Source organism: Triticum urartu, chromosome 4A, assembly GCF_056163025.1.
Source record: "Triticum urartu cultivar PI428250 chromosome 4A, HENAU_Tu73, whole genome shotgun sequence".
NCBI lineage: Eukaryota > Viridiplantae > Streptophyta > Magnoliopsida > Poales > Poaceae > Triticum > Triticum urartu.
Window position 1 is genome coordinate 268,169,540 of NC_141876.1, and position 72,089 is coordinate 268,241,628.

The following is a 72,089-nucleotide window of genomic DNA, read 5'->3' on the forward strand; positions in this document are numbered from 1 at the left end:
GCCGATTAGGGTTCTACCCTACATCAACTCCTCAACTTGAACGTCCATAGGGTCCATCTCCAATGTCGGTCCTCTGATAGAGGCGAAGGTGTCCCGATGTTTCGATGAGATGGTGGCTATCATTTTCGGTGGGAGTCAACCTTGACGATCCGACTATGAACGTGTGAGACGTCGCACCTTAGCAATCGCTAAACCAACTTCCGAGGGTTATTGACCACGCCGGGTCACGATCAACCTGACCACGAGGGTCTGTTTCCTGCGAACAAACGAAGAACAAGCAAGAAACTAAGATTGCAACCTGGATATTGCGAATATAAGAGGAAAACTTTGTTGATCAAGGTGGGGTTATATGACGTTTTGGTCTGGTCGTTGAACACAAACGAAGTACGCAAAGTTGCAGCTATGGCGAACTTTTAATCTAAACAAAACCCAAACTGTAAACGATGCCCTAAGGGCTTTATATATGGAGGAGAGAGGGGGGGGGGATTTCGTGGCCCTTGGAGGAGGGGTCCGAAACCAACCCTAACTCTTGTTTCCCCACACATACTGACTCTAAAAATAGCCTATACTTAAGTATTTTGAAAATACATGGGCCTGGCCCAATAATAAGGTGAAACAGAACCAAGAATAACCTCTGGACGAAATTTATTAAGTGGCATCTTGTATATTTCGTCCAAGGCTTCATGCACTCCTTATGGTGGCTTCAAAGTCCTGAAATCATCACTTGTAACAACGTTCTTGATCCCCTTGCGCATGCCATCATCTCCATGCTTGGTCTTGCTCCAGTGTTCATCCCTCTTAGCCATGCCAGGCCCATCATTTGTAAGCAAAACAAATGTGTCCAATTTAGACAACATCATATTCTCATGAACATTAGAATCATTACCAAGAAACGAAAGTACCTGATAATTTAATTGGCGTGCGCGAGCTCTAGTAATTGGTCCAGTATGTATAGCAGCAAGGGTTGTGGGTGTAACAATGGTATTGATGTCCTCATCATCCTCCCCTTCTTGAGATGAAGTCATCCACGACGGAAGCTCATCTTCCTCACCCAAATAAGGCTTCAAATCTGCAATGTTAAAAGTGGGACTAACCCCAAAATCTGCAGGAAGCTCAAGTTTATATGCATTATCATTTATTTTCTCCAACACCTTAAAAGGACCATCAGCACGTGGCATTAGCTTTGATTTGCGCAAATTAGGAAATCTATCCTTAAACAAATGTAACCAAACAAAATCTCCAGGTACAAACACAACATGTTTTCTCAATCCCAATTAAGCATCATCATTAAACATAACACAACAAAAATTAATTTAGAGTAGCATGTTGAGATTCACATGAAAATCCAAGTACTAGATACTCAAGATGTCCATAACCGGGGACACGGCTAACCATGATTAGTTTATTACACTCTGCAGAGGTTTGCGCACTTTTCCCCACAAGACTCGATCGCCTCCGTTTGGTTTCTCGCACTACATGGTGTTTGAGAAGACGGATGACCGAGACATAGTCTTTCAGAAGCGCTAGCACCTTACGATGGGTAGACCGTACCACCTACATCCCCTACATCTGCTAGTCTACCACTGTAAGAGTTCGCACGACTTAGTCAACTACGCTAGAGCCCATAATAGCTTGTGGCTGCACACGGAAGTTTCTAGTATGAATAGTCTCATGATCCCTTTGAGCCTGGGTGGCGGTCCAAAAGAAAACAGGCAAGTCCTGGAATACCCAGGTGCCTCAATCCACCCAGATGTGTGTTTAAGTTGCCACCTTAGACAAACCATTAATTAACAATCTCACATCTGTCATGGATTTCACTCACCCAATCCACGTCTACTAGCATAGCATGGCATAATAAGCAAACGTAGAAGTAACTCCCAAAGGTTTGATAATAAACAGGTAATAGGTACTACCTCATCTACTTCCCATCCCACAATTTAAAAAGATCCTAATCGTGCAATGTGTGAGGATTGATCTAATGCAATAAAACTGGGTAGTAGAAAAGGTATGATCAAAGTGTTACTTGCCTTGTTGATGATCCGCGAAACCTAACGATTCAAAGTAACAGGCGGCGCACTCCGGGTATTCTATCGCAGACAAACAAACAAGCATACAATAAGTACCCATCTAATGCATAGGTAAAACTCAAATAAGAGATCTAACCAGAAGGTTCAACTTAAGAACTCCGGTTGGCAAAAAGAATCAAATCGAACGAAGCAACGAAAGACAAACGGCGAAAGAAAACAACTTCGTTCTACTAATCTGGATCTAGGGAAAATTTTCCAGTAAAAAAACTTGTTTAAGTTGGTTAAACGGATAGAGGGTTTCGAGACGAAACTCTAGGCGCTTGAATTGCCTGATTCCGATAAACGAGCGAAAAGTTAAACTAAAACGGAAATCGGATCAGGAATCGCGATCAGAAAAATCATGGATTTAATCCGAGAAAAAGAAACACGACAAACGCCGAATATTTTTTTTCTCTTTTTTTCGGCATGGAAAATGTGGCGCGACGAACCTCGGGCGGTGGGATGTCGGTGGCGGCGGCTCCGGCAGCGCGCGCGGATCGAGGCAGAACTGATGGGCTGGGGCGGCTCGGGGCGGCGCTATTTGAAGGCTGCCCCCGGGCGGTGTCCCGCTCGGGTACGGCCCGAAGTCGGTTCGTTCTTTTAATTATTCCGCTCAGAAGAAAAATAAAAAGAAATACTAAACGGACTCCAAAAATTCCGAAATAAATTTTCACGGGCTTCTAAAATCAAGCCGCACAAGGTGAACATTTATTTGGGGCCTAAATGCAATTTTGAAAAACGCACATTTTTCCTAAATTCAAATAAAACACCGAGAAACTCCGAAATAAAATCTTATTTGATTTTTTTATTAAATCCTCAATATTTCCTTATTTTGGGAAAGTCATTTTATTCCCTCTCTCATATTTTTGTAATAGAAATAATTGATGATAAAATAAATAAAATCAAATGATCCTATTCTCAAAATTTGAGAAAACTCAAATATGAAAATAACGAAATCCCCAACTCTCTCCATGGGTCATTGAGTTGCGTAGAATTTCTAGGATCAACCAAAATGCAAAATAAAATATGATATGCATGATGATCTAATGTATAACATTCCAAATTGAAAATTTGGGATGTTACAAACCTACCCCCCTTAAGATGAATCTCGCCCTCGAGATTCGGGTGCCAAACTCGAGGAACTTTGCAAAACTTCCTCTCGCTCCCAGGTGGCTTCATCCTCCGTGTGGTGGCTCCACTGAACTTTGCAAAACTTAATAACCTTGCTGTGAGTAACTCGGCTGGCAAACTCGAGGATCTTAATTGGCTTCTCCTCGTAGGTCAAATCGTTATCCAACTGAATAGTTTCTAAGGGTACTGTGTCTTTCAACGGTATGTCAGTCATCTCCGCGTGACATTTCTTTAACTGAGAAACGTGGAACACATCATGTACTCCTAAAAATCCTTTGGGCAATTCCAACTTGTAGGCTACTTCTCCCATACGCTCCAAAACTCGATAGGGTCCTACAAATCATGGTGCTAACTTCCCTTTAACTCCAAAACGCTTTGTTCCACGAAGTGGAGATACTCGAAGATATGCTCTATCTCCGACTTCGTAAACTTTCTCCTTGCGTTTAGAATCTGCATAACTTTTCTGTCTGGACTGGGCTACCTTGAGCCTATCACGAATCAGCTTCACCTTCTGTCCAGACTCTTTAATCAAGTCAGGACCAAACAACTGGCGGTCTCCAACTTCGTCCCATGACAACGGTGTCCTGCACCTCCTTCCGTACAAAGCTTCGAAAGGGGCCATCTTTAAACTAGTTTGATAACTGTTGTTATAAGAGAACTCTGCATATGGCAAATTGTCGTCCCAACTAGATCCATATTCTAGCGCACAAGCTCTCAGCATATCCTCCAAAATCTGATTGAATCTCTCGGTCTGTCCATCTGTCTGTGGATGAAAAGTTCTACTGAATTCTAGCCTGGTTCCCAAAGTTTCGTGCAACTGCTTCCAGAACTTTGAGGTAAACTGGGTTCCTCTATCTGATACGATACTCCTTGGAACTCCATGCAAACATACAATCCTGGTCATGTATATCTTTGCCAACTTAGCACTGGTGTAAGTGGTCTTTACCGGGATGAAATGAGCTACTTTCGTCAATCGATCAACTACAACCCAAATCGAGTCATAGCCTGAACAAGTCCTAGGCAATCCCGTGATAAAATCCATGCCTAGCTTATCCCACTTACATTCGGGTATCGGCAATGGTTGTAACAATCCTGCTGGCTTCTGATGCTCTGCCTTTACTTTCTGACATACATCACAAACTGCTACATACTCCGCTATATCCTACTTCATTCCGGTCCACCAGAAAATATCCTTAAAATCCAGATACATCTTGGTATTTCCTGGGTGAATTGAATACGGTGAGTCGTGTGCCTCTTGTAAAATCAACTTCCTGATCTCCGGGTCATTGGGCACATAAACGCGGTCTTCAAACCATAGGGTGTCGTGCTCATTCTCACGGAATCCTTTAGCTTTTCCTCTGCTCAGTTTCTCCTTTATAGCGGCAATCTCTTTGTCAGTTTTTTGAGCTTCCCTGATTTTATCCATCAAGGTTGACTGAATCTCCATTGCTGCTACATAACCTCTCGGAACTATTTCCAAACATAGTTCACGAAGATTTTCGACTAACTCCCTTGGTATTCCTCCCGTCATTAATGTATTGACATGGCTCTTGCGGCTTAATGCGCCAGCTACTACATTAGCCTTTCCGGGGTGATAGTGCAATTTCATATCATAATCCTTGATAAGTTCCAACCATCTCCTTTGTCTGAGATTTAACTCCTTCTGTGTGAAAATGTACTTCAAACTCTTACGATCCGTGTACACCTCACAATGGTTTCCAATGAGAAAATGTCTCCATGTTTTCAATGCATGCACTACGGCTGCTAACTCCAAATCATGCGCAGCATAATTTCAACTCATGAGGCTTCAGTTGTCTTGAGGCATATGAAACAACTCTCCCTTCCTGCATAAGCACTGCTCCAAGTCCTCGACGTGAAGCGTCGCAATACACCTCATAATCCTTGGTCTGGTCTGGAAAAATCAACACTGGTGAGGTAACCAAACGTTTCTTCAACTCCTGGAAACTAGCCTCACATTCCTCTGTCCATATGAACTTGGTATCTTTCTTCAACAACTCAGTCATAGGCTTCGCAATCTTTGAGAAATTCTCAATAAATCTCCGGTAGTATCCTGCGAGTCCAAGAAAACTCCGTATCTCTCCAACTATTGTTGGGGCTTCCCACTTGGTCACGGTTTCAACTTTAGCGGGATCTACTGCTATACCTTCTCCTGATATAACGTGTCCGAGGAATCCTACTTCCTTCAACCAAAACTCACATTTGCTGAACTTGGCATATAATTGATGTTCTCTGAGCTTTCCAAGTACCAAACGCAAATGCTCCTTATGCTCCTCTTCATTCTTTGAATAAACCAGGATATCATCAATGAACACTACGACGAACTTATCCAATAACTCCATAAACACTTTGTTCATCATGTTCATAAAATAGGCAGGTGCGTTAGTCAGACCAAATGACATAACAGTATACTCATACAACCCATACCTGGTGGTAAAAGCTGTCTTCGGAATATCCTGTTCTCGAATCTTCAACTAGTGGTATCCTGATCGCATATCGATCTTGGAAAATACCTTAGCTCCTTGCAATCAATCAAACAGATCGTTGATCATTGGTAGCGGGTACTTGTTCTTGATCGTTACTTCATTCAATCCTCGATAATCAACAACCATCCTTAACGATCCATCCTTCTTCTCCACTAGTAGTACTGGCGATCCCCAAGGCGAAGAACTTGGGCGAATATATCCCTTATCCAGTAACTCTTTAATCTGCTTCTTAATTTTCACCAAACCCCTTGCTGGCATCCTATATGGTCTCTTTGATATTGGCCCTGTGCCTGGCAATAGCTCAATCAAAAACTCAATATCTCTATCTGGTGGCATGCCTGGCAACTCTTCTGGAAATACATCAGGGAAATCCCTTACCACTGGTACTTCCTCCTGCACAACTCCTGTTAGGCAATTTACTTGAGTCCTCTTTGGCACATGCCGGAATACATACTTGATCCTTCTCCCTTCTGGGGTGGTAAGCAAAATTGTCTTACTAGCACACTCAATATTCCCTTCATACTATGATAACCAATCCATGCCTAATATCACATCCAATCCTTGAGATTCCAATACTATTAGGTCTGAGGGAAAAACATAGTTACCAATCCTTAATGGTAACCGATCACACCATAGACTAGCCACATACTCTGCTCCGGGCGAGGTTACTAACATGGGTGACCTAAGGGCTTGGGTTGGTAGGTTATACTTATCCACAAATCCCCTTGAGATGTATGAATGCGATCCGCCAGTATCAAAAAGAACTTGTGCAGTAAATGACTTAACCAAAAACTTACCTATTACTGCATCGGGCTGAGCTTCAACCTCCTCCACGCTAACATGGTTCACCTGTCCCCTGTTAAAAGGGTTCGGCTTCTTCCCTGAACTTCCATTGCCATTTTGGCCTTCAGGACATTCATTGGCATAATGTCCAGTCTTCGAACACTTAGAGCAAGTGACTTGGCTCAGGTCCTTCTTGGCTGGGGTTAATGGGTTGGTGCGGTTCTGGCCGTTGCTTCCTCCATTGCCATTTCCATTCTTGGTGCCATTGTGATTGTGCGAGCTACCTACTCCATGGGTATGCTGAAAATGGCCTCCCGGTCTAGGGGTAAAACGTGCTAACTTACTAAATTCCTCCACATACTGGCCAACTGTCCTTCCTCCTTGGCGCAAGTTGCGAAACTCACGCTTCTTCATGGACATAGCTCCTGCTGAAACATGTGCAGTACGAAAAGCCTGCTGAAACTGGTCCCATGTGACAGTGTCGACTAGGAAAGTGGCTGTGAAATTCTCCCACCATGATGCTGCGGGTCCTTCTAACTAATGTGCGGCAAACTTCACCTTCTCCGCATTTGTGCATCCTGCTGTGGTCAACTCCCTAGCTGTCTTGCGGAGCCAATCATCTGCTACTATCGGCTCGGTGCTACTGGAAAACACCGACGGATTCAGCCTAAGAAAACGGGCTAAGTGGTCAACAGGTGGTGGTGGTGGTGGGTTGTTGTTGCTGTTCCCCTGATTCTGATTCTGGACTTGCAACTGCATCAATGTGTTCTGCTACTGGATCAAATGGGTGAGCTCCGGTGGAAAAGCAAACCCGGGGTCACGTCTCGGAGGCATCTGAGGGTTTAGAAAAGATGATATATAAGAATAGAGGGGGTCTAAAGAGAAAACACTACCCATATGCACATGAGGCAAAAGCAAACAATTCACTTCAATCAATCAAACAAGGGCATACAATCGATCTATCTATCGCAAAATTGCTCGGACTACTATATTTACATGGTGGACTACTACTACTGATGAGGTGGTCTACTAGAAATATTCTACGGTCGTTGACTCCATGATATCTGCTCCAGCTTCATCAACATAGTCATCATCGCTACTATCTGCTTCCGAGTCGGTGCCGTCGATGATGATGTAGTCTTCCGGGATAATTTCCTGAGGTTCTTCATCTTCATCTACTGGCGTAGGGTCTCCCATAAATATTCCAATCTTCTTGATCAGGTCGTCATTCTTCTCCACCAATACTTCAATTTCCTCTTCATAATCTTCACGTGTAGCCTTGAGTTCTTCCTCCAGTTCCTTGATTCTAGTCTTTGCCTTCTTCAGGTCTATCATGTCGGCGCACATCTGGTTCTCCTGCCGTCGAATGTGCTGATTTAACTCCTGGATAAAAGCTGCGATCGATCTATCCTTCCTGGTGCTGATCATCTCCCAGTGTTCATTTCGGCGCCCACAAATCTAGTAGATAGTATCCTTGAGATCCTTGCGGTAGACTTCTCCAATGCGTCCCATGGCGATGTGAGCTGCCATGCTCTTTCCTAGATTCCAAGTTGGTGCATCAAAAGAAAATTCTATGGGCTCAGTGACTGGCATGAATGTCCTTCCTGGAACTTGAACTTGAATCATCCAGCGCTCTTCTTCAGGTAAAGTGGCGTTGTAGGTTCCCGTGAAGCTTGGTACTCCTATGTACAGGTATCTAGTGACTTCCTTCAAGTGGTGTCCAAAGGGTGTATCTTCATCCGGTTGTGTGAACTTGTTCCTTGTATCCGCCATCCTAAAGAGTAGAAAAGATGAGAGGTCAGAAGAGAAGAGAGTGAATAGTGATCTAGGTCTTGTGCTTAGTGGTCGTGTCCTGCAGTCAGCGTGTGCTCTGATACCATCTCTGTAGCGACCAGACCTCAAACAGTCTGATCTCTGTGCTCCGGTGTCATCCCTGGATCAGTAATGCTGACACCACACAATACTCGGAGGATTTATAGCAAAGTAGCAATCACACACTTATTACATCGAGTGTCTCAAAAGAGAACTTATTACAATAAGTATGGCTTAAGGCCATCTAATAACGATAACAACGGAAGGCCTGGAAGATAAGTGAGTCCACCAACTCCAACGGCATCACTGAGTATAGGACCATGACCTAAAACTCCTTAATCATCGTCTGAAAAGTCTGCAACATTAACGTTGCAGCCCGAAACGGGTCAGCACATGGAATATGCTGGCAAGGTAACACATAGATAGTAATGGAATGAAACAGCTATACTATATGCATATTTGGCTGGTGGAAAGCTCTATGGTTACAGTTTTTGCGTAAAGCCAATTTTTCCTTACATCAAAGGAATAAATTTATTTAACTATCATGGTGGTTGTTAAACATTGAGAATGGTTGACGGCATTCTCAATCCCAATTAAGCATCATCATTAAACATAACCCAAAAAAATTAATTTAGAGTAGCATGTTGAGATTCACATGAAAATCCAAGTACTAGATACTCAAGATGTCCATAACCGGGGACACGGCTAACCTTGATTAGTTTATTACACTCTACAGAGGTTTGCGCACATTTCCCCACAAGACTCGATCGCCTCTGTTTGGTTTCTCGCACTACATGGTGTTTGAGAAGACGGATGACCGAGACATAGTATTTCAGAAGCGCTAGCACCTTACGATGGGTAGACCGTACCACCTCCATCCCCTACATCTGCTAGTCTACCACTGTAAGAGTTCGCACGACTTAGTCAACTACGCTAGAGCCCATAATAGCTTGTGGCTGCACACGGAAGTTTCTAGTATGAATAGTCTCATGATCCCTTTGAGCCTGGGTGGCGGTCCAAAAGAAAACAGGCAAGTCCTGGAATACCCAGGTGCCTCAGTCCACCCAGATGTGTGTTTAAGTTGCCACCTTAGATAAACAATTAATTAACAATCTCACATCTGTCATGGATTTTACTCACCCAATCCACGTCTACTAGCATAGGATGGCATAATAAGCAAACGTAGAAGTAACTCCCAAAGGTTTGATAATAAACAGGTAATAGGTACTACCTCATCTACTTCCTATCCCACAATTTAATTAGATCCTAATCATGCAATGTGTGAGGATTGATCTAATGCAATAAAACTGGGTAGTAGAAAAGGTATGATCAAAGTGTTACTTGCCTTGCTGATGATCCGCGAAACCTAACGATTCGAAGTAACAGGCGGCGCACTCCGGGTATTCTATCGCAGACAAACAAAGAAGCATACAATAAGTACTCATCTAATGCACAGGTAAAACTCAAATAAGAGATCTAACCAGAAGGTTCAACTTAAGAACTCCGATTGGCAAAAAGAATCAAACCGAACGAAGCAACGAAAGACAAACGGCGAAAGAAAACAACTTCATTCTACTAATCTGGATCTAGGGAAAATTTTATAGTAACAAAAACTTGTTTAAGTTGGTTAAACGGATAGAGGGTTTCGAGACGAAACTCTAGGCGCTTGAATCGCCTGATTCCGATAAACGAGCGAAAAGTAAAACTAAAACGAAAATCAGATCAGGAATCGCGATCAGAAAAATCGCGGATTTAATCCGAGAAAAAGAAAAACGACGAACGCCGAATTTTGTTTCTCTTTTTTCGGCACGGAAAACGAGGCACGACGAACGTCGGGCGGCGGCTCCGGCAGCGTGCGCGGATCGAGGGGGGACTGATGGGCTGGGGCGGCTCGGGGCGGCGCTATTTAAAGGCTGCCCCCGGGCGGTGTCCCGCTCGGGTACGGCCCGAAGTCGGTTCGTTTTTTTAATTATTCCGCTCGGAAGAAAAATAAAAAGAAATACTAAACTGACTCCAAAAATTCCAAAATAAATTTTCACGGGCTTCTAAAATCAAGCCGCACAAGGTGACCATTTATTTGGGCCCTAAATGCAATTTTGAAAAACGCACATTTTTCCTAAATTCAAATAAAACACCAAAAAACTCTGAAATAAAATCTTGTTTGATTTTTTTATTAAATCCTCATTGGGGATAAAGTAGCCGGAAGACATGGGAATAAAGGGATCATTTCGAAAAAATTTCCAAGGCAAGATATGCCCTATTTGCAAGATGGAGCTTTTGTAACTAATCGTGTAGGGGATTTTGGTCTATTATTAGGAATTTTAGGTTTTTTTTGGATAACAGGTAGTTTAGAGTTTAGGGATTTGTTCAAAATAGCTAATAACTGGATTCCTAATAATGGAATTAACTCTTTACTTACTACTTTGTGTGCTTTTTTATTATTCCTTGGTGCAGTTGCGAAATCCGCCGAAGGTCCATTTTTTTTCAGAATCCTCTATTATTTTAGTTCTTCCACCCATGCAATAGAGAGGGAATGGGAAAAGAAGGGTTACTTTTATTTGCATTTTTCCCTTAAAAGATAGACTTTGAAATAGGAGTCTTGGAATAATGCTGAATTCAAAGGTTTATTTGTTTGTTATGGTAAAACTTCGTTTAAAACGATGTGGTAGAAAGCAACGTGCGACTTGAAGGACATGATCGATTGTGGATTTTGCTATTTTGGGAAAGTCATTTTATTCCCTCTCTCATATTTTTGTAATAGAAAAAATTGATGATAAAATAAATAAAATCAAATGATCCTATTCTCAAAATTTGAGAAAACTCAAATATGAAAATAACGAAATCCCCACCTCTCTCCGTGGGTCATTGAGTTGCGTAGAATTTCTAGGATCAACCAAAGTGCAAAATAAAATATGATATGCATGATGATCTAATGTATAACATTCCAAATTGAAAAATTGGGATGTTACAAAGGAACACTAGGTATAGGCAAAGGCATATATAAACCATGAGGATTGAGTCGTGACTTAGCTTTTTGACATGTAGTGCAGCGAGCAACAAAACGCTCAACATCTCGTCTCAGCTTTGGCCAAAAGAAATGTGTAGCAAGTATATCCTCCGTCTTCTTGACGCCAAAGTGTCCCATTAATCCTCCTCCATGCGCCTCCTGCAACAACAAAAGGCGAACGGCGCTAGCTGGAATTACATCGTTAAGAACGAACTTGTTCCATGTTCTCCCTTCCTTACAATTCTGTAATACATCTTTAAATTCAGCATCATGCACATATTGATCTTTGATGGTCTCCAAACCAAATATTTTAAAGTCAAGTTGTGAAAGCATAGTATAATGACGAGACAATGCATCAGCAATAACATTTTCCTTACCCTTCTCTTGTTTAATGACATAAGGGAAAGCCTCAATGAATTCAACCCATTTAGCATGTCTACGGTTCCGTTTTGCTTGACTTTTAATATGTTTCAAAGACTCATGATCAGAATGTATAACAAATTCCTTGGGACATAAATAATGTTGCCATGTTTCTAAGGTCCAAACAAGAGCATATAATTCTTTATCATAAGTAGAATAGTCAGACTAGGCCCACTCATTTTTCAGAAAAGTATGCAACAGGTTTGCCATCTTTTAATAACACACCTCCTAATCCAATTCCACTAGCATCACATTCAAGCTCAAAAGTCTTATTAAAATCCGGAAGTTGGAGTAAAGGAGCATGTGTCAACTTATCTTTCAATACCGTGAAGGCTTCATCCTGTGCGGTACCCCAAACAAAAGGCACATCCTTCTTTGTAAGCTCGTTGAGAGGTGCAGCAATGGTGCTGAAATCTCTCACAAAACGCCTATAGAAACCAGCGAGGCCAAGGAAACTCCTCACTTATGTGACCGTTTTGGGCTGCGGCCAACTCTCAATAGCTTCAATCTTGGCTTTATCAACTTCAATTCCCTGTGGAGTAACAACATAGCCAAGAAAAGATACTCGGTCGGTGCAAAAGGTGCACTTCCCAAGGTTACCAAACAAACGTGCATCACGTAGAGCAATAACAATAGCACGTAAATGTTCCAAATGTTCCTCCAAAGATTTGCTATAAATAAGTATATCATCAAAATAGACTACCACAAATCGTCCAATGAAAGCACGTAAACTTCGTGCATTAGTCTCATGAAAGTACTAGGTGCATTAGTTAACCCAAAAGGCCTGACTAACCACTCATATAAACCAAACTTAGTTTTAAATGCTGTTTTCCATTCATCTCCCAATTTCATACGAATTTGATGGTATCCACTACGCAAATCGACTTTGCAGAAAATTGTAGAGCCACTCAATTCATCAAGCATATCATCTAGCCTAGGAATAGGATGACGATAACGAATAGTAATATTATTAATGCCTCTACAATCAACACACATACGTGACGTACCATCCTTTTTAGGCACAAGTATAATAGGAACATCACAAGGACTAAGAGATCCGCGTATGTAACCTTTGTCAAGCACCTCCTGTACTTGACACATAATCTCCTTCGTGGGTCCTCTGGATTGGTACGGTATGGTGCACGGTTGGGTAGCGATGCACCAGAAATTAAGTCAATTTGATGCTTAATCCCTCGAATAGGTGGTAATCCCGGTGGCACGTCTTGTGGGAAGACGCCAGCGAACTCCTGCAAAATGTTAGTGACAGCAGGGGGCAAAGAGGAAGGCACGTCCTCGAATGAATATAATGCATCTTTGCACACAAAAGCATAGCAAACGGATTTGTTGAAATCTAGCTCATCAATATTAGAGTTTGTGGCAAGTAAACATGCAATTTTCAATTTAATTTCAGAAGCAACACTAGATGGTTTCTTATTAGGTTTCATTTGTTGCTCAAATTCTTTTGCCACAATCGATTTTCACTCTTATTTTTCTCCTGTTTTGCTTTATTAGCTCAATATGATCTTTCAAATTGGATTCATGAGTCATAGGAAGCAAAGTAATATGGCTATCCTTATGAACAAGAGTATACTGATTATTTCTACCACGGTGTACATAATTTTTATCAAATTGCCATGGTCTACCAAGTAATAAGGAACATGCTTGCATGGGTACCACATCACAATCAACATAATCAGCATATGTAGAGATACTAAAATGCACACGAACAGTACGTGTTACCTTAACCTTGCCACTGTTGTTGAACCATTGGATGTAGTAAGGATGTGGATGTGGTCTTGTGGTGAGAGATAGCTTCTCCACCATCTCCATGCTAGCCAAGTTGTTGCAGCTCCCTCCATCTATAATGACGCGAACAGAACGTTCCTTCACAACTCCCTTTGTATGGAACAAATTATACCTCTGATTTTGCTCAGCTTGTGTGACCTGCATACTCAAAACACATTGAGCAACTAGACATTCATACATGTCAGCATCTTCAGGAGCCATGTATTGCGTCTCATGATCAGAATCATCTCCACCGTGTTCTTCACGTGTAATAAGAGCCAAAGTCTCCTCATCATAGTCACTAGCGGACTCATACCCACCATCCTCAGTAGCAATCATCACACGCTGAGATTTGCATTCTCTTGCAAAATGTCCTCTTCCCTTACAACGATGACAAATAATATCACTTGTGTGCCCCGTTGATGCCATGGAAGAAGAAGAGCTCTGTGCAGGCCCGGTAGGTTTGCTCTTGGCAGATAGTGGTGGTTGTGCCTGCTTTCTTATATCACGGCTGGAGGTGGCACCTGATGGAGATGCTGGTGCAGTGGAAGTAGAGGATGCACGTGGTGTCCATGATGAAGATCGACCTGCAGAAAAGTTAGTTCGCGCCAATGCCTGTCGATCCTGCACTTCACGTTTAGCTTTACAAGCAAGATGGCATAAACGAGTGATATTAGTATACTCCTTATACTCTAGAATGGTCTGAATCTCTCTATTTAATCCACCAATAAAATGTGCAAGCATAGCTTCATTCTCCTCAACAATACCACATCTAATCATGCCAGTTTGTAATTCCTGATAATATTCTTCTACAATATTTTTTCCTTGTCTTAAACGCTGTAATTTTTGAAGTAATTCACGTTGATAATATGATTGATCCCAACGAGTACGCATAGCAGTTTTCAAAGCAGCCCAAGTAGTTGGAATAGGATATAATCTACAATGTTCAGACCACCAAACATATGCAAAACTAGTGAAAGCACAAACAGCTGCAGGAACACATCTCTCCTCGGGATATTGTAAACATGTAAAATGTTGTTCAGTTTCTAACTCTCAAGTAAGATATATATCAGGAACATATCTACCCTCAAATGGTGGAATATTCAACTTCAGTTTAGGAAAAGGTCATGATCTCGTACCTCAGGTGGTGGTGCAGCCCTACCGTCGCGATGATATACCTGAGGACGACCTGGTGGTGGTGGTGCTGGTGGTTGCACGTAGTTCTAATTTTGATCAACCTCATCCTCGTAATGGTCCTCCACCTCTGCAGTAGCAGCAGGAGCTACAGAAGCATCAACAGCGGCACCAGAATCTTTCCCAGGGTCAATGGGAACGCATTGTGCTCATCCCACTTGATTTGGAAGGCGACGTTGTTGTTGTTGTAGAGGTGCGTTAGGTGCAGCCGGTGGTGGTGGTGGAAGACGCGCAAGCAATTCATTAATATTTTTATCGAGCTTTGTTTCGAACGTCTTCTCCATGCCATCTATCTTCTCCATGGTCTCTTCAAATCTGTTTAGCACATCTTGCACCTGTCCACTCATCATTTGCTGAAATTTATCATGCAACTCCTTATTTGTCATGTTCTCCCAGTCAGTCTCATCGACTTGTGATCCTACCATGGTTAGCAGCAATAGAAACACACGAAAATATCATCCTACAGACTACTAGAAAATGGTGGTGGTGGGTGTCACAAATCTGTCAAGCAAATCTCAAATTCTTACCGGTTCTTACCCAGCAGCAGGCGGTGATCGGCAACCGATGTAGTCAAAACTCTCAAAGCTTGGATAGAGCGATTACCAGGGAGGGTCGAACGCACGACGTCGATGTATGTGGAGCTGGGAAGGCTTATGATATGGTAGCAAAAATATCACGGCACGGCACCTAAACAAGGGAGGAGCACTCTATGATTTTTTTTTCCTTTTTTTCACTTTTTTGCCTCTTTTTTTGGCTCTGCAACAAATTTTTTTCGAAAAAGTCTACAAATGGTCAAAAAACTGCCTAGCAAGAACTTTTTTTGGCTCCGCAACAATTCTTTTTTGAAACTAGAACTAATTTTTCTACTGGGGGTAGCACGGAATCTCGGGAGTCCTACAATGTCACGGCTCGAAGTATTGCGTGATCTGGAACTCGAAAGCAAGGCAACAAATACTGGACTCAGACTGGTGGCGGAGATGAATCTGTGGAACTCTGACTGGTGGTTGTATATGGCAACGGTATATCTGGACTCAGATTGGTGGTGGTATATGGCAATGGTATATGTGGACTCAGATTGGTGGTTGTATATGGCGATGGTATATCAGGACTCGGATTGGTGGTGGTATATGGCGATGGTATATGTGGACTCGGATTGGTGGTTGTACATGGTGATGGTATATGTGGACTCAGATTGGTGGTTGTATATGGCAGCAGCGATGGTGGGGTGGTGGCATATGGCAATGATGATGCCGATGGTGCGGCGGCGGTGTGACAACCTATGAACAGAACCCGAAACTCTAAGGGACTAGATGCTAAGACCAGCAACTCGACACGACAATACAACCGCAAATTCAACAAAGCAAAATACTGAAAAGACTATGCAAAGGCTCAGATTGGTTCAGATATGATGAACTAACCCTAATTTTTTTTGGCTTTTTCGTGGACTGTAGGTATGAAGAACATACCCGATCTAAACTAAGAAAAACTGTAAAATCTCACCGAGCAACCTAAAAAATCTGGTACCACTTGATAGAGGCGAAGGTGTCCCGATGTTTCGATGAGATGGTGGCTATCGTTTTCGGTGGGAGTCGACCTTGATGATCCGACTAAGAACGTGCGAGACGTCATGCCTTAGCAATCGCAAACCAACTTCCGAGGGTTCTTGACCACGCTGGAGCGCGATCAACCTGACCACGAGGGTCTATTTCCTGCGAGCAACCGAAAAACAAGCAAGAAACTAAGATTGCAATCTGGATATTGCGAATATAAGAGGAAAACTTTGTTGATCAAGGTGGGGTTCTATGACGTCTTGGTCTGGTTGTTGAACACAAATGAAGTACGCAAAGTTGCAGCTATGGCAAACTTTTAATCTAAACGAAACCCAAACTCTAAACGATGCCCTAAATGCTTTATATATGGAGGAGAGAGGGGGGGGGGGGGATTTCGTGGCCGTTGGAGGAGGGGCCCGAAACCAACCCTAACTCTTGTTTCCCCACACATACAGACTCTAAAAACATCCTATACTTAAGTATTTCGAAAATACATGGGCCTGGCCCAATAATAAGGTGACGCAACACCTAGAATAACCTCTGGACAAAATTTATGAAGTGGCATCTTGTATATTTCGTCCAAGGCTTCATGCACTCCTTATGGCAGCTTCAAAGTCCTGAAATCATCACTTGTAACTCCGTTCTTGACCCCCTTGCGCATGCCATCATCTCCAGAAATCATCACTTGTAACAACGTTCTTGATCTCCTTGCGCATGCCATCATCTCCATGCTTGGTCTTGCTCAACTGTTCATCCATGAACATTAGACATCCATGCCAGGCCCTTCATTTGTAAGCAAAACAAATGTATCCAATTTAGACATCATCATATTCTCATGAACATTAGAATCATTACCAAGAAACGAAAGTATGTGATAATTTAATTGGCGTGTGCGAGCTCTAGTAATTGGTCCAGTATGTATAGCAGTAGGGGCTATGGGTGTAACAATGGTATTGATGTCCTCATCATCCTCCCTCCAATGTGTGTATCATGTACCCAAGAAGAAGGAAACAACAATGAAAGAATGACCCATCCAATATGCGTATGTGAAGATGGCACAAAGGGAAGGAGTTCACCTTTGTGAGGATGTCAAAAATGTTGGCGTTGCGCAGCATGTACGCCTTCACATGACCAAGTTGTTGCGTGATGGAAATGCCTTGAGAATCCTTCAAAATGAAAGAAAATGATAAACACTCGGAAAAACAAATGAGGTTAGCGAAAGTGCAAAACCTATCATTCGTGTGGTAAGATACCCAACAAGTGTATGCATCGTCTACATCATAGGAAAGGACAATGGAGCATTTCATAGTGTGGAGGCATATGATGTGAGAACAACCAAATACAATAGGCTCATTCAAACAAGTATGCATCACAAGGTGATATGAGAGATGCCACTAATGGAGACAAGGGACAATGATCAAGATAAATCATGTGAGAGGCAAGAGCATATATGTCATCAACCCAAGAAAGTGAGTAATAGTGGAATATGGGTGATGCGACAAAGCAATCAATCATAGTGATAAAGTAAAGCAAGCTAGTAGTGCGATGATGCAACGTACTCGGAGGAATCATGGCAAGCATGTCATTTGTGCAAATAGTGAGCATGAATAATGCATAAGACATATCACAAGCATGAAACAAAGATATGAGCAAAATATCATCAATGTATTGGCGAGAGCCCATATGTAAATAGCAATGGGACATCATGTCTCTCCCAACATAACAAGCATCAATAGCATGAGGCACATGGTAAACATGGCAATAGCAACAAGGATCTCCACCAAGCATGCAAATACACATATGAGGAGTAAAATGGTGAATCATGGGTTGATGCAAGCAAGGGTCACAATTGCATGGCAAAAGCATATAAAGAGGCATAACATGCAAAGTGAACACGGTAAAAATGAACATAACGTGAGAAGTGGTATAGAAACATGTCATCCAATGCTCAAATAACACGGTAAAATGCGCACGTGCTTGTATTGGTTATCACAAAATATCCAATGCTCAAATAAATGAGATGTGTGTTATAGAAACAAGTCATCCATCATGATAGGTTTGTTATTATGTATAGCATAATGGAGACTCAAATTGTGTAATGCATCGTGGGAAATATGTAGAGCATTGTTATTCATGGAATGCATATGGTGCAAGCAATTATGGGAATCATGCAAAGTATGGAATGCATCAAAAATCTCCTAATATGTATGAGGAAACTATGGGGGTCTCCTCATGAGCATTAATGGAAACATCACACAGAGAATATTGACAACATCCAAAACAATGCATATTTGGAACATTGTGATCATGGCATGGCATAGTAGATGAATTGCGCAAATCATGTAAAGGAAGCATGGCAATATTATCACATGAAAAACAAAAGCCAATGACCATCATCTTGTCATCTATGCCATAAGTGCAGATGGGATTTATTTTAATGGGGCATGCATAGTCACTATGTTGAGATTGTAATGATGCAATATGGGAGATCTCACTCATAGCATATGACAAGGTTAAAGGGTTGTCGAACATGATGTGACCAAAAGAATTTTCACATGATATCGTATGGAGCATAGCATCACAACTAGGCAAATCAACATGCTCATCATCATATTCATCATAAATAGTTGGCATATCTAAGCATGTAGAAGAGACAGTATGTGGTGAATCCATAAGGTGATCATCATCATGCAAGCAATCATTTGTAAGGTAGTCCACTAGTGGGACAAGAGAAGCACTATCACCTATTTTACCTTTGGAGCATCGCTCATTTGTTGTAGGTGAGGTGTCGAAGACCAAGTCGTGGTCATCTTCATCTTGATGGAACCATGTGGGGGGTGCATCATCGTCCACCATGGCCATGGTCGTCGTTGGATGCATGGACTCGTCGAGGGTAGGCATGTCTTCATGTAGGAGACCTAGCACCAAAGAAAACACACTCGCTGTAGAGGTTAAGTTGTTACAAATCATAGTGGCCTCACATGCCGTGTCAACTACCTCACTCACTAAGTGTTGTGGCTCACTCACTCCCTCTTGGATGCTCTCAGTCATATGGTTGGCGGAGTCACTCAAATGGCTCTCAACCTCACATATGATGTGTGGCTTGCTCCCAAATGTCACATATGGTGGAGTCACCCATGGCACTCATGTGGTGGTGGCTTTCCTCACATGGCAATTGGGGCATCTCGTCATATGTGGGTGTCGGAGAGATGTAGGTGCAAATGTCTCCATGCTCAATCATGTCGTAGTCGTAGCCATGGATGAAGGCCGAAGATGGCACATCATCACTATCCTCTAAGATCAAAGATAATGTCTCATGTGTTGTTGCGTAGCTTGACTCGGAGTATGAGTCCAATATGGGCGGCGTCTTCATGTTGTTGAAGAGGTTCGCGCTCGTCGCCGTGGTCGTAGGGGATGGCCCTAGCTCGACCGTCTTGTCACCGTATTGTTGTTGGAGGCCCATATGATGTGGCACCTCGTAGCTCGTCTCCATGACAGAAGGGAAATTCCCATGTTCGGCCATCTTCCTTGAGGGGATTCCCAAGATGGAAGTGTCGCCCTCGCTCGTTGGTGGTCGCCTCGTTGGTGAAGATGTCGATGTAGGTGAACTCATGGGAAGTAGGCAAAGATGCCATACGCCCGAAGGCGAAGATGCCAAAGTGGTTGGTGCAGCCGTAGCTCTGTCTTGGTGGTCCTTGTCTCGCGGTCTTCTCTTATGCTCAAGAAGGTTGGCCTTGGCGTGAAGTAGGGCTTGTTGGGACTTGTGCATTTGCGCTTGGCGAGAATCTTCATGATGGTGGTGTCATTGTCGTGCTTGAGCTCGATGGCATTCGTCTTCGTCGTTCACATGATGTTTAGAGGTGACTTGCCCTTCATGACGATGTGGATCACGAATGTGATGGTGGTCACCATGGAGATGTGGACGTGGACGACTTGCGCTTGCATCATTTTTGCACTCCGAAGACTTGTGACTTGAACGTCGCCTCCTTGAGGATGATGAAGGGGAAGAACGGTTGATCAACAAGGTCCGGATCTCCTCCATCCTTGCATCTTCCTCCTCCTTTTGTGCGGAAAACTTGTTGTCGAAGTAGTCCCTTCTCCTAGCTTCAGAAAGTCGTAAGTCGGTGGTGATGTTGTCGATGACTTGCATTGCTCTTTGTAGTCCAAAGTGGGGAGTGTTGGTGTTGGAGTTGTTCATGCCGTCATTGTTGTCGAAGAACGAAGATGAAATGCCTTTCCTAACCATCACAAGACTCGAGCAAATATGAGTGAGAGAAAGAGAAAAACTATACCAAATGTACCTTGACCGATGTTGAAGATGGATCAATGATCACTCAATGATGTAACAAGGAAATAGCACAATTGGTACCGATCTTGTCAATTTCTCACACCTACACATTTAAGGCTTATGGTGGAGCTCGGTGAGGATAGTGGCACAAAAATTTGATGCAAAATGTTAGCAAGAGTCCATAATGTTGAAAAAGATTCACAAATTCGCAAGTGAAACAAGTAGACCAATAGTAGTATGGGTGGCACACGGAAACACACACACGGATAGATAAATGGGGCAGTGCATCCAAGGAATGAGCTTAAAATGTGGAATCCACGGAAAATGCTCTTGTTGCACAACTCTAGAGAGACGCTAGCACGATTTCTCAATAGGCGGATATGACACTTGTGCACAACCTATAGGAGACAAAAATGCAACGACTTCTATCCCAAGTATGCTATATATGTATGATGTTCCGGTGCTATGATCCAAGATGATCGGATATGAGAATCTTATATGCAATGGGGTATCATGCTATGCACTTTCTTACAAGCTTATTTGCTCTTTCTCTTTTGCTTAAAAGCTTATTCTTTTTTTTTATATGGTCAAAATGCGGAATGCACAAACCAAGATAGCAATTGTGTATATGCGGGAACAAACTTGTGACACAAGGGATGATATGATACCAATATGATATGGTATGTATGCAATGGAAGGTGTAGATCACTAATGTGCAGAAGTAACGTTGCCGGCAATACTGAAAGGCTAGTCTCGATAGGCAAGTGATGCAAAATAGGCTAGGGGTTATCAATGCAATGGAAAGGGAATATACAATGGAGGGATACCATGATACCAAGATGATATGGAGGTTACCGTCCGTGGCGAAGATGAGTGGCGGTGATCTTGATGGAGATACCAAGATGATGGATACTTGTCCCTAAGCTGAAACACCTTAGGAAATAGAAAAACCGCGAACTCAAAATCTCAAACGTCAAATGTCAAAATGGTGGTAGCGAAAAGTGGTGGTGGTTGCGGAAGCTCAATGGAATTGCGGAAATGCAATGATGGGTTGTGAGACGCAATGCGGAAATGGTGGTGGTGGTTGATGAAGAAGCAACCGTCCCTAAGTAGCGAAACACCTTAGGAGACTCAAGTCACAACTCAAACAACCACATATGCGATGGGGATCAAAATGGGTTAGGTTGCGTAAGGCTATGGTGGTAATGCAGATGCTATGGTGGTGGCCCTAGGCAAAGATGCCAAAGTTCGAAAACTTTCATGGAGTCAAATGATGATGGTAGTATTTTTGTGGGAAGGGGGATGTCAAGAGCTTCAAAACGAGCTAAAGAACGTCAAAAACGGATTCCAGATGAATTAGTTATGGCTGAAACAAAATTTCAGCACAGTCAATTTCAGGGTTACCCGGACATTCGGGAGTAGGTCCGGATGATCCAGGTTCGTCAACCGGATATCTGTCATGTGGGGCGTCCAGACATCCGAGAGATGGTCCAGCTGATCCGGGTGGATCCGGATAATCCGGGCAGGTCAAACTGCTCAGGATTTCCTCTCGGAGACAAAATTTTGGGCGGAAAATGGAGATTTTGGGATCAAAATTGATGAGATTTCGTGGATGAAAGATGAGGAAAATTGAGGATATGCTAGATCCACTCAAAACCAAGCAAATTCATGGATCAAAATCAACAGAACTTCATCAAACCAACAAATCACAAAAAAAATTGGGGCTATTTTTGGTGGGGAATTTTCAAATTTAGGACGAAATCAACAAAATCAAGCTAGAAAACAAAGAGGGGAGGCTCCGAAATCATGATCAACGTGGCTCATGATACCAAGATGATATACGGTGGAATCCTAGATGGTTAATTTTTCACGAAAGGAGCGGATCCCGCGAAGAACACAAGAACACGAGGGGAAACACGAGGGGAAATCACAAAGGGGAACACAGGTGAAACACTCAAACCAACAAGTATGATCACACATGTGCTAGATCCATGAACACAAAAGGAGATACAAGATCCACGATCAACAAGGGACGATACACAGTAACCGGTTCTTCTCCAAAGGAGGTCTTGATGGGGCCACCCAAAAGGGGGTCTTGAATCCAAGGGAGTCTTCTCCGAAGAGGGGCCACGGTCTCTCTCATGGAGTAGATCCGTAATGGATGAGCAAAGCTCTATCTCTATTGAGCTACTACTTTTCTAAACCTAAAAATGGGGAGGAGGAGGAGGTGGTCTATTTATATTCTAAGCCACGAAGGGGTAAGTGAGGGGGCGAAGTGGGTACATGGCCCTTGGCCCGGAGGCATGCACGCGGGCAAGGCCGGATGATCCGGATGGGGGTCCGGATGATCCGGACATCGTCCGAATGATCCGGGACCTCATCCGGATGATCCGGCTCCATCGAGGGTATTCTGCAAGGTTCGGTCGTTGAGGTTGGGGGATTACTCGGATGATCCAAGTGGGCGCCCGGATGATTCGGCTGAGTCCGGATGATCCGGCTTGGTGTCCAGATGTCTGGCTCCAGCTCAGCAGCCGCTCCGTCTTCTTCTCCTTTCTTCCGTCTTATCTTCCATGCTTGTCCTTGGTCCTTTGAATCTCCATGGTCATCTCGTATGGGCCTGAGTATACAAAAGGTCCATGCATGAGGTAGTAACCATGTCTCATATGTGGAACGGGGCGGATCGAAGAGGAGTGAGTTCACCTTGTGTCCAATGGCATATGGTCGAGTGTCATCGTATGTCCTCTTGGGGCTTGGGGAGTAGTCGAAGTGTACATGGGGATGATCATAGGATGCTCCGCATCAAGCCGGTTGGTGGTGGATGAACAAAACCCCGTGGAGGCTAGATGAACAGTAGCTGGTGAAGGCTGGATGAACAGTAGCTGGTGGAGACACGAGGAAGCCACAGGGGATGAACAGTAGCAGGTGGAGGCTGTGGAGGACGTCAACGATGAGAAAACCACAAGAGTACGAAGATTGGGATGACATGTAGTGAGTGAGTACTTAGTACTCTATTTGGATATTGACATGTCCCCAAGAGATAAAGATATGCAACAAATTCCAAAGATTTTCTTCCCATTGGAAATGAACTCTTTCTCCACCTGAATCTAATATTGGATAATGGGAGAAGATAGGGAAAATAAAATCAGAGCAAAGAAATCATAACACATACTAACATGGCTTTCCCCTCCTGAAGACATGTGACTTCTCTCCTCTATGGATAATAAGCATCTGGAAAAGCTTAAGATGTGCTTTCTCTCTCATGTGATAAGCTTTGATGTGCTCTCTCTCCCCCTTTGACATTAATTTCCAAGAAGGGATCTTCTCGAGCATGAGTCAAGTAGGTTTGGTCCCTGAGTCACATTACAAAGCAACATGTAATTTAAGATGCTCGTAGAGGATAAGAATCATCGAGTGGAGCTGGAACGAGATATGAAGGATGCAAATGGCAAAAAAAAAAATCTCAGTATTGAAATCGGTGACTCCGAGTTATTTCCATCAATGACACCGAGTTGGCAGTGTCATGGATGATGCATATCGTTCAGACCGGGTTTGATGTAGGGTGGAACCCTATGCGGCCGATCTTTCACGAAAGGAGCGGATCCCGCGAAGAACACGAAGAACACGGGGAAGAACGGAGAGAAAACACAAGTGGAAACACTCAAGAACAAGTCCAATCACACATCCACTAGACAATCAAACACACAAGATCCACAAGGTACATGAACAACAAAGGGAAAGACACAAGGTAAGGTTCATCTCCATGAGGAGGTCTTGATGGTAGAGTTCATCCCAAATCCAGAGGAGATGGGGGCTTGAATCCTAGAAGGAGCTTCCCACATGGGGGTCTTGAATCCAAGGGGGATCTTCTCCGAAGAGGGGCTGCGGTCTCTCTCTCGGAGTAGATCCATAATGGATGAGCAAAGCTCTATCTCTAATGAGCTACTACTTTTCTAACCCTAGAAAGGAGGAGGGGAAGGTCTATTTATAGTCTAAGCCACGAAGGGGTAAGTGGGGGAGAGATACAAGGCCAAAGGCCCGGCTGCGCATAGGCAGGATCGGACATCCGGTCGCTCGCGGGGGTCCGGTGGTCCGGAGGGCATCAGACGTCCGTCGATTTGCTCCGGGATGGGTGGCACCGGATTTCCGGTGAGCGTCAGACGTCCGGTGCCTTGGACTTGTCGGACGTCAGGTCTTAGTCGGTCGTCCGGCGGCTGTAGAGGGTCGGACGTCCGGCGGCTTCTGGTCGTCCGGTCGCTATAAACTTTTGTAACGCCCTCGATGCGGCTATATCTCCTACGTGTCGAAGCACGACTTAGAGGCATAACCGCATTGAAAGCAATGTCGCAAGTAAGGTAATCTTCACAACAACCCATGTAAAAAGATAAAAGGGGGAAAGGTACATAGTTGGCTTACACTCGCCACGTCACACAAATACATGAATAACATTACAATCATCCAACACACTCATGTTCCGACTATGGTACCAAAATAAAGATCAACCCCCACATTTGACACGGTCCCCGATCGCCCCAACTAGGCACCACTACTGATCATCTAGGAAAGACACATAGTAACGGCGAGAGTCTTCATCGAACTCCCACTTGAGCTCAAGCGCATCGTCTGGAGCGGTATCATCGGTCCCTGCATCTGGTTTGGAAGTAAACTGTGAGTCGCGGGGACTCAGCAATCTCACACCCTCGCGATCAAGACTATTTAAGCTTATAGGTTAGGCAAGGTATGATGTGGAGCTACAGCAAGCGACTAGCATATATGGTGGCTAACCTGTTCGCAAAAGAGAGCGAGAAGAGAAGGCAAAAGCACGGTCGAACAACTAATGATTGAGAAGTGATCCTAGAACAACCTACATCAAACATTACTCCACCATCGTGTTCACTTCCCGGACTCCGCCGAGAAGAGACCATCACGGTTACACACGCGGTTGATTCATTTTAATTAAGTTAAGTTCATGTTATCTACAACCAGACATTAACAAATTCCCATCTGCCCATAACTGCGGGCACGGCTTTTGAAAGTTCAAAACCCTGCAGGGAGTCCCAACTTAGCCCATCACAAGCTCTCATGGTCAACGAAGGATATTCCTTCTCCCGAGACATCCCGATCAGACTCGGCATCCCGGTTTTACAAGACATCCTCGACAATGGTAAAACAAGTCCAGCAACACCGCCCGAATGTGCCGACAAATCCCGATAGGAGCTGCACATATCTCGTTCTCAGGGCACACTCAGATTGTCCAAACTTCCGGTAGGCCAGCCCAGAGTTGCCCCTGGTGGCCACCGGCGGCTGACGAGGTGGACCAACACTCAGAGTAGCACTGCCCCAGGGGGTTTAAATAAAGATGACCCTTGGGCTCCGGAAACCCAAGGGAAAAAGAGGCTAGGTGGAAAATGGTAAAACCAAGGTTGGGCATTGCTGGAGGAGTTTTATTCAAGGCGAACTGTCAAGGGGTTCCCATTATAACCCAACCGCGTAAGGAACACAAAATCCGGGAACATAACACCGATATGACGGAAACTAGGGCGGCAAGAGTGGAACAAAACACTAGGAAAAATGCTGAGCCTTCCACCCTTTTCCAAGCATATAGGTGCATTAAGATAACAAGATAATATAGTGATATCCCAACAATAAACAATGTTCCAACAAGGAACGATCTCCAATGTTCACCTACAACTAGCAACGCTTTAAGAGGGGCTGAGCAAAGCGGTAACATAGCCAATCAACGGTTTGCTAGGACATGGTGGGTTAGAGGTTTGAGATGGCAATTTGGGAGGCATGATAAGCAAGTGGTAGGTATCGTAGAGTAGGCATAGCAAAAGAGCGAGCATCTAGCAAGCAAAGATAGAAGTGATTTCGAGGGTATGATCATCTTGCCTGCCAAGTTGTCAGAGTTGACTTGATCCTCGTAAGCGAACTCAACGGGCTCCTCGTTCACGAACTCGTCTCCCGGCTCTACCCAAACAAGAACAACAAGCAAACGGAACACAATCAACCACGTGCAATGCTCAAACAACATGATGCAAACATGATATGATATGCGGGATGCGGTATGTGATGCATATGCAAGATTTGACAAGGAATGATTGAACCTGGCCTCAACTTGGAAATCCAAGAGTGCCACTGGAAAGGTGAGGTGATTTCGATTGAAATCGATATAAAGATCACCGGAATCGGATGCACGGTTTGGAAATGGCAAGCAAAACAAATATGACACCGGTCTGCGATAATCAGCAACTGACCAACTAAATGCAACAAGATAAATATGCTACAGCACTCAAACATGACAACAAAATACATGACAGGGATCCATTCATGATGCTTGACAAAAGGTGAACACTGAGCTACGGCTAGATCATCCATTAACAGGTTCAAACAAGCATGGCAAAAGTGCAAATGATAACAGGTTTCAGACTTAGTGAAATTAACACAAGTCTGGAATTTATCATCAGAAGCACACTTTAGAGCATGAAAACTACATACTACAGGAACTTAACATGGCAACGCAAGGCATGGCATGAAGCTACTCAAAGCACTTAACAAAAGTCCCTTAGTGACCTTGAGCCAAAAGGGATCAGAAAATACAATTGCAAGCATGTGAACATGGCAAAAATATAAACAGATCTCAGACTTAGTGAAATAACTGGAGCATGCAAATCAGTTAACGAGTAGGCATGTTTAGGATGGCATGACAAACTAAGCATACACCCATCAAGAGTATATAGCATGGAAGCTAGACATGGCAAGAACAACAACATAGCATGCACGGATCAATAGCAACATCCTCGCAAATCGCTAATCATGTCAACAATCTGCCAGGATTCACGATACAGCAAAAGTAGAGCTCGATTGACTCAAGCTAGTTTGCTCCATAAATGCAAACAAAGACATGGATGGATAGAGCACCACAATGTTAACAAATCATCCATACTGATCATCCTCAAAAGAGGCACGGATCACTAGGAAACAACATGAACATATGGCATAACGACAAAATTAGGACAAGGACTTGGTGAAATTCTAAGTCCCTGAAATCAGCATTCCCGATTACGCTACTTTGCAAGCTTGTGCTAGTCACCACAAATATCACAAAAATACATGGTAAGAACCTCTGTAAAGATGGCATGGCATATAACAAAACACATGTCGAGCTCAGGAGCATAGCATGGACACATTAATCATGGCAGAAATGACAAATAGCTATTTGATGAAACAGATTTGACAAATTCACCACATAGCCCTCTTCCAACAGCATTTCGGGCATCAAGATATGCTCAAATGAAAATGATGGAATGAGATGAAATGATGTACTCGTTGAGACAAACATTTTGATATGCTACACGCACAAATCGGAGCTACGGATGCAGAGTTATAGCATGTGCAAGAATGCAAAAAAATTAGGGTTCCCTGGGAAAAAGTCAACCCTAAAAATTCCAGATCTCAGATCTGGTGCGGATTACGAGATTCGTCGGAAGTCCTGTTTGCCGGAGACGAAGAACTCGCCGGAGAGAGCTGTCGGCGTCGAGGAAGGAGGCCGGAGCTCGGGGACGGGGTGGAGAAGCTCGCCGGCCGGAGCTCGCCGGCGTCGGTGGCCGGAGTAGGCGTCTGGCGCGGGCGATGGTCGGGTCGCCGGCGACGAGCAGGCTGGGCGGCGCGGTGGAGGCGCCGGTCGCCGGAGGATTGGAAGAAGGCGGCGCGGGCTGTCTGGGCGGCGGGGCAAGGCAGGCGGCGGCGGCGTGGTTCTGGGCCAGGAGGGCTCGCTACGGGCCTCCCGGGCCGGCGGCGCGTGGAGTGTGGTGGCGACAGGTGTCGGTGGCAGACTGGCTGAGGCGGCGGCGGCGGCGATTTCGTCCGCTAGGAGGCGGACATGTCCGGCGGCGGCGCGAGTGGTTTTTTAGGGTTAGGGTGGTTTCGCCCGGAAATTTTTGGAGAGATCCACATATATATAGGTAGAGGGAGCTAGGAGTGTCCAAAAGGAGTGCGGTTTGTGGCCACGCGATCATGATCGAACGCTCTAGATGATGGAAGGGTTTTTGGTCGGTTTTGGGCCAAATTGGAAGGGTGTTGGGTTGCAACACAAACAAGGCCTTTTCGGTCCCTCGGTTAACCGTTGGAGTATCAAACGAAGTCCAAAAGGTGCGAAACTTGACAGGAGGTCTACCAGTAGTAAACCAAGGCCGCTTGGCAAGTCTCGGTCCAATCCAGAAATGTTTAACCCCCACACACGAAAAGAGGTAGAAAGGGGCACCGGAGGAGATAGGAGCGCCGGAATGCAAAACGGACAGCGGGGAAAATGCTCGGATGCATGAGACGAACACGTATGCAAATGCAATGCACATGATGACATGATATGAGATGCATGAAAAAGGCAACAACACACAGAGACAAAAACCCGAACCCGAGGAAAATAAAATAACTTAGGCCGGAAACGGCAAGAGTTGGAGTACAGATAAGGTAAATTACATCTGGGGTGTTACAACTTTGCAGCTCCTTCTTCTTTCGTCTTCTCTTCCATGCTTCCCTTGTGGATGGTGTAGGTGTTCCTTGGCGCTTGCACTCCTCCTCGTCATCCATGAAGTTCCGACAATACCTATGCATGCACACGAGAGGGGTGTCAAGTAGTATACCATCCTCGAAGGGGTCAAGTGAACACGTGTAAAGGAGAAGTTTCACCTTTAGGTATGAGAAGTAGATGTCGAACGTGTCACTTGCCAAATGGACTCTTGACATGGTGATTCCCGTAGGATGCTCTGCATCATCTCCCCTCCCTTGGGAAGGATCCGACCTCGGATCGAAAATCAAATCACCATGGGAAAGAGATGGCTTCGCTGTGTAGAAGCGGACGTTCACCAAGTAGTCATCATCTTCAAGCTTGAAGTGGGCACTCTCCAATGTCGCACCGTCTAGTGGTTCCTTCAAAATGAGCAAGGACAACAAACACTTGCAAAAATAAATGTGGTTAGCATTAGTGCAAAACCAAGCATTCAAGAGGTGATTCACCAAACAAGTGTCGTCATCATGCAAAGCATATGGTGTGACAAAGGATTGTGACATGGCATGTAAGCATATCAATCTAGCAGAAGCAAAGAAATCATGGGGATAAGCATGTGAATGTGAGGTAGTGATGCAAATATGTGTGACATGAGAAGAAGCATCAACCTCAAGTTCATAGCAATCATCCATAAAATGCTCGACAAATGGTCGATGGTAGGCATAGGAATCATTCACAACACCGAGTAAAATAAAGTGTCTAAACACATGGGACAAGTGCAAGACAATCCAAGCATGATGTGCATAGGGTGTAGTGAAGATAGTATGGCACTCAACACAAGAGAAAGAGCAAGTGTTCATCATGTGTGAGGCAATCAAGGCAAGCATGTAGCAATCATTGGGACATGGCATATGTGAAGAAACGTCATTGTTGCAACCAAATATGTGATAGGAGCATATCCAAGAATTGGATGCAACACACAAGGCATATATATCATGATGCATGGAACGGTGAAAATGACAAGTTGAAGCAAGATCTCTAACATGTGCGCAAGCAACACAAGTAGAATGATCCGCAATATCCATGCTCAAGAAGGATGTCACCTTGAAGACGTGTCCTTGTGCATTCTTCGCAATGCCAAAGTGGTCGGAAAGGTGTTGGAGAAGCGAGTCATGGTCGAATGTATGAGGCTCGCTCTCAAGAGCTCGAATGGTCAACTCATGTGAAGCGGAAGTCGACAAAAGGTCCAAGTACCCTACACACGCACAAAATAAAGCAAAGAATGTATGCGCATGGTAGATAAACACATCATCCATCATGATGGTTCTCTTCTCTTGCACATAACCATGAGAAGCACAAGTGCATGAATAATATGATGCAATAATGGCTATATTCATGGCACTAGGTACATGGTGCAAAGAGGTAAGACAAGCATGCTTCACAAGAAATATGTCAAAATCTCCAAATATATGTGAGAATGCTATGGGGGCAAACTCATTATCAAGATTAGGGGCATTGTTGCACTCAATACATGTCAAATCATCTAGCATGAGAGAGGCAACATATGGAGAGATATGACAAGAAGCAATAATAATCATGTGCAAAGCATGTAGATGGTTGTCATGAACCTCGTGAAGCGAGCAAGTTTGAGTCATCGGTGATGCAACATAAGCAAGCATAGAGATCAAGTCGTGCAACCTAGTAGTGCGAAGATGCAACATACTAGAGGAAATCATGGCAATCATGTCATGTGAGAAAATAATAGGCATAGGCAATGCACATGACATATCGCAAGCACAAACACAAAGCAATATCATAGTATCATCATAGGCATGGGGCACAAAGCAAACATGGAAATAACAAGCAATATCTCCACCAAGTTTTCAAATACACATACAAGTATGAGAATCAATTATCATGTGTAATACAAAGCATGGGTCACAAATGCATGGCAAAGGTATAGGAATGAGCATATCATGCAAATGAACATGTCAAGATGGGAAAATGATATATAATGGACAACAACCCATAACCATGTGAGTGCCAAGTAGAAAAAATGCGTGAAGTATTTGCGCGAAGAGAGCGGTGGGAAAGGCAATCCATGGGATCCCAAGTCATCATTGCTCTCTAGAGCTCGTTTTGTCAACTCATGAGATTGTGAGGTTGAAAAGTATTCATGGGTACCTACACAACAAATACACAAGCGAAAGAAATTGTGTGTGTGGTAAATGTACACATCTTCCATCATGATGTGTATGTGCACGTGACAGTTAGCACAAGATAAGCATTGCTCAAAGAAATTTGATGCATGGTATAAGAACATGTCATCCATCATGAAAGAATAGTTATTGTGTATAACACGATGGGGATGCAAATTGAGAATACAAGTATAAGGATCATGCAATGGATGGGAGCGATCAAAATCTCCTAAAATGTATGAGGAAACTATGGGGGCCTCCTCATGTCAATATTTGAAACATCATACGTAGAAAATGGACAATATCCAAAACAATGCATATCCGAAGCTAGGTGGTCATGGCATGGCATATGAGTTAAATGATGCAAAGGGAGCATATCAATATCATTGCAAGAAAAACAAATGCCAATAACCATGGGCTTGTCATCTATGCCATATGTGCAAATTGGGTTCATTTTAATGGCATATGCGTAGTCACTACGATGAGATTGCAAATATGACATATGATGGATCTCATGCATAGCATATGACAAGTCGAGCAGATTGTCAAACATGATGTGACCTAAAGAATGATCACAAGAAATCCTATGTAACATGGCATCACAACTAAGAGACTCCACATGGCAATCATCATACTCATCATAAATGGGTAAATCATCGCATGGGGAAATTGTACTAGCATGAAGCATGTCAATAGGGGGATCAACATCATGCAAGCAATCAATTTCATGATTGTCCACTAGTGGGACTAGAGCATCACCTTCACCTATGTTACCATGTTCATTCCACTCAAGTGGTGTAGGTGAGGTGGGAAAGACCAAATGGTGGTCATCTTCATCTTGATGGAACCATGTGGGGGGTGCATCATATTCCACTATGGCCATCGTCTTGTCCAAAGGGAGGACGAAGTCATCGTGAATCAGCGTGTCATCATAGATGGGACCTAGCACCAAATGAGAAGACACAATAGAGGTAGAGGTCAAGTTTTTAGTGTTGAAAGTGGCCTCACATGTCCTATCAACTATCTCACTCTCTCTATGTTGTGGTTCACTCACTCCCTCAAGGTAGGTGCACTCAATCTCACGTATGGTGGAGTCACTTATCTCACTCAAGTGGTGGGGTTGTGGCTCTCCTCACATGGGAATTGTGGCAACACATCATATATGGGTCTAGTGGTGAAGTCACTCTCACTCTCAATATGGTGGCTAAAGTCACTCAAGTCATCATATGTCGTTGTGGTCAAAGGGAAAATCCCATGCTCAACCATCTCGTTGTCGTCGCCGTGGATGAAGGCCGAAGATGGCACATCATCACTATCGCCTCCTAAGATGGAAGCATCATCCTTGCTCGTCACCATGTTGCTTGCCTCCAAAGCTTGGTCCTTGATGGTCTCCGTAGTCGTAGTCGTCGCCGCACCATCTTGAAAAAGAGTCGAAGTAGACTCGGCATCATCAATGCCACAAAGAGGGATGGCGGTGAAGTCGAACTTGGGAGCATCATCTTGGAGCTCATCGGGCTTGGACATCTTGGTGGTACTAGCCTCATGCCCGTTCTCATGGATCTTGGTCGTGGCGAAGTGAGCTTCGGGTGGAGAAGCTTTGGCCTTCATGAGTTCTTGTTCCGCCTTGAGAGCACCAATGTAGTTGTCGTCGAGGGACTTGTAGTTCTCAAAGAAGATCGTCTTGGAGATGTCGTTGTGCAATCCCATCATGAAGTGGAACTTCATCGAGATGGTGTCGTCCACGCCGGCTCGTCGCAAGGCAATCTTCATCTCCTTGAAGTACTCGTCGATGGACTTGGATCCTTGGGTGGTGTTCTCCAATTGGCGTAGAAGTTGTTCCGTGTAGGTTGGAGGCACGAACCCGCTTCGCAAATCTCTCTTCGTCTTGGGCCAACTCATGTCGTAGGTCTCCGAAGGTGCATGAAGCCACCATGTCGACGCATAGTCGTGGAAGTTCCTTCTAGCGCACTTCACTTGAACTTCGGGAGGAACTTGATGTAGCTTGATGTAGTCATCCATCAAACGCTCCCACTCGAGATATTCCTTGGGTTCTTGAGTCCCATAGAAAGGAATCGTGTGGTCGATGTCGAGGTCGTAGTAACTCGTGGAAGTCGCAGACTTGAGCTTGGGGAGCTTCTCTTGAGCGTAGTCTTGAGGTGCTTGTTGGCGAAGATGCTGTATATCCGAAGGCGAAGATGCCTTGAAGTCGCTTGGTGAAGATGCCAAGGGAGATGGTGAAGTCGTTGAGCGGTTGTTGGTGTTGAGCTCTTGACCTTCACGTCCTTGTTGGTGATGGTGTCGACGCCGATTTGATTTTGCCGGAGCCGGTAGCTCGGAGACATGTGCTCTTGAGCGTCTTCTCGAGGATGAGGAAGACCGCTTGTAGGACTTGATGAGGGCTTTGATCTCCTCCATTTTAGCTTGCATCTTGGCGTTGTTGGAGTTGTTCGTGGCATCGAACTCGTCGTTTTTGTTGTAGACCGAAGTTGAAATGCCTTGCCTATCCATCACAAGTCTCGAGTAGAGGTGAGTAGGAAATGAGATAAACAATACCAAGTTACCTTTTCACAAAGTTGAGGATGTATCCCGTTTCACTCAATGTGAGATGAAAGAATAGTGGAATTGGTACCGGACATGTTCACTCACACCTACAAACTAAAGCTTATGGAGTAGCTCGGTGAGGATAGTGGCACAAAAATTTAATGCAAAACGTTAGCAAGAGTCAATAATGTTGAAAGAGATTCACAAATTTGCAAGTGAAACAAGTAGACCAATAGCAATATGTGGTACACGGAAAGACACACACATGGATAGATAAATGGGGTCGTGCAACCAAGGAATGATCTCAAAATGTGGAATCCATGGAAAATGCTCTTGTTGCACAACTCTAGAGAGACGCTAGCACGATTGCTCAATAGGTGGATACAACACTTGTGCACAACCTATAGGAGACAAAAATGCAATGACTTCTATCCCAAGTATGCTATGTATATGATGTTCTGGTGGTATGATCCAACATGATCGGATATGACAATCTTATGCAATGTGGTATGATGCTATGGCACTTGCTTACAAGCTCTTTGTTCACTCTTTTTCTTTCCCTAAAAGCTTATTCTTTTTTGTATGTCCACTTTGCGAAATGCACAAACCAAGATAGTAATTGTGTATATGCGGGAACAAACTTGAGGCACAAGGGATGATATGATGATACCAATATGATATGGTATGTATGCAATGGAAGGTGTAGATCACTAATATGCACAAGTAACGTTGTCAGCAATACTCAAGTGGCTAGTCTCGATAGGGAAGTGATGCAAAATGGGCTAGGGGTTAACAATGCAATGGCAAGGGAATATAAAATGGAGGGATACCACGATAACGAGATGATATGGAGGTTACCATCCGTGGCAATGATGAGTGGCGGTGATCTTGATGGAGATACCAAGATGATGGAGACTCGTCCCTAAGTAGCCGAAACACCTTAGGAAACGGAAATACTGCGAACTCAAAATCTCAAATCTCAAATGGTGGTAGCGGGAATGCGGTGGTGGTTTTGTGGAAGCTCATAGGAATTGCGAAATGGCAATGATGGGTTGCGGAGTATGCAATGCGGAAATGGAGGGCAAGGTGGTGGACTATACATGGTGTCAGAGTTGGAAGCTCGGTCCCTAAGTATCCGAAACACCTTAGGAGACACAACTCACAACTCAAACAAAATTGGGTTAAGTTGGGGTGGCGAGAGTGTGAGGTGGGCAAAACTATGCGGAAGTTATGCTGGTGGTGGTGGTTGATGAATAAGCAACCATCCCTAAGTAGCCTAGACACCTTAGGAGACTCAAATCACTCCTCAAGCAACCACTAATGCGATGGGGAACAAAATTGGTTAGGTTGTGGAAGTCGGTGGTGGTGTAGCGAATGATGTGGTGGAAGCCCTAGGGAAAGATGCCAAAATTGTCAAAATTTGATGGAGTCAAAAGATGTTGGTGGTATTTTTGTGGGAAGGGGGATGTCAAGAGCTTTTCAACAAGCTAAAGAAGGCGAAAATCATACTCCTAATGAATTAGTTATGGCCGAAACAAAAATCAGCTGAAATCTGAAACTACAGGTTACGGGTGTCCGGACAAGGTCGGATGTCCGAGGGCCGGACGTCCGAGCGGGCTCGGAAATCCGTAAATTCGGATCGGGTTAGGGGTTCCGGTCATGCGGTCGTTCCAAGGGCTCCGGACGTCCATAAAATTTCGGTCGTCCGGTGGGTCGGGGTCAACGCGAAATTTTAGATCCGAGACGCGATTTCAGGCGGAAATTGGGGATTTGGGGGTCAAAATTGAGGAGATTTCGTGGATGAAAGATGGGGAAACTTGGGAATATGCTAGATACATTTGAAACCAAGCAAATCTATGGATCAAATCCAACAAAACTTCGTCAAACCAACAAATCACAAAAAAAAATTGGGGCTATTTTTGGTGGGGATTTTCGAAATTGGGGAAGAACACAACAAAATTTGGCTAGAAAACAACTAGGGGAGGCTCCGAAATCGTGATCAACGTGGCTCATGATACCAAGATGATGTAGGGTGGAACCCTATGCGACCTATCTTTACGAAAGGAGCGGATCCCGCAAAGAACACGAAGAACACGGGGAAGAACGTAGAGAAAACACAAGGGGAAACACTCAAGAACAAGTCCAATCACACATCCACTAGACAATCAAACACACAAGATCCACAAGGTACATGAACAACAAAGGGAAAGATACAAGGTAAGGTTCATCTCCATGAGGAGGTCTTGATGGTAGAGTTCATCCCAAATCCAAAGGAGATGGGGGCTTGAATGCAAGAAGGATCTTCCCACACGGGGGTCTTGAATCCAATGTGGATCTTCTCCGAAGAGGGGCCTTGGTCTCTCTCGTAGAGTAGATACGTAAAGGATGAGAAAAGCTCTATCTCTAATGAGCTACTACTTTGCTAACCCTGGAAAGGATGAGGGGAAGGTCTATTTATAGTCTAAGTCACAAAGGGGTAAATGGGGGAGAGATACAAGGCCAAAGGCCCGGCTGCGCACAGGCAGGGTCGGACGTCCGGTCGGCGTCAGACGTTCGGTCGCTCATGGGGGTCCGGTCGTCTGGAGGGCGTCGGACGTCCGTCGTTTTGCTTCGGGATGGGTGGCACCAGATTTCTGGTGAGCGTCGGACGTCCGGTGCATGGGACTTTTTGGACGTCCGGTCCTAGTCGGTCGTCCGGCGGCTTCTGGTCGTCCGGTCGCTCTAGACTTTGCAGCTCCTTGTTATTCCGTCTTCTCTTCCATGCTTCCCTCGCGGATGGTGTAGGTATTCCTTGGCGCTTGCACTCCTCCTCGTCATCCGTGAAGTTCTGACAATACCTATGCATGCACACGAGAGGGGTGTCAAGTAGTATACCATCCTCGAAGGGGTCAAGTGAACACGTGTAAAGGAGAAGATTCACCTTTAGGTATGAGAAGTAGATGTCGCACGTGTCACTTGCCAAATGGACTATTGACATGGTGATGCCCGTAGGATGCTCCGCATCAGGGTTTGTCCTTGTCGGTTGGACCGATGAACAATCTACAATGTAGTATTGCAGTTCGGTCTAGCCGAGAGGCAGAAGTCGGTGAGACCGAGTTCAATACATAGGAAAGTTTTTGTCATGTCAGCTCACTAGGCAAATAAGATCTCACAAAGATTTGCAGGGAATTAACTGAAAGATTTGCAATGAAGTGGATGTAGGGAATGCAGAACATAAGAGAGAAAAAGAAAAGAAATCTAGATGAAGTGAAAGGTAAACATGCTAGGCACAAATGCAATAACTCAAGGAAACACTAGAGAACTTCATCTAGAGAGGGTCGGCGACAAAGGCACCTATGTTAGAGTATATTGACTGAGGAGTCAGGTGAGGACATTGATCGTAGGTCATACTCATCGTTTGAGCTCAAAATGGGGTTACCATTTTTCATCTAAGCATTTTCATGTATTCACATCTTGTTGAGCTGCTTTGACCCATGGCTTGGGGTAAAGCTTCTCTAAGAAGAATGACATACCTTGGGTGGTGGTGTTGATCTTGTAGTTGAACTTGTGTAGGGTGCTCAAGGCTGATGTAGGTCATCAAGAGTTGGGAGCACCACTTGTAGTTTGAGTTCATCTATCTACATGGGTTAGTCTTGCAAGGAAGAGCATTTGTGTATCCAAAGTGACAATCATGAAATTTGATACCAAATGAAATTTGATATATAGAAATTGTCAAAGGATATGTTGAAGGGTTTCATGCTTCCTTGTCTTCAACCACCATATTGTAGAGACTTGGTGATGTAGAGATTGCTCAACATGTGAGTGAGTTGCAATCTCATAGATTTGGATTCATCCAAGTACCTACAAGGGTTAGATAACATGCAAGGGTACAAGTATAGATCCAAGAAATATGATCATCATCATAAGAGAAATATCAAGGATTAGTCAAAGGCTCATGCCTTGCATGTATCCAAATGGAGTTTCTATTCCAAGTTAGAAGCATCAGTGATATTCAATTCACCTCTCAAACGGCAAAATACTTTCTCATCAAGCGGTTTGGTGAATATATCTGCCAATCGCTTATTGGTCCAAGCATGATTAAGATCAATGTCCCCTTTAGCAACATGATCTCAAATGAAATGATGACGAACTTCAATATGCTTAGTTCGAGAATATTGCATAGGATTGTGAGCAATATTAATAGCACTTTCATTATCACAAAGCAATGGAACATGTTTCACATATATCCCATAATCTTTAAGAGTTTGGGTCATCCAAAGTAATTGAGCGCAACATGAACCAGCGGCAATGTATTCTGCTTCGGCGGTGGATAAGGATACCGAGTTTTGTTTCTTGGAGGACCAAGACACAAGAGATCTACCAAGAAATTGACAAGTAGCCGAAGTGGACTTTCTATCAACCTTGTCTCCGGCATAGTCCAAATCGGAGTAGCCAATAAGATCAAAAGAGGACCTCTTAGGATACCAAATGCCAAAGTTTGGTGTATGAATTAGGTATCTCACTATCCTTTTCACAACCTTAAAATGACATTCCATAGGGGCCGCTTGATATCATGCACACATGCACACACTTAGCATAATATCAGGACGGGAGGCACATATATATAACAATGAACCAATCATAGAGCGGTAAACCTTTTGGACAACCGGTTTGCCATCATTAGTCAAGTCAAGATGTCCACTAGTAGGCATGGGTGTTTTCATACCTTTGCTTTCTTGCATGTTGACCTTTTTGAATAAGTCCTTGGTATACTTTGTTTGGGAAACAAAGGTACCCTCCTTAGTTTGCTTGATTTGCAAACCAAGAAAGAACTTGAGTTCACTCATCATAGGCATCTCAAACTTCTCCGACATTAGTTCCAAACTTTTCACTAAAACGAGGGTAAGTCGAACCAAATATGATATAATCAATATAAATTTGGCACACAAATAATTCACCATTAACCCTTTTAGTAAAGAGAGTAGAATCAATTTTTCCAATCTCAAAGCCGTTTTCAATAAGGAACTTGGTCAAGCATTTATACCACGCTCTAGGAGCTTGTTTAAGACCATAAAGAGCTTTGTGAAGTTTGTAAACATGGTCGGGTTTCTTAGGATTAACAAAGCCAAGAAGTTTTTTAACATAAACTTCCTCCTCAATTTCACCATTTAGAAAAGCACTTTTAATGCCCATTTGATACAATGTGATATCATGATGATTGGCATAAGCATGTAAGATGCGTATGGACTCAAGTCTAGCAATGGGGGCATATGTCTCACCGTAGTCCATACCTTCGACTTGAGTTTAGCCTTGAGCAACGAGACATGCCTTGTTGCGAACAACTTGTCCATCTTCATCTTTCTTATTCCGAAACACCCTTTTGGTACCAATGACATTTTGGTTGGTGTTCAGCTTTTCTACCAATGTCCACACTTGGTTCCTTTCGAAGTTGTGTAGCTCTTCATGCATAGCATTCACCCAGTCCGGATCATCAAGCGCTTCTTCAACCTTCATAGGTTCAATACTAGAGATGAATGAATAATGTTCACAGAAATTAGCCAAACGAGTTTTAGAGCGAGTAATTCTCCCGGTTTGGATATCGTCAAAGATTTATTCGACGGGATGGTCTCTTGAAATGTGAGTGCTTTTGTTTGGGTCGGGGTGGAACATCTTCTTCATCATCTTGTTCTTCCTCTTGGCCTTCTTCGTCGTTGGTGTTGTTGTTCCCTTGTGGAGGTGGAGAAGGAGGTTGATGAGGTTCATCTTGGTGTACTTCCTTGTTTTCTTCATCTATGCGTGTCCCACTTGTGGATGCCTTCAAGTCAACGCATGGTTCACCTTGTCATGAGGTAGAAGCTTCCACTTGGACGGACGAGGTACTCTCCTTCACCTCCGTTGGATGGATCTTTCCAATAGACAAGTCTTGGATTGCTTCCGAAGGGTCTTTATCTCCTACATCAATTGGCAATTGCTCTATTTGTGAGCCATTAGATTCATCAAACTTCACATCTACCGTCTCTTCAACCTTTTGGGTGAAATTGTTGTAGACACGGTAAGTGTGAGAGTTTGAGCCATAAACGAGTAGGAAACCCTCATGAGATTTAGGAGAAAATTTAGAACAACAATGCTTATCAAGAATATAACACTTTGAGCCGAATACTCGAAAGTATCCAACTTGGGGTTTGTTACTGGTGAGAAGCTCGTATGTCGTCTTGCCGAGTAGCTTGTGAAGATATAGACGATTTGTTGCATGACAAGCTGTCTCAACCGCTTCCACCCAAAAGTGTTTTGGCGTCTTGTACTCATCAAGCATCATTCTCGCCATCTCAATAAGAGTTCGGTTCTTTCTATCAACAACTCCATTTTGTTGAGGCGTGTACATAGCCACTCATGTGAAATCCCTTCTTCATCAAGAAAGGTGTCCACATTTACGTTCTTGAACTCTGTTCCGTTATCGTTGCGAACCTTCTTGATCTTCACTTCAAATTGATTTTGGGCCTTCCTAGCGAAGATCTTGAAGATCTTTTGGACATGCGATTTCTCATCAAGAAAGAACACCCGCGTAAATCTTGAAAAATCATCGACTATGACTAAACCAAACGAATTTCCACCGAGACTTCTACAGGTGTTTGGACCAAAAAGATCCATATAAAGCAGCTCAAGCGGTCTTCTCGTGGTCATGATGTTCTTCACGGGGTGGCTTCCTCCAACCTGTTTTCCTGCTTGACAAGCACTGCACAATCTATCCTTGTCAAATATAACATATTTCAGTCTAAGGATATGATCACCTTTAATAATCTTATCAAGATTTCGCATGCCCACATGACCTAACCTTCTATGCCACAACCAACCTTTAGAAGATTTAGCAATTAAGCAAGTTCTAGGTTGAGCCTTTTTGGTGAAACCAACAATGTATAGGTCACCTCTATGTATACCGGTAAAGACCATTTTATGATTATCTCTTTGAAATACTTGGCAATCTACTTCAGTAAATAGGATATTGAAACCGAAGTCAGCTAGTCTAGATATGCAAAGTAAATTTTAGCCAAGAGATTCAACGAGCATAACATTTTGGATGGAGCTATCATGTGAGATGGCCACCTTACCAAGGCCAACCACCTTACCCTTTGAGTTATCACCAAAAGTGACATATTTTCGAGGGCCGTTGTTTTCAGCAAGCTCACAAAACATATCCTTGTCTCTAGTCATGTGATTGTTACACCCACTATCAAGAAACCATTCCTTTCCTCCAGCTATGTAACCACGAAGATTAGCCGTAAGACCAAAGTGTCTCATAGACTCATCGAGATCAAATTCACTATCATCATCCTCATCATAGTATCCATGTCCAACTTTGTCTTGTGATTGATCATCACCTAGAGAGAGTGATTCATTAGATTTATGATCATCACAATGTTCATCTTTATGAATTGCGATGACTTCCGAGATGATATTACTAATGATTCCAACATCTCCTTTGGCATGCATAAGGTCACGAAGCTCAAATAAACAATCACCAAACTTAGGATCATTGGGATTCATCTTACTTAAAGCAATTGACTTTTGAAGAATCACATCTAGATTTTTCAAGGAATAGTTTGGGAATCGTTCCTCAAGAAATCTCCATATGTGTAAGCACAATCAAGAGTAGGCAAGCAGACAATTAAATTTCTAGGCAATCCTCTAATGATATGATTGATAGTTCTAAGATAGCGGGTCATCTCAAGAGACTCAACAGGGGTAGGATGCAAGAGGTCAACAAGGGGTGCACACAGGCTAGTAATGTACTTGTTCAAAAGATATTCATTGAAAATCTCAAGCATCTCATTTTTTCCAAGCATTAAAGAACTCCCCATCAAGTATAGGCACTCTACGTCTAACACTCCCCATCGTAGGCTCATCCATCTTTCTCCAGTGGCGATTAAACCAAAGTAATGGGGACCAATGCTCTGATACCAATTGAAAGGGTCGAGAGGAGGTGTCTAGAGGGGGTGATTAGACCCGCAACAAAGAAAAGTAGCAGCTTTAAGTTCTTTAAGTTAAGGTGGAGTTTTAGCACAAGTTTAAACATTCACAATACATTTCAAGCAATCATTGCAAGACTATATGAGAAGTGGAAAGTGAAGCATGCAAATTGCAAGAAAGTAAAGGGATGGGATTGGAGTGTGCAAACTCAATTGGAGATACTGAGATTTTTGGTGTGGTTCTGATAGGTGGTGCTATCGTACATCCACATTGGTGGAGACTTCAACCCATGAAGGGTAACGGTTGTGCGAGTCCATGGAGGGCTCCACCCACGAAGGGTCCACGAAGAAGCAACCTTGTCTATCCTACCATGGCCATCACCCACGAAGGACTTCCCTCACTTGGGTAGATCTTCATGAAGTAGGCGATCTCCTTGCCCTTACAAACTCCTTGGCTCAACTCCACAATCTTGAAGGAGACTTCCAATTGACACCTAACCAATCTAGGTGACACCACTCTCCAAAAGGTAATAGATGGTGTGTTGATGATGAACTCCTTGCTCTTGTGCTTCAAATGATAGTCTCCCCAACACTGAACTCTCTCTCACATATTTGGATATGGTGGAAAGATGATTTGAGTGGAAAGCAACTTGGGAAGGCTAGAGATCAAGATTCTTGTGGTTGGATTGGAATGTCTTGGTCTCAACACATGAGTAGGTGGTTCTCTATCAGAAAATGAATGCTGGAAGTGTAGGCACGTTGTGATGGCTCTCTCTAAGAAGGAGAAGGGGGTGGAGGGGTATTTATAGCCTCCACACAAAATCTAACTGTTACACGCAATTTACCAAACTCGGTGGGACCAAATAGTGAAACTCGGTGAGACTGACCTGGTTCAAAATATGAACGTTAGGCTTTTCGGTGGGACCGATATGATCAACTTGGTGGGACCGGTGTGCTAGGGTTAGGGTAAAACCTAAACTCAGTTTGACCGATTACACAAACTCGGTGATAATGATTTTGGTAATGAGCAAACAGAGAGTTGGTTAAGCAAACTCGGTGGGACCGACTGCATATCTGGGTAAGATTGAAATAATTGCAACAGGCTACGGAGAGTTTGCAAGCCCATCTCAGTGAGACCGAGATCCCATCGGAGAGACCGAACTGATTAGGGTTTCTAGTAGTGGCTATGTTAAGTGAACTCGGTGGTGCCGGATAGATCAAATCGGTGGGGCCGAGTTTGACTTTAGATTTAGGACATATTTGGAATTGAGAAAGTGGTTGAGGGATTTGGAGCATATCACTAAGCACTTTGAGCAAGTAGACCATTAGGCAACACCTCATCCCCTTTTAATAGTATTGGCTTTTCCTATGGACTTAATGTTATCTTGAATCACTAAAATGAAAATGTAGAGTCTTGAGTTTTTGCCAATATGTGTCCTTAGCATCTTGAAGGGGTTCCACATCCTGTTGTCCATGCCATGCCTTTGTTGAACTTTCTGAAATATACTATATAAAAATATTAGTCCAACAAGAGATATGTTGACATTAATTACCTAAATCACCCAGGGAGCGCTTGTGCTTCAACCGCGTGTGCGATACGTAGAACGAGTCGAGATGTGGTGAGTCGAGCCGGTTGGCTGGCTTTGGATGAACAGTTCCCAGGTGGGGGTTGGATGAAGAGGACCCCGCGTGGTTTCCACTGGATGAACAGGACCCCAAGGAGGCCGCCACACCCCAGCCGGTTGGGGGTGGATGAACAAAACACCATGGAGGTTGGATGAACAGTAGATGGTGAAGGCTGGATGAACAGTAGCTGGTGGAGGAAGGAGGAAGCCGCGGGGGATGAACAGTTGTAGGTGGAGGCTGTGGAGGAAGTCGACGGTGGATGAATAGTACAAGGTGGGGGCTGGAGGAAGTCGACGGTGGATGAACTGTTTCCCATGGAGGCTGAAGCGGGGCAGTAGATGGTGGATGAACAGTAGCCCGTGGAGTCCCATTTCGTGGTACGCCACACCCCTCCCGATGAACATGACCCCCATTGATGAGGATATCAATACCATTGTTACACCCACAGCCCCTGTTGCTATACATACTGGACCAATTACTAAAGCTCGCGCATGCCAATTGAATTATCAAGTACTTTGGTTTCTTGGTAACGATTCTAATGTTCATGAGAATATAATGCTTCCTAAATTGGATACATTTGTTTTGCTTACAAATGAAGGGCCTAGCTTGGACAAGAAAGATGAACCTTGGAGAAAGTTTAAGCATGGAGATGATGGCATGCGCAAGGGGAACAAGAACGAAGTTACAAGTGATGATTCTAGGACTTTGAAGCCACCATAATGAGTTCATGAAGCCTTGGACGAAATATACAATATGCCACTTCATAAATTTCGTCCAGAGGCTATTCTAGGTGCTGCGTCACCTTATTTTTGGGCCAGGCCCATGTAATTTCGAAATACTTGATTATAGGCTGTTTTTAGAGTCCGTATGTGTGGGGAAACAAGAGTTAGGGTTGGTTTCAGACCCCTCCTTCAAGGGCCATGAAATTCCCCCCTCTCTCCTCCATATATACAACTCTTAGGGCATCGTTTAGACTTTGGGTCTTATTTAGATTAAAGTTCGCCATAGCTACAACTTCGCGTACTTCATTTGTGTTCAACGACAAGACAAAGGTGTCACAGAACCCCACCTTGATCAATAAAGCTTTCCTCTTATATTCGCAATATCCAGATTGCAATCTCAGTTTCTTGCTTGTTCTTCGTTTGCCTACAGGAAACAGACCTTCGTGGTCAGGTTGATCATGCTCCGGCGTGGTCAATAACCTCTCGGAGTTGGTTTAGCGATTGCTAAGGCGCGACGTCCTCGCACGTTTGTAGTCGGATCGTCAAAGTCGACTTCCTCCAAAACGATAGCCACCATCTCATCGAAAGACGGGACACCTTTGCCTCTATCAAGTGGTATCAGATTTCCAGGTTGCTCAGTGAGATTTTACAGTTTTTCGTAGTTTAGATCGAGTCTGTTCTTCATACCTACAGTCCACGAAAAAGCCAAAAAAATTAGGGTTAGTTCGTCATATCCGAACTAGTATGAGCCTTTGCATAGTCCTTTCAGTATTTTGCTTTTTTGAATTTGCGGTTGCATCGTCGTGTCTAGTTGCTGGTCTTAGAGTCTAGTCTCTTAGGGTTCGAGTTCTGGTCATAAGTTGTCACGCCGCCGCCGCACCATCATCATCGTTCCTACCATATACCACCACCACGAATATATTCCTTACCGCTGCCATATACGTCCGCCTGTCCACCACCAATCCGAGTCCACATATACATCTTCCTATCCACCACAAATCCGAGTTCTTTTCATATTAGGTTTGTTTTCAAGATCCATCTAGTTTTTGTTTTGTGTTTCCTTGCCGTAGGAAAAAAAAGAGTATGGAGACCCCCGGGCAGTTTTTAGGCCAAAATTTCGGCGACCAAAAATATTTTTTACCTATCCTATTTTTAGGTCCCACGGAGTGTTTTGAGACACTCACCATCATAGTGATTTTTTGTCGCACTTTTTCGTCGTCGCTGCCCTGATTTCCGAAAAAATAGTAAAAAAAATTCGTGCCCATCCTGTCAGTCTGATGAGGGAAGAGTTTTGAGACACTCGCCATTATAGTGATTTCTCGCAAAAAAAAGAGCGCCAAAAAACAGAGCAAAAAAAATTCCAGAGTGTGCTTACAATCGCCACTTCACACAATTAAATGAATAAAGCATTACATCATCCAGATACAATCAAGGTCCGGCTACGGAACCAAAATAAAAGAAGACTACCCCAAAAGCTACACAGATCCCCGATCGACCCCGACTGGGCTCCACTACTGATCAACTAGAACGAAACAACACAAAGGACAAGATCTTCATCGAGCTCCTCCTTGAGCTTGATAGCGTCATCTGCATGATTCAACGGCACCTGCAGACTGGTTTTGGAAGTATCTGTGAGCCACGGGGACTCAGCAATCTCTCACCCTCGCGATCAAGACTATTTAAGCTTATAGGTAAGGTAAAGGTATGAGGTGGAGCTGCAGCAAGCGACTAGCATATATGGTGGCTAACATATTCACAAAAGAGAGCGGGAAGAGAAGCAAAAGCACGGTCGAACAACTATGATCAAGAAGTGATCCTAAAATAACCTACGTCAAACATTACTCCAACACCGTGTTCACTTCCCGGACACCACCGGAAAAAGACCATCACGGTTACACACGCGCTTGATGTATTTTAATTGAGGTCAACTTCAGGTTTTCTACAACCGGATGTTAACAAATTCCCATCTGCCCATAACCGCAGGCATGGCTTTCGAAAGTTCAAATCCCAGCAGGGGTGTCCCAACTTAGCCCATCACAAGCTCTCATGGTCAAATAAGGATATTCCTTCTAGCGGGAAGACCCGATCAGACTCGGCATCCCGGTTACAAGACATCCTCGACAATGGTAAAACAAGTCCAGCAACACCGCCCGAATGTGCTGACAAATCCCGATAGGAGCTGCACATATCTTGTTCTCAGGGCACACTCAGATGAGCGCTCCATACAACTAAAACCAAACCTCGAGTTTCCCCGAGGGGGCGCTGCACAGGGCTCTAGTTTGGACCAACACTCAGAGGAGCACTGGCCCGGGGGGGGGGGGTAAAATAATGATGACCCTCAGGAGCGCGACTCCCAAGGGAAAAAGAGGCTAGGTGGCGAATGGTAAAACCAATGTTGGGCATTGCTGGAGGAGTTTTATTCAAGGCGAACTGTCAAGGGGTTCCCATTATAACCCAACCGCGTAAGGAACGCAAAATCTGGGAACATAACACTGATATGAAGGAAACTAGGGCGGCAAGAGTGGAACAGAACACCAGGCATAAGGCTGAGCCTTCCACCCTTTACCAAGTATATAGATGCATTAATTAAATAAGAGATATTGTGATATCCCAACAAAATATCCATGTTCCAAACATGGAACAAGCTCCAATCTTCACCTGCAACTAACAACGCTATAAGAGGGGCTGAGCAAAGCGGTAACATAGCCAAACAACGGTTTGCTAGGACAAGGTGGGCTAGAGGCTTGGCCTAACAATATGGGAGGCATGATAAGAAGTGGTAGGTATCGCAGCATAGGCATGGCAAAAGAGCGAGCATCTAGCAAGCAAAGATAGAAGTGATTTTGAGGGTATGATCATCTTGCCTGAAATCCTGCAAGGAAGAAGAACGAGTCCATGAAGAAGACAAACGGACGTAGACGAACGGGTCCTCACAAATGCGATGTTATCGGAACCAACCCGAAGAAGCAAACACCGGAAAGAAGCACACAACATAGTAAACAACCAACACATGAACATGGTATGATATGCGGGATGCGGTATGCGACGCATATGCATGATTTGCAAGAGAATGAATGAACCTGGACTCAACTTGGGAATCCAAGAGTGCCACTGGAAAGGTGAGATGATTTTGGTTGAAATCGATATAAAGATCACCGGAATCGGATGCACGGTTTGAAAATGGCAAGCAAAACAAATATGGCACCGGTCTGCAATAATCGACAAGTAGTCATCTAAATGCAACAAGATAAATATGCTACAGCACTCAAACATGACAACAAAATACATGGCAGGGATCCACTCATGATGCTTGACAAAAGATGAACACTGAGCTATAGCTAGATCATCCATTAACAGGTTCGAACAAGCATGGCAAAAGTGCAAATGATAACAGGTTTCAGACTTGGTGAAATTAAGCACTTAACAAAAGTCCCTTAGTGACGTTGAGCCAAAAGGGATCAGAAAATACAATTGCAAGCATGTGAACATAGCAAAAACATGAACAGATTCAGACTTAGTGAAAAACTGGAGCATGGCAAAACAGTTAGCGAGTAGGCATGTTTACGAGCTCGATGCACTCACTACAGAGCATGGCATGACAAACTAAGCATACACACATCAAGAATACATGGCATAGAAGCTAGACATGGCAAGAACAACATCATAGCATGCATGGATCAATAGCAACATCCTCGGCAAAATCGCTAAACAAGTCAACAATCTGCCAGGATCACTTTATAGCAAAAGTAGAGCTCGACTGACTCAAGCTAGGGTGCTCCATAAATGCAAACAAAGACATGGATGGATAGATCACCACAATGTTAACAAATCATCCTTACTGATCATCCTCAAAAGAGGCACGGATCACTAGAAAACAACATGAACATATGGCATAACGACAAAAACAAAACAAGGACTTAGTGAAATTCTAAGTCCCTGAAATCAGCATTACCGATTACGCTACTTTGCAAGCTTGTGCTAGTCACCACAAATATCACAAAAATACATGGAATTCACCCCTGTAAAGATGGCATGGCATATAACAAAACACATGTAGAGCTCAGGATCATATCATGCACACATTAATCATGGAAAAATGACAAATAGCTATTTGATGAAACAAATCTGACAAATTCACCACATAGCCCTCTTCCAACAGCATTTCGGGCATCAGGATGAGCTCAAATGAAAATGATGCAATGAGATGAAATGATGTACTCTTCGAGAAGAACATGTATGCAAATGAAATGCACATGATGACATGATATGAGATGCATGACACGCAAGCAATGACAAGGCAACAACAGCGAATAACTGCAGGACACCTGGCACATCGGTCCTGGGGCGCTACACTAACCATTTTTGCTACAATATTATGAGCCTTCCCAGCTCCACATACATCTACGCCGTGCGTTTGACTCTCCCTGGTAATCGCTCTATCCAAGCTTTGAAAGTTTTGACTACGACGGTTGCCGATCACCGCCTCCTGCTAGGTAAGAACTGGTAAGAATTTGAGATTTGCTTGACGAATTTGTGACACCCACCATGATGCAGAGCATCCCACGTTCATCCCCATGTACACTCCGACTACTCTCCAAGCCCCAAGGATACTTAAGATGAGACCTCGACTATACACCATTGGACACAAGGTGAACTCGCTCCTCTCCAAACTTTCACTTTCTACATGTGAGACATGGCTACTACCTCCAACATGTGTGCTATGCATGATCAGGTACGTAGAGGATAGCCACGGAGCCACCACATCCAACGGACGAGCTAGCGAGGACGCCAAGTACAAGGACCAAGAGAAGAAGATCTAGCCACCAGATGACCGGTCGGGACCGGACGTCCGACGCCTGAAGACCCACTGGACGACCAGCCCGGACCGGACGACTCGTGATCCTGCACCCGAGCCAAATGAGCGGACGCCCGACAAGTCCCGGATGTCTGACACACTCCAGCGTCCGGACGTCCGACCGCCCCCAGAAATCCGGCGCCACCTCAACCGAGCCGAAACGCCGGACGTCCGACAAGTACCGGACGACCGGACGCTCGCGAGCCACCGGACGTCCGGTACCTGTCGGACAACCGGCGCCTGTCTGTGCATAGAGATCTAGCCCGAGGCCCATGTATCCCCCACTTACCCCTTCGTGTCCTTAGACTATATATACTCTTCCACCTCCTCCTAGTTAGGGTTAGCATTGATTTAGCTCATTTTGAGAGATAGAGCTACGCTCATCCACATCGAATCTACTCCTCGTGAGAGACCGCGGCCTCTTCAGAGAAGATCCCTTTGGATTCAAGACCCCTCTTTAGGGAAGAACATCAAGACCTCCTCACGGAGAAGACCGCTACCCTTGTATCATCCTTGGTTGATTGTGTACAGTGAGAACCCTATGTATTCAAGGATCTAGCGCATGTGTAACTTGTTCTTGTTGGTTTAGTGTTTCTCTTGTGTTTCGCTTGTGTATTTCCTCGTTTCCCTCATCGCGTTCTTCGTGTTCTTCGCGGGATCCTCTCCTATCATGAAAGATCGGCCCCAAGGGTTCCTACCCTACATCACCATGGTATCATGAGTCACGTTGATCACGATTTCGGAGCCCCCCTCGTTGTTTTCTAGCCTAATTTTGTTGTGTTCTTCCCCAATTTCGAAAATCCCCACCAAAAAGAGCCCCAATTTTTTTTGATTTGTTGGTTTGAGGAAGTTTTGTTGATTTTGATCCATCGATTTGCTTGGTTTCAAGTGGATCTAGCATATCCCCAAGTTTCCCCAAGTTTCATCCACGAAATCTCATCAATTTTGACCCCAAAATCTCCATTTTTCGCCCAAAATCGCGCCTCGGATCTAAAATTTTGCGTTAACCTCGACCCACCGGACGACCGGCCTTTCACGGACATCCTGAGCCCCTGGAACGACCGGACGTCTGACCTTTTCTGGACGACCGGAACCCCTAACCCGAGCCAAATTTATGGATTTCTGAGCCCGCCCGGACATCCGGCCCCCGGACATCCGACCTTGTCCGGACGTCCGTAACCTGTAGTTTCATGTTTCAGCTGATTTTTGTTTCGGCCATAACTAATTCATCTGGAGTCTGATTTTCGCGTTCTTTAGCTCGTTGAAAAGATCTTGACACCCCCCTTCCAAAAAATACCACCAAAACCATTTGACTCCATTAAATTTTGGAATTTTGCATCTTTGCCTAGGGCTTCCAGCACATCCTCCGCTACACCACCACCGACTTCCGCAACCTAACCCTTTGTTTTCCATATCGCATTAGTGGTTGCTTGAGGAGTGATTTGAGTCTCCTAAGGTGTATAGGCTACTTAGGACGGTTGCTTCTTCATCGACCACCACCACCACCATAACTTCCGCATAGGCTTGCCCACCATACACTTCCGCCAACCCAATATAACCCAATTTTGTTTGTGTTGTGAGTTGGTCTCCTAAGGTGTTTCGGCTACTTAGGGACCGTGCTTCCAACTCCGACACCATATATAGTCCATCACCTTACCCTCCATTTCCGCATTGCGTAATCCACAACCCATCATTGCCATTCGCAATTCCATTGAGCTTCCACAAAACCACCACTGCTTTCCCGCTACCATCATTATGACATTTGACGTTTGAGATTTTGAGTTCGCGGTTTTTTCCATTTCCTAAGGTGTTTCGGCTACTTAGGGACGAGTCTCCATCATGTTGGTATCTCCATCAAGATCACCGCCACTCATCATCGCCAAGGACGGTGACCTCCATATCATCTTGGTATCGTGGTATCCCTCCATTGTATATTCCCTTGCCATTGCATTGATAACCCCTAGCCCATTTTGTGTCACTTGCCTTTAGAGACTAGCCATTTGAGTATTGCCGGCAACATTACTTGTGCACATTAGAGATCTACACCATACATTGCATACATACCATACCATATCGGTATCATCGTGGTATCATATCATCCTTTGTGCCACAAGTTTGTTCCCGCATATATACAATTGCTATCTTGGTTTGTGCATTGTGTAAAAGTGGCCATACAAAAAAACAAGAATAAGCTTTTAAGCAAAAGAGAAAGAGCAAAGACGCTTGTAAGCAATAGCCATAGCATCATACCACATTGCATATAAGATCATCTTGGATCACCTTGTGAGAAACACCGGGAACCATACATACATAGCATACTTGGGATAGAAAGTTATCCATTTTGCATCTTATAGGTTGTGCACAAGTGTCGTATCCGCCTATTGAGCAATCGTGCTAGCGTCTCTCTTGAGTTGTGCAACACGAGCGTTTCCGTGGATTCCACATTTTGTGCTCACCCTTGGTTGCACGACCCCATTTATCTATCCGTATGTGTGTTTTCGTGTGCCACATATTGCTATTGGTCTACTTGTTTCACTTGTGAATTTGTGAATCTCTTTCAACATTATTGACTCTTGCTAACATTTTGCATCAAAAAATTTTGTGCCACTATCCTCACCGAGCTCCACCATAAGCCTTACTTGTGTAGGTGTGAGAAACCGGCAAGAATGGTACCAATTGTGCTATTTCCTTGTCGACATTGTAGCGATCATTGATCCACTTTGAACTTCGGTCAAGGTACATTTGGTATTCGTTCTTATCTTTCTTCCACTCATATTTGCTCGAGTATTGTGATGGATAGGCAAGGCATTTCATCTCCGGTCTTCCACAACTACGACGGCGTGAACAACTACATCACCAAAGCATCAATCTTCGATCTACAACGACAAATGCAAGGCGCACAATCAAGATTGCGACAGCGCATCCAGAACCTCTACATTGACATTCGTCACTCCGAAGCAAGGAAAAGGGACTACATTGACAACAAGATTTCTGCACAAAAGGATGAGCAAGATGCAAGGATGGAGGAGATTCGGACCTTGTTGATCAACCGTTCTTCCCCTTCATCATCCTCAAGGTGGCGACATTCAAGTCACAAGTCTTTGGAGCGCAAAAATTATGCAAGCACAAGTCATCCATGTCCACATCTCCATAGCGACCACCATCACAGTCGTGATCCACCTCGTCATGAAGGGCAAGTCATCTCCAAGCATCATGTGCACGACAACGATGACGAATCCATCGAGCTCAAGCACGACAATGGCACCATCATCATGAAGATACTCGACACGTGCCTACCTACAAGTCCCAACAAGCACTACTTCACGCCAAGTCCAAGCTTCATGAGAAAAAGAGAAGACCGCGAGACGAGCACCACCAAGATGGAGGTATGACTACCACCACCACTTCGGCATCTTCGCCAAGTGTTCTCAAGGCATCTTCTCCTTCGGACGTACGACATCTTCGCCTACTTCCCATGAGTTCGCCTACATTGACATATTCAAGTACAAGGCGACCCCCTACGAGTGAGGGCAACACTTCCATCTTCGGAAGCCTCCTAAGGAAGATGGCCTAGCATGGGACATTCCCTTCAGTCATGGAGACGAGCTACGAGGTGCTACATCATATGGGCCTCCTACAACAAGACGGCAACAAGAAGGTCGAGCAAGGGCCATCCCCTTCGACCACGGCGACGAGCATGAACCTCGTCAACAACATGAAGACGGCGCCCATATTGGACTCATACTCCGAGTCAAGCTACGAGACCTGATGTAGGGTGGAACCCTAATCGGCCGATCTTTCACGAAAGGAGCGGATCCCGCGATGAACACGAAGGGGAAAACAAGGGAAATCACGAGGGGAAACACGAGAGAAACACTAAAACCAACAAGTATGATCACACATGTGATAGATCCTCGAAACACAAAGAGAAACAAGATCTGAATCCAGCAAAGGGCGATACATAGGGTAATCGGTTCTTCCCCATGAGGAGGTCTTGATGTCTTCTCCGTGAGGAGGTCTTGAATCCAAGGTGGATCTTCTCTGTAGAGGGGCCGCGGTCTCTCTCATGGAGTAGATCCTATATGGATGAGCGAAGCTCTATCTCTAACATGAGCTATCACAATGCTAACCCTAACTAGAAGGAGGTGGAGGAGTATATATAGTCTAAGCCACGAAGGGGTAAGTGGGAAAGGGATACATGGGCCTCTGGTCCGACTTTGCGCGCAGGCAGGCCGGATGTCCGGGGCACGGGCCGGATGTCCGGGCTGAAGTGGCAGTTCTAGTACTTCTTTGGATAGGGGATGCCGGATTTCCGGGAGGGATGCCGGATGTCCGGGCACACAGGCCAGATGTCCGGCCGCTGATGCTTCGGTCGTCTGTTGGTGCAGCTCCTTGGAGGCTGCACAGGCGTCGGATGTCCGGCCTCTGGCCTGGATGTCCGGCCGCTGTCGCTTCAACAGCTCCATCTTATTCCGTCGTCGCTTCCAGGCTTCCCTCGCGAATGGTGTAGTTGTTCCTTGGCGCTTGCACTCCTCCTCAACATCCGTGAAGCTCCGACAATACCTATGCATGCACACGGGAGAAGAGTCAAGTAGTATACCATCCTCGAAGGGGTCAAGTGAGCATGTGTAAAGGAGATGATTCACCTTTATGTATGTGAAGTAGATGTCGCACATGTCACTTTCCAAACGGACTCTTGACATGGTGATGTCCATAGGATGATCCGCATCATCTCCCCTCCCTTGGGAAAGATCCGACCTCGGATCGAAAACCAAATCACCATGGGAAAGAGATGGCTTCGCCGTGTAGAAGTGGACGGTCACCAAGTACTTGTCATCTTGAAGCTCGAAATGGGCACTCTCGAATGTCGATTCCTTCAAAAGGAGTAAGGACACCAAACATTGGAAAAACAAATGTGGTTAGCGTTAGTGCAAAACCAAGCATTCAAGAGGTTATTCACCAAACAAGTGTCGTCATCATGCAAAGCATATGGTGTGACAAAGGATTGTGACATGGCATATAAGCACATAAATTGAGCACAAGCAAAGATATCATGGGGCAAGCATGTAAATGTGAGGTAGTGATGCAAATATGTGTAATAAGAGAATAAGCATCTACCTCAAAGTCATAGCAAGCATGGGCAAAGCGCTCAATGAAAGGTCTATGGTAGGCATAAGAAGCATTCACAACACAAAATAAAATGAAGTGTCTAAACACATGGGTCAAGTGTAAGACAATCCAAGCATAATGTTCATAGGGTTTAGTGAATATAGTGTGGCACTCAACACAATAGAAAGAGAAATTGTTCATCATGTGTGAGGCAATCAAGGAAAGCATGTAGCAATCAATGAGACATGGCATATGTGAAGTGATGACATTGTTGCAACCAAACATATGAGAGGAGCAAGTAATCCAAGAATTCGATGCAACACACAAGGCATATATGTCATGATGCAGGGAATGGTGAAAATGACCAAGTCGAAGCAAGATCTCTAACAAGTGTGCAATCAAGTAGTCCAAGATGAACTATAAGTCTCATGGTGCAAGCAACATAAGTAGTATGATCCGTGATATCCATGCGCAAGAAAGATGTCACCTTGTAGGCGCGTCCTTGTGCGTCCTTCACAATCCTGAAGTACAAGCAAGTGCGATGTAGAATCATCGTGGTAGAAGGTGGTTCGCTCTCAAGAGCTCGGATTGTCAACTCATGTGACCTGGAAGTTGACACGAAGTTCAAGTATCCTACACATGCACACAACAAAAGAAAGAACGTATGGCATGGTAGATAAACACATCATCCATCATGATGGTTCTCTTCTCTTGCACATAACCATTAGAAGCACAAGTGCATGAATAAATATGATGCAACAATGGCAATATTCATGGCACTAGGTATATGGTGCAAAGAGGTAACACAAGCATTCTTCATAAGGAATATGTCAAAATCTCCAAATATATGTGAGAATGCTATGGGTGCAAACTCATTATCAAGACTAAAGGCATTGTTGCACTCAATACATGTCAAATCATCTAGCATGAGGGAGGCAACATATGGAGAGATATGACAAGAAGCAATAACAATCATGTGCAAAGCATGTAGATGATTGTCATCAACCTCATGAAGTGAGCAAGTATGAATCATTGGTGATGCAACATAAGCAAGCATAATAATCAAGTCGTGCAAGGATGCAACATACTAGAGGAAATCATGGCAATCATTTCATGTGAGCAAATAATAGGCATAAGTAATGCACATGACATATATATCGCAAGCACGAACACAAAGCAAGATCATAGTATCATCATAGGTATGGGGCACAAAGCAAATATGGCAATGGCAAGAAATATCTCCACCAAGCTTGCAGATACACATACAAGTAGTAGAATCAATCATCATGTGTAATGCAAAGCATGGGTCATGAATGCATGGCAAAGGCATAGTAATGAGCATATCATGCAAAGTGAAAATGGCAAGATGGGCATATACTATATATAATGGACAATAACCCATAGCCAAGTGAGGGCCATGTAGAAGAATTGTGCGAAGTCTTTGCACGAATAGAGCGGTGGGAAAGACAATCCATGGGATCACAAGTCATCATTGCTCTCTAGAGCTTGTTTTGTCAACTCATGGAATTGTGAGGTTGACAAGTATTCGTGGGTACCTACACAAAATAGACACAAGCAAAAGAAATTGTGTGTGTGGCAAATGTACACATCATCCATCATTATGTGTATGTGCACGTGTGAGTTAGCACAAGGTAAGCATTGCTCAAAAAAATTGGATGCATGGTATAAGAACATGTCATCCATCATGAAAGAATAGTTATTGTGTATAACATGATGGGGATGCAAATTGATCATACAAGTATAAGGATCATGCAATGGATGGGAGTGATCAAAATCTCCTAAAATGTATGAGGAAACTATGGGGGTCTCCTCATGAGCAATATTGGAAACATCATATGGACAAAATGGGCAACATCCAAAACAATGCATATCCGAAGCTAGTTGGTCATGGCATATGCGATAAAGGATGCAAAGGGAGCATATCAATATCATCACAAGAAAAACAAATGCCAATAACCATGGGCTTGTGATCTATGCCATAAGTGCAAATTGGGTTAATCTTAATGGCATATGCATAGTGACTATGAAGAGATTGCAAATATGACATGTGGTCAATATCATGCATAGCATATGACAAGTCAAGGGGATTGGCAAACATGATGTGACTGAGAGAATTAGCACAAGAAATCCTATGTAACATGGCATCACAACTAATAGACTCCACATGGCAATCATCCTATTCATCATAAATGGGTAAATCATCGCATGGGGAAGTCACACTAGCATGGAGCATGGAAATAGGTTGATCAACATCATGCAAGCAATCAATGTCAAGAATGTCCACTAGTGGGACTAGAGCATCACCTTCACCTATGTTACCACTGTCGTTCCACTCATGTGGTGTAGGTGAGGTGGGAAAGACAAAATGGTGGTCATCTACATCTTGATGGAACCATGTGGAGGGTGCATCACATTCCACCATGGCCATCGTCTTGTCCAAAGGTAGGACAAAGTCGTCGAGAATCAGCGCGTCATCATATAAGGGACCTAGCACCAAATGAGAAGACACAATAGAGGTAGAGGTCAAGTCGTTAGTGTTGAAAGTGGCCTCACATGACCTATCAACTATCTCACTCTCTCTATGTGGTGGTTCACTCACTTCCTCAACATAGGTGCACTCAAACTCACATATGGTGGAGTCACTCATCTCACTCAAGTGGTGGGGGTTGTGTCTCTCCTCACATGTGAATTGTGGCAACACACATATGGGGCTAGTGGTGAAGTCACTCTCACTCTCAATATGGCGGCACAAGTCACTCAAGTCATCATACGTCGCCTTGGTCGAAGGGAAAATCCCATGCTCAACCATCTCGTTGTTGTCGCCATGGATGAAGGCCGAAGATGGCATATCATCACTCTCGCCTCCTAAGATGGAAACATCATCCTTGCTCGCCACCTTGTCGCTCGCCTCTAAAGCTTGTTCCTTGAGGTTCTCCGTAGTCGTACTTGTCGCCACATCATCTTGAAAAAGAGTCGAAGTAGACTCGACATCATCAATGCCACAAAGAGGGATGACGGTGAAGTCGGACTTGGGAGCATCGTCTTGGAGCTCGTGGGGCTTGGACATCTTGGTGGTACTAGCCTCATGCTCATTCTCATGGAGCTTGGTCGTCGCGAAGTGAGCTTGGGGTGGAGAAGCTTTGGCCTTCATGAGTTCTTGTTCCACCTTGAGAGCACCAATGTAGTTGTCATCGAGGGACTTGTAGTTCCCGAGGAAGATTGTCTTGGAGATGTCGTTGTGTAGTCCCATCATGAAGTGGAACTTCATCGAAATGGGGTCATCCACGCCAGCTCGTCGCAAGGCTTTCTTCATCTCCTTGAAGTACTCGTCGATGGACTTGGATCCTTGGATGGTGTTCTCCAATTGGCATCGAAGTTGTTCCATGTAGGTTGGGGGCACGAACTCATGCCGCAAATCTCTCTTCGTCTTGGGCCAACTCATGTCGTAGTTCTCCAAAGGTGTGTGAAGCCACCATGTGGACGCGTAGTCGTGGAAGTTCCTTGTGGCGCACTTCACTTGATCTTAGGGAGGAACTTGATGTAGCTTGAGGTAGTCGTCCATCAAACGCTCCCACTCGAGATACTCCTTGGGTTCTTGAGTCCCAAAGAAAGGAATCGCGTGGTTGATGTCGAGGTCGTTGTAGCTCGTGGAAGTCGCGGACTTGAGCTTGGGGCGCTTCTCTTGAAGTGCTTGTGGGCGAAGATGCCGTATGTCCATAGGCAAAGATGCCTTGAAGTTTCTTGGCGAAGATGCCAAGGGAGATGGTGAAGTCGTTCAGTGGTTGTTGGTGTTGAGCTCTTGACCATCACGTTCGTGGTGGTGATGGTGTCGATGCCGATGTGATCTTGCCGGAGATGGTAGCTCGGAGGCATGTGCTCTTGAGCGTCTTCTCGAAGATGAGGAAGACCGCTTGTAGGACTTGATGAGGGCTTTGATCTCCTCCATTTGAGCTTGCATCTTGGCGTCATTGGAGTTGTTCATGGCATCGAACTCGTCGTTGTTGTTGTAGACCGAAGATGAAATTCCTTGCCTATCCATCACAAGACTCGGGTAAATGTGAGTGGAGAAAGGAGAAGAACTATACCAAATGTACCTTGACTGATGTTGAAGATGGATGAAAGATCACTCAATGATGTAACAAGGAAATAGCACAATTGGTACTGATCTTGTCGATTTCTCACACCTACACAAGTATGGCTTATGGCGGAGCTCGGTGAGGATAGTGGCACAAAAATTTAATGCAAAATGTTAGTGTTTGTGTCAAAACCGGCGGATCTCGGGTAGGGGGTCCCGAACTGTGCGTCTAAGGAGGATGGTAATAGGAGGCAGGGGACACGATGTTTTACCCAAGTTCGGGCCCTCTTGATGGAGGTAAAGCCCTACATCCTGCTTGATTTATTCTTGATGATATGAGTATTACAAGAGTTGATCTACCACGAGATCGGAGAGGCTAAACCCTAGAAGCTAGCCTATGGTATGATTGTATGTTGTCCTGCGGACTAAAACCCTCTGATTTATATAGACATCAGAGAGGGTTAGGGTTACACAAGGTCGGTCACAAAGGAGGAGATATCCATATCCGTACTGCCTAGCTTGCCTTCCATGCCAAGTAGAGTCCCATCCGGACACGAGACGAAGTCTTCAATCTTGTATCTTCATAGTCCAACAATCCGGCCAAAGGATATAGTCCGGCTGTCCGGACACCCCCTAATCCAGGACTCCCTCAATAGCCCCTGAATCAGGCTTCAATGACGATGAGTCCGGCGTGCAGTGTTGTCTTCGGCATTGCAAGGCGGGTTCCTCCTCCGAACACATCACAGAAGAGTTTGAGTACCAAGATAGTGTCCGACCCTGCAAAATAAATTCCACATACCACCGTAGAGAGAATAATATTTCCACAAATCTTAATCTGTTGACACGCTTTGGCAACATGACATCAGGCCATGGCTCAGAGATTATTCGAACCGTTTTTCTTCAACCAACTCCACACATAACGCGAGGCGGTTTCTTGACACGTCTTGTCAAAGCAGAGATCGTGTTCCCCTAATTACGGGATTCTCATCAATACGGTTGTGGGTAACCCAACCGTGCCTAGGACTCCTAGATTTTAGGCAAGTCCCAAACGCCCACTAGGAGGACGCTTGATATTCACCCTCTTTATAAAGGGACAAGGCTTTTACTTTTTTCCCTGCCATGCTCAATCGAATGCTTCCCCCGCCTCGAGTTCAAACACCCAAAGCCCAGGTCAGGTGCTTCGGACCTTCAATCATGTACGGATCTAGCCTTCAAGGCCGGTGGATGCCCTCCTCCGTTATGGAAGAGGATATCAAAAAGTTGAGGGAGGCCAGATACCTGACCGCCGAGGTTTCGCATCGGCTGCCTGCCTGAGGGTAGGTCGCCCCTACTCCCGAACCCAACGAGAACGTTGTGTTCATCTCCCACTTCCTCCGAGGTCTAAGCCTCACTCTGGATCCCTTCGTTAGGGGTTTGATGTTCTATTACGGGCTAGATTTCGACGATCTAGCCCCGGACTCCTTTCTCCACATCTCGGCATTTATTGTCGTATGTGAGGCCTTCCTCCGATTACCCCTCACTTCGGCCTGTGGCTCAAGACCTTTGACGTGAAGTCGAAGATGGTCGAGGGGCAGCATGTAGCGTGGGGAGGCGCATTAATAAGCAAGATCGCTGGAGCTCCATGGCCAAAGGGTTCCTTTCCAGAGGTGTCCGAACTATGGCAATGGGAGTGGTTTTACATCACAGCTCCCAGAAGTGCCAAGTGGGTGGCTGCCCCTGCTTTCCGCTCGGGCCCTCCACCAGAACTGATGTCATGGATTAGTAGAGGACTGAGCTGGGGTCTAGCCAAGGACGTGCCTATACCGCAGGGCCGCATTCAAGATCTCTTCGAAGGAGATTTCAGTCTGGTTACAGTGGTGCAAGTCATGCTGGTTCGTCGAGTCCAGCCTTGCAAACGACGGCCCCTCCGCATGTGGGAGTTCAACCCAGAAGGACCGCGCACCATTCAGAATTTCCTTGGCCTGATGCACAAGGAGATGTATAAATCATTCTTCGGACCCCAAATAGAGTGTCCGGATACTACCAAGGACGTGGGCCTGAGCAGCAACCGCACCGCCGACCGAGTAAGTAATCCTCTAGCCGAACACACCATCTTTCATTTATCATGACGTCATGCTGAGAAATCGCTCTTTTACCAGGACTAGCTAACAAAGGCGAAGATGATTCGGTGTTCGGCCCCCCTTCCTGAGGGTTTGGACAATCCGGTACTGGAAAAGATGCTCGAGCTAGCACCTTGCCCGGAGCCCTCAAAGGAAGATAAAGGGGGGAATAATGAGGGCGAAAGCAGGCCCCAACCGCTACCAATTCCAACCGAGGGAATAAGCTCCTCCGTGAAGGACGATAACCAAGGGGAAGAATCTGACATTCTCTCGCTCCGGGGAAGGAAGAGGACTGCCTCTGAAGATCCGGAAACCAAGGCTTCCAAACGGGAGAAGAAGTCTCCACCAGAGGGTCCTGCCTAGGAGGTTGCTCTTGCCGCGCAAAGTCCGCGCGGGGATCAGCCCTCTAACGAGTCGTAAGTGATAAAAAAATGCTTAATAGTAAAGATATTATACCTTACTTCCGAGGAAAATAACCGAAGCATTTATCTTGCAGTTCGGATCTTAGCCCTTCTCAACAGAGCTCGTCTTCAGGGGATCTTCTTCCGGAGATGATGGAGAGCGAAACGCCTCCCCCGGACTCCCCCGCTCAAGAAGCGAGCGACCTTGAGGTGTCGTCACGGAGGGCCTCCCCGGGTCCAGTGAGGCCAGAAGATAATCCTATGATCACCCGAAGTCCCCAGTATCCGGCCCTTGAAGAGGACAAACAAAAGAGTCCGGCGCCGTCTGGTATGCGGTCGGACGCACTGAGGGATCTGCTGAAGCGAGCGACCATCTCGGAAGAACACTGTATGTTGATGGGCACGGTGATGGAAAGGCTTTCATCTGCCAAAAGCGGGTTGCATGACGCCTTTATGAGTCTACTAATGGGCTTTGAGGTACGTAAAATGATATACATTTGTGATAGTACCGCACATTTTTAGGTGTGCCCTGTGTAGGTTGTAGCCCCTGAGACTCTGGTTGTCGCCGAGAATGGCGGCAAACAGAGGATCGTAGTCCCAGGTAGTAACCATACCGCTTTTATGTGCAGGTGGTGGAAGCTCCGGTGGCTAGCCGGACTAATGAGTTTGCCGAACTAAAGCGGCAACTTGATGCGGCAGATGCCGACATCGAGCTTGTTAACAAGCAGCTTGACGAGGCATAGGGTAAGTGATGTTTTCTGGTGAATGTCACATAGGAAGAGAAGCTTGATGCCAGTATCTTTAATATGCTGTGACTGCAGATGGAGCTGCCACCGTGGAGACCCTTCGGGCCGAACTTGCCCGAGCCAAAGAACAAGCAAGGAGTAGTAATACGGCTGCTTTGAAGGCGGCCGAAGAGTTGAGAGCCGAGAAGGCCGCACATTGCGAGAGCAAAGAGAAAATGGTCAAGATGGCTGTAAAGTTAAAAGACACTGCCGACCGTTGGCAGTTCCTTCAAGAAGAAAACCGAGCGAAGGCGACGGACCTTGAATAGGCCACGATGGCAACTAAAGACACCCGCTCTGCTATGAGGGCAAAGAAGGAAGAGCTGCGTGAAGCTGGTGATATTGTGGCTGGGAAGCCCTTTTTGCTGCGGAGGAAGTTCAGAGATCCGCGGTATGCCCCTCTGGATCGGCTGTCGAGTTCGGCAGACGCATATCTGGATTTGACGGCGAGTGCTGTCGATGCGGCCGAATACTTCCGAGATCAAACAGATCGTGAAGTGGACAAGCTATTCTAGTCGCAGTTTAACGTTCCAAAGCGTCCGCTTCCACTAACTGATCATATTGCCGAATGGGCCAAACTCAATAGATTGTCCGGACTCCCCATGAGGTCCGTCGTAGATCATCTATGGCCGGAAAAGCCGAAGCCGAACAGCTATTTCGGCTTAGCGCAGCAGTTCCTTGGTGCGGTGCCACGCATGAATGCGATGAAGAGGTCGGCGTGCATAGAAGGCTCGCGGATGGCCCTTGCCCGTTTCAAAGCATAATGGGCGAAGATGGATGCTACCACTGTTGCGGCAAAGGGTTCGACCATAGGCCGAGTGGCTGCCGAGCACTATTTTGAAGAAGTTCTTGAGGGTGCTCGTTTGATAGAGGCCCAGTGCTCAAAGAATATTATGTTTGAGTGACATGTATTCCCATTGTAAAAACAATGTTTTATTGAATTTATCAAGGCTATATTTATACTTGTGCCCGAAAGTATTGTGATGCCTCCTGTGCGGCCATTTATGTATACATGTATATAACCTGAAAGATTGCAGTCGTCGGCTTCAGTGCCCACGCATATAATGCGGGGGTGTTTGCAGAAGATGTGTATTCACACTTAATCCAACGTCTTGGTCCTAATAAGGAGGTGATAGCGCAGCGAACTAGGCAACCAGACTATAATGCTTTAACACTTTCACTTAGCCATAGGAGTTTGACAGTGGGGCTACTATATAGCCCCTGGTGGCTCCGCACTCTCCCGCATTCGAGGTGCATACATGCTTGGCCGGGAAATGGCCCTTCGTTAAGGCGGAGGAATTCTAAGATTCCGATAGGTCATCGAGTGGTTGACCAGTCTCGCGCTATATCATGACAGTCAGTTTTCGGCTTTCTGTACTGAGGTGCTCGTCCGGATGAACCAGGGCACAATCGCAGTAGTTCTCCTGGTGCCGCCTTAGCCAATAGAGCGGAACGTAAGGCAGCAAAACACAGGAGCCGGGCAAACCCAACATTTGACCAAAGACATGATTCGGAGCTGATGCATATAAGGCCAAACTCGCGAGGCCGAACACTCCCTAAGGTATTCGGTCTTTATGGTGTGAACTGGGCCTAAACAGTGGCCTTTGTAAGAAGCCCCTTGTGTCCAGGTACATGCATTATTCTGACGTGGCCACATGCCAAGACGTCAGCATCCTTCTCCATTGTACCAGGAATCTGAGGGATGTATCAACAAGAGACAGTAAAAAAGGTTGACGCAGGGTCTTAATTTAAAAAGAATCCTTGGAATGGGTCCCTGCTACACGTCTGCGCCTGTGTTTCCGTTGTGCCGTATCCTGGATGGGTGTAGCACGATGGTCATCTGTAAAAGAGAGGAACTTAGGTGAAAAGTTGTCATGCAAAAAGGTAGGTTTAAAGAAACCATGTACAATTCAAGATGAGTAAAAATTGCCACTTGTCTGCGCGTGTTGAGCCCCTTGTATTTGTAATAGGGGTGTGGCCATCAAACCTGTATTAATTACATATAGCTACACCGGAATCGTCTAACCGTGTCCGTAGTCTTAACGACCTATCGAATGCTTTAGTTGGTGAGGCTGTTTTAGTGTGCGGCTGCCAAGGCAGCCGTACTCTCTTCGGCGTGCAAGGATCGCTCAATATTTCCATTTACTGTAATGATGCCACGTGGACCGGGCATCTTAAGCGTGAGGGAAGCGTAATGCGGTATTGCGTTAAAGCGAGCGAAAGCTTCGCGTCCAAGTAGGGTTTGATAGCCACTTTGGAACGGAGCAATATGGAAGGTTAAATTTTCGCTACAGAAGTTGTCGGGGAAGCCGAATATAACCTCTAGTAGCAGGGAGCCCATGCAATGAGCCCCTGGGCCTGGCGTTACTCCTCTAAAGGTAGTATTGCTGTGGCAAATTTTCATTGGGTCTATCCCCATTTTGCGGATTGTGTCCTGATATATCAGGTTTAAGCTGCTGCCGCCGTTCATCAGGACTCGTGTGATGAGGTATCCGTCAATTATTGGGTCTAATACCAAGGCAGCCCATCCTGCGCGCTGGATACTTAATGAGTAATCCCGATGGTCGAAAGTGATCGGTTGAGACAACCAGTGGCAGGACTCCGCGGTGATAGGCCCTTGGGCATATTTCTCTGGGAGTGCCACTTTGTTTCTCCCCTTGATCACGTGTAACACGTTTACTGTTTTGACTTCTGGTGGAAATTTCTTTTGTTCCCCAGTGTCTTGCTTGAGAGGCTCATCCTCGTCTTCACTTGGTGTATTCTCCCCCTTGTGTATGACGTTGAGCTTACCGGACTGCTTGAAGACCCAACATTCTCTGTGGGTATGATTTGCGGGTTTATCGGGGGTTCTATGGATCTGACATATTTGGTCCAGAATTTTGTTTAGGCTGGACAGTTCATCTCTGGCGCCTTTAGAGGGCAGCTTTTGCTGACCTGGCCGAGAGCTTCTGAATCCGGCGTTTACTGCCGTGCTCTTCGGGCTGTCTTCTTTATTCCGGCGCTTATTATTTTTGCTGCGTCGTGATTTCCTGTTTCCAACTCTAACTCTGGATGTACTTGGGTCGCTGGTGCTGCATCGGGCTAGCCAGCTGTCCTCCCCCGCGCAAAAGCAGGTCATGAGGCTTGTTAATGCTGCCATTGTTCTCCGCTTTTCTTGGCCGAGGTGTCTGGCAAGCCATTCATCTCGGATGCTGTGTTTAAAAGCTGCCAAGGCTTCGGCGTCCGGACAGTCGACTATTTGGTTCTTTTTAGTAAGAAACCTGTTCCAAAGCTTTTGGGCTGACTCTCCGGGCTGTTGAGTTATATGGCTTAAATCATCCGCATCCGGAGGTCGGACATAAGTCCCTTGAAAATTTGCCCGAAAAGCATCTTCAAGCTCTTCCCAGCTTCCAATGGAGCTTTCGGGGAGGCTTTTAAGCCAGTGTCGAGTTGGCCCTTTAAGTTTGAGGGGTAAATACTTAATGGCATGGAGATCATCTCCTTGAGCCATATGGATATGGAGGATATAGTCCTCAATCCAGACCCCAGGGCCTGTTGTTCCGTTGTATGCCTCTATGTTTATGGGTTTGAATCCCTCTGGAAATTCATGGTCCAGCACCTCGTCGGTGAAACATAGGGGGTGTGCGGCACCCCTGTATCTGGGTGTACCGCGTTGTTCGGATGTTTGTTGTGTTGCATCGTATGCTGGAGTGCTCTTGCCTGGTCCATAGATGGATCTGGTTGCGCCGTCCTTTTGATGCGAGCCCTCGCGTGGATCGCGTATTGGCTTATTGTCACACCCTGATTTTCATTCCACAACACTTAAGCTAATAAATCATGATAAAATGTGGTGTGACAAAAACTTTTGAGTATTTTGGACCTTGCCTTGATTGGATTTTGTTTGTTGTTTGCAAGTGCTCTAAAAATCAAATAAATCCTCCAACTCCTATACTTCATCTCCTTGCTCCAAACCCTCAAACCAATGATCATGCCATGTGTATAGGACATAAAAATAATTTCTTACGAAAATAATTTGGCCAAATAGTATTTTCAAAAATTAGTTTTCCAAAAACCCCTGAATTGAGGTTTGTACTGCAAGTACTTAATTCAGGGCAGTAAAAATCTTTCCAAAAATATATTTGACTCCTATTAGATATAGGACACCCAGAAACCACAAAAATATAATTTTAAAAGTTATTTTCCTATTTTATTTAGAGGCTTTTTCTTTAGGACAGAAATGTTCTTTAATAGGTTAAAATTATTTTAAAGCTTCAAAAATATTTGAGAAAAAATAGGGAAGCTCAGTGGACATATATTGTCCATATATATGAGTTTCAACACATGGTCATGATCAAAATATTGGACAAAACCCTCCAGAACTATTTGAGCTCATTTCAAATATTTGAAATATTTCTATAAGAAATATTCTCAAATAAATAAAGGAAAATTCTAGCAAGTCACATATTCACAATGTGATGATCTTGCAAAGTTTCATATCAATCAAAATAACTTTGGTTCACAAAAGTGCCCCAAAACCCTCTCTGTCCAGATCCAAGTTTGAACAACTCTACATTGCCAAGTGTGTCCTTTCGATCTGAATTTTTGTGGACATGTTCACTCAAATGATGACACTACACCAAGTGGTGCATCAAGGAGAATTGATTTGCATAAGTAAATCTTGGAAAGTCCATTTCTGTTGATTTCTAGGGTTTACAAAAGTTGCATTGGCAACTTTGCCCAAATGAACTCAATCTTGGTGGAACCTCTTATTTTCTCATGCCATTTGACCCTGTCAAGCCTCATAACAAGAGAAGTCCATTTGCTTGCCCAAACCTACATCAAACACCTTCTGGCAGAAACTTAAAATGCATGTTTTGTACATTTCCACAAATCTCCATGATCTCAACTTTTTCCCACATCCTCATCTGGTCCTCCTCTAACCCCCTGCATCTTTCCCTGCCCGAGGAGCCATGATTAAGGGGGGGTAGAACCCCATTTTTCTTCTCTGGACAGCCACTTTTCCCTCCCTTTCTCATCTCTCTCCCACTCCTGGCAAGTTACAGAGCATCCAAAGCCTCCCTCCCTCTTGTTTACTCTTCCTGCAGACGCCAGACACAAGTGGACGCGCGGGTGCACGCAGAAAGCCGCGGATGCCGGCCATTTGCATGCTCTGGAGCGCCTGGCAGGGCGTTCGACCGTTGACGCCGCGTCCCCCGACCGCCTCGGGCCTCCCCCTTGCGCCGGTCGAGGTGCCTCGACGTCCTCAACACGCCACCGTGCAGGCCCCCTCGTCTCTCCCTCTCTCTCACCTCCTGCGGCGCGTGCCCAGAGCCGCCCGGCTCGGCCAATGCATGGCCTCGCACGCGCGAGCACCAGAGCCTTGCCCCGCTCCTCCTCTCTCTTCCTGGTGACCCACTCAACTCCCACGGACGCTGTAGACAGCCCATCGCCCTCTCTCCTGGCCTCTCGAGCCGTTGCCGCGGCCACCCATGCGCCGCGTCCACGGTGAGCCGCTGGTCAGCTACTTAAGGCCACCCCGAGCCCCCTCTCTACTCCTTTGACCCTCTCACCCTCCCGTGCATCCCCTGGACCAACCCACTCCCCTCCTTGCGCCTTCCAACCCCATCCATGGCCGGAGCCGAGCCGCCGGCCGCCGCTTAAATTCATGGGCCTCGACCCCTCTCTCGTCCCCATGAACACACCCGCACCCTCTCATCACCACCGCCAACTCCCCCCGTGCTCCATCCCCTCCTCCTCATGCCTTCCTCGCCTTGCCGAACCTGCCATCAGCCCCGGTCTGCCGCACCCGAAGCCCTCCTCTTTCTGGGCTCCCCCGTGGGCGTGCAGCACATGGACGGGTGCGCCATGGCGCGCTGAGTCCTCCGGTGTGCCGGGCGCGGCCGGAGGTGGCCCGTGCCGCTCGGGAGAGCGCCGGCGCCGCTTAGCCTCGCCTCCCCTGCCTCTGCTCTGTTTGAACGGGAGGTAGGAGATGGCCTGAGCACCGGGCCCCACTCGTCAGCGACCCGGTGAAACGCCCTCGATGCGGCTATATCTCCCACGTGTCGAAGCACAACTTAGAGGCATAACCGCATTGAAAGCAATGTCGCAAGTGAGGTAATCTTCAAACAACCCATGTAATACATAAGGGAAAAGGGATACATAGTTGGCTTACAATCGCCACTTCACACAATTTCATGAATAAAGCATTACAACAACCAAATACAATCAGGGCCCGACTACGGAGCCAAAATAAAAGAAGAACCCCAAATGCGACAAGGTCCCCAATCGACCCCAATTGGGCTCCACTACTGATCGACTAGAACGAAACAACATAAAGGACAAGATCTTCATCGAGCTCCTCCTTGAGCTTGGTTGTGTCACCAGCTCGGTTCAACGGCACCTGCAAGCTAGTTTGGAAGTATCTGTGAGCCACAGGGACTCAGCAATCTCGCACCCTCGCGATCAAGACTATTTAAGCTTATGGGTAAGGTAAAGGTATGAGGTGGAGCTGCAGCAAGCGACTAGCATATATGGTGGCTAACATACGCAAAAGAGAGCGAGAAGAGAAAGAAAGGCACGGTCGACAAAAGTATGATCAAGAAGTGATCCTAAAACAACCTACGTCAAGCATAACTCCAACACCGTGTTCACTTCCCGAACTCCACCGAGAAGAGACCATCACGGTAACACACTCAGTTGATTCATTTTAATTAAGTTAAGGTTTAAGTTGTCTACAACCGGACATTAACAAATTCCCATCTTCCCATAACCGCGGGCACGGCTTTCGAAAGTTTCAAATCCCTGCAAGGGTGTCCCAACTTAGCCCATCACAAGCTCTCACGGTCAACGAAGGAATAGACCTTCTAGCGGGAAGACCCGATCAGACTCGGAATCCCGGTTACAAGACATTTCGACAAGGTAAAACTAAACCAGCAACACCGCCCGAATGTGCTGACAAATCCCGATAGGAGCTGCACATATCTCTTTCTCAGGGCACACCGGATTGTCTAAACTTCCAGTAGGCCAGCCCAGAGTTGCCCCTGGTGGCCACCGGCGGCTGACAAGTTGGACCAACGCTCAGAGGAGCACTGGCCCGGGGGTTTAAAATAATGATGACCCTTGGGCGCGCGACCCCCAAGGGAAAAGAAAAGGCTGGGTGGCGAATGGTAAAACCAATGTTGGGCATTGCTGGAAGAGTTTTACTCAAGGCGAACTGTCAAGGGGTTCCCATTATTACCCAACCGCGTAAGGAACGCAAAGTCCGGGAACATAACACCGGTATGACGGAAACTAGGGCGGCAAGAGTGGAACAAAACACCAGGCATAAGGCCGAGCCTTCCACCCTTTACCAAGTATATAGATGCATTAATTAAATAAGATATATTGTGATATCCCAACAAGTAAAACATGTTCCAACAAGGAACAACATTTCCATGTTCCAACAAGGAACGACTTCAATCTTCACCTGCAACTAACAACGCTATAAGAGGGGCTGAGCAAAGCGGTAACATAGCCAAACAACGGTTTGCTAGGACAAGGTGGGTTAGAGGCTTGGTTCAACAATATAGGAGGCATGATAAGCAAGTGGTAGGTATCGCAGTATAGGCATAGAAAAAGAGCGAGCAACTAGCAAGCAAAGATAGAAGTGATTTCGAGGGTATGGTCATCTTGCCTGAGATCCCGCAAGGAAGAAGAATGAGTCTGTGAAGAAGACAAACGGACGGAGTCGAACGGTTCCTCACAAACACGACGTTATCGGAACCAACCCGAAGAAGCAAATACCGGAAAGAAGCACACAACATAGTAAACAACCAACACATGAACATGGTATGATATGCGAGATGCGGTATGCGATGCATATGCATGATTTGCAAGGGAATGCATGAACCTGGCCTCAACTTGGAAATCCATGTGTGCCACTGGAAAGGTGGGATGAAATCGCTTGAAAACAATATAAAGAACGCCGGAATCGGAGTTTTGGTTTGGAAATGGCAAGCAATTGAAATATGACACCGGTCTGCGATTTACAGCAAGTAGCCAACTAAATGCAACAAGATGAACATGCTACAGCACTCAAACATGACAATAAAATACATGGCAGGGATGCATTCATGATGCTTAACAAAAGATGAACACTGAGTTACGGCCAATTTGATGTCCTCATCACAATTCATCCATTAACAGGTTCAAACAAGCATGGCAAAAATGCAAACGGTAAACATATCTCAGACTTAGTGAAATTAACACTTGTCTGGAATTTCAGATCAGGTAGCACACTTTGGAGCATGAAAACTATATGCTACAGGACCTGAACATGGCAAAGTAAAGCACGGCATGGAGCTACTCAAAGAGCTTAACAAAAGTCCCTTAGTGACCTTGAGCCAAAAGGGATCAGAAAATACAATTGCAAGCATGTGAACATGGCAAAAACATAATCAGTTCTCAGACTTAGCGAAAACTGGAGCATGCTAAAACAGATATCAAGTAGGCATGTTTACGAGCTCGATGCACTCACTACAGAGCAAAGCATGACAATCTAAGCATACGCCCATCAAGAATACACATTATACAAGCTAGACATGGCAAGAACAATAACATGGCATGCATGGATCAACTACAACATCCTCGGCAAAATCGCGAACAAGTAGACAATCTGCCCAGATTCACGAAATAGCAAAAGTAGAGCTCGATAGACTCAAGCTAGGGTGCTCCATAATTGCAAACAAAGACATGGATGGATAGAGCACTACAAGATTAACAATACATCCTTACTGATCATCCACAAAAGAGGCACGGATCACTAGGAAACAACATGAACATATGGCCATATGAGATAAACAGGTCAAGGACTTAGTGGAAATGCTAAGTCCCTGAAATCAGCATTACCAAGTGCCTCACTTTGCAAGCTTGTGCTAGTCACCACACACATCACAAAAATACATGGGTTGCACCTCTGGAAAGATGGCAAAACCCTTAACAAAACATATGAAGAGCTCAGGGCATATCATGCATACAATAATCATGGCAAAAATGACAAATATCTAAATGGAGCAGCAGATCTGACGAATAACTCAAGTAGCACTCTTCTAACAGCATTTCGGGCATCAAGATGAACTCAAATGAAAATGATGCAATGAGATGAAATGATGTACTCTCTGAGACGAACATTTTGATATGCTATATGCATGAATCGGAGCTACGGATGCAGAGGTACGACATGATGAACATGGGCATATGAAACGTGGAAATCTCGAGGACTTAGTGAAATTTCTCCTCCGCGAAAAGTCAACGCGGGACGGAGGGATCCGGGACGGCGCGGTGCAGATCTGAGGCGGGGTGTTTGGATGGGCGAGTGGGTGGATCTGATCCCACTCCCGGATCGGATCTGGCCGGTGCTCCGGCGAGGCGTGCTCTCCGGCGAGTTACACGGCGGCGAGGCGAGATCCACGCGGCGGGGCGGCGGAGCCGCGCCGGCGGGAAGGGGCGGCGAGAGCTGGAGCCGGCGACGAGGGGATCTGGGTCCCGGATGGGCGGCGGCGCGCGGTGACCGACGCCGGCGATCCAGGCGGCGGAGCGGGGCGATGTCCGGCGACTGGAGCAGGCGAAAATGGCGGCGGGGCGATGGCGTGGGCGGCGCGCGCGGTGAGGAGGCGGCGGCCCGGTTGGCGACGGCGGGGGCCCGCCCTGGGCCGAACGGGCCTCAGTGGTGGCGGCGGCTGCTGTGCCACGTGGCGCAGCGCGATTGGCGCGGAGGCGGCGGAGGGTTTGTCCGGCCGGGTCCGGACATGTCCGGCGCGGCGCGAGGGAAAATTAGGGTTTCGTCCGCGAATTTGGAAGGGTTGCACATATTTATAGGTAGAGGGAGCTAGGAGAGTCCAAATGAGGTGCGGTTTTCGGCCACGCGATCGTGATCGAACGACCGAGATGATGGAGGAGGTTTAGGTGGGTTTTGGGACACTTTGGAAGGGTGTTGGGCTGCAACACACACAAGGCCTTTTCGGTCCCTCGGTTAACCGTTGGAGTATCAAACGAAGTCCAAATGGTACGAAACTTGACAGGCGGTCTACCGGTAGTAAACCAAGGCCGCTTGGCAAGACTCGGTCCAATCCGGAAATGTTTAATCCCCACACACGAAAGAAAGGTAGAAAGGACCACCGGAGGAGAACGGAACGCCGGAATGCAAAACGGACAACGGGAAAAATGCTCGGATGCATGAGACGAACATGTATGCAAATGAAATGCACATGATGACATGATATGCAATGCATGACACGCAAGCAATGACAACACACCAACAACGAATAACTGGAGGACACCTGGCACATCGGTCTCGGGGCGTTACACCCGATGGGCGGGCCCTGCCCATTTAAGTGGAGACGGGTCGGGAGTAAACCCGTCTGCCCCTCGTGAAGGCGTACTTGCGGGAAGCCGCTTTTGACGTCTCTCGAGCGCCGCGCGGCTAAGCCACTGGGCCAGCCCAGTGGCTATCCTGCGCCCTGTGCATGCTTTGGGTAACCCCTAAACCTTTTTTTCCTTTATTTCTTTTTTCAGTCAAATTCAAAAATCCATAAATAATCCAACAGAACTCCAAATTTGATGATTCAAATTTCTAGTGGTTTCTAAATTCATGCCCTACCTCATGGTGCTATTTGCACATTTTTACAGAAATATTTCTTTTACAAATAATTATCT